Genomic DNA, 72089 nt, shown 5'->3' with positions numbered 1-72089 from the left:
ATAATTTTGCCCCTGTGCACATCATTAGTAGGGGCATGGAGGAGCCCAGCTATGAGGAAAGATTAGAGGAACTGACTCTCTTCCCTCTTGAGAAGAGGAGATTAAGCGGGATATGATCAACATGTACAAATACATAAGTGATCCATATAGTGACCTTGGTGTTGAGTTATTCACTTTAAGGTCATCACAGAGGACAAAGGGGAGAAAGGGAGTGTCACCGCTCCAGGAGGATCATCCGATCATAAGACTCTTCACCAGTTTAGGAAGCCACAGGTGCTGGCAATTCATATACCAATGAATAGGAAATTGTTCTGGACACCCGCACTCCGAAAAAATGCCTTTTATTAAAAAAAACACAAAATCCAAAAATACATGCCACAGCAGAACAGGAAAGCTGACGCGTATCACACTACAAACAGTGCTTAATCATAGCAGACAAGGGGGCACTCTTTACGTCTAGAGGAAAAAATATTTCATCTCCAAATATGGAAAGGATTCTTCACAGTAAGAACTGTGAAAATGTGGAATAGACTCCCTCCAGAGGTGGTTCTGGCAAGCTCAGTAGATTGCTTTAAAAATTCTTTCCTAAATATACATAATATCACTGGGTACTTATAGGTAAAGTTGATACAGGAAAAATCTAATTGGCTCTCAGGGAATCAGGAAGGAATTTTTTCCCCTGCTCTCTGGATCAACTGTGGGTGAAGGATTGAGTATATAGGATTGTATTATTATTATTTTTATTTTATTTTTCTTAGGTTGAAAAAAAACACAAGTCCATCCAGTTCAACCAAACTATGTAACTATATGTAACTATGTAACAGAGAGCGCATTAAAAATGTTTAGGCTTAAAAAAAAATTTTCCTTCACTGTCTGTGTATAATTGGGGGAATTTATCTTAACTTCCTGTCCCAGGAACACAACAGAAAATCTCCCAAAAATAAGGGACTTACTCTTTGAGACAGTTGTCCCTGAAATAGCTATACCCATTTGCAGATTTCCCCTCCTCACCTTTTGTCCTGAGGAGAACTCAACATTTTTAGATTTTACCTCACTTACTGTCTTGGTGAAAATAGAAGGGGGAAGATCCCCAAAGGGGTCTCACAGGGCCAATTGTGGGTGTGGCAAAATTGCATCATTAGTGGGAGGGGCTTATAAAATGAGCATGCTCATTTTGTCACGGTAAACATGGTACGGTTCTTGTAACCACAAAATAATTACTGTGCCACAAGTAAGAGTCTAACAGACTTGTACAGACCTCTGAAGGAGATACTCCCAAGGTGCCCGGGGCAGAGCTGTACTGGCAAGAACAAGGTTCCATGAACAGCAAGAACTTTTTTTTTAATATAATGGTGGCCAAAGGCCTCTCACCACTCTAATGGTTTCCAGATGTCCCCCTGATGGCAATCAATCTCACAAATTCTGCCACAACCCTTTCTGTTGTCTGATTTCAGTCTGCTGGCCTAGGGGAACAGTCATCAAGGTTGGCCACAGACCCCAGATTCCTCTCAGCTGGGGTTTCTGACCATCAGAGGAGTAGGATGTGGGAGTGAACTATAGAGCCCCTCCAATTGGTCTGCCTTTCCTCTTCTCCCCTGTATACAGCCTGCTCGTGGCTTGTCTTCATCTGTTCCTTGACTTCTCACAGTTTTTTTTTTCTACATGGATCTGGTTGCCATGGGTTGAGGGCAGGGTTTCAGTTTCTTGGCTGAATTTTTTTTTCCTATGGGTTCAATGGATGGGGCTTGCATGGCCACTGATGCAGCCAATCAAAGTCTTTCCTCTCCTCTCTCTCACACAATTTTGTACAGGAATGAAAAGTAACTTTGGCATGGTGGTGAAGGTGCTTGAGCTGTTCAGGCATCCATTTTATAGGGTCCGCCAGCGAGGATGACTGTGCTACAAACAGAAGCTCTGGGGAAAGGGGAGAGGGGCTTAATCACTTCCTCCCCAAACCCCGTGTACAACCCCGGGCCTTGGGGATGCAGAAAACAATAAAAACCTGACGGAGGGTCTAACCCTTCCCCCTCACTATCCAAAACTTAGATAAAAGGTTTTGCCCAGAGATACCCTTGAAGCTTTAATGTTTAGAGCTACCGTGCGATGTATTATATGTCACAATGCATAGGTTAGCACTCTCAGTGCAGTATTGAGAGCTTTGAATCTATGCAGCTTCTGTACAGCTTCTTGCAAAGATATCCAATTTTTATAAAACTCTGCCTTTTAGATTATAAAAACTTACAAGCAGGGTTCTTCCAACCCTCTTGGCTTGAAGTGTAACTGTACTGTTTACCTTTATTTTGTAAAGCAATGTACAAACTGTTGGTTCTATGCACATCCTGTTTTATAATGATCAACATTCAAAACTAAGCAATTCAAAACTAAGCTTCACCGGTAAGAGATGAGCTTGAATAATCAAGTTATTCTTTATTCTAAATAATTTTGTATCGTTGTTTAATCTTATTACATTTATCTGTTTTAATAAATTATTATTTAAATATTTTATAGCTTTCATGTGTTTATGTCATTAATGTATTGTTTTGCAAAATTGTCGAATCACATTTGAAGTTTTTAAAGCAGCATGCCAGGCAAGATCACAACATTGCAGAATAGACTGAAACAATCCAGTTATTACTTTTTATATCTTAATCCCTGTCTTTGTATGAAAAAGCTACATAAAGTCAGGAGCTCTAGGCGCTGCTCTGTTTTGGAACACAAGAGTGAAAATAGAATTACATTATTACAGTACACATACAACATATGAGCTAAAAAGGTAGATATACATTTCTAACAAGTATGTATTTTATATAGTTACATAGTTAGTCTGGTCGAAAAAAGACAATCCATCTAGTTAAATCAATGGAAGAAAAAAAAATACAATCCTATACTGTATATAGAATCCTTTATCCACAGTTGATTCAGAGGAAAGAGAAAAACTCCAAAAAAGCATGATCCAATTTGCTCTAGCAGGGGACAAAATCCTTCCTGATCCCTTGAGAGGCGATTGGATATTCCCTGGATCAACTTTACCTGTAAATATTAGTATCCATTTATATTATGTGTATCAAGGAAACAATTTAGGCCTTTCTTAAAACAATCTATGGAGCTGGCCAGAACCACCTCTTGAGGGAGTCTATTCCACATTTTCACAGCTCTTACTGTGAAGAAGCCTTTCCATATTTGGGGAAATCTGTTTTCCTGCAGACACAAACAGTGCCCCCTTGTCCTCTGTGATGTTTATAAAGTAAATAACTCAACACCAAGTTCACTATATGGACCACATGTTGATTATATCCCCCCTTAATCTCCTCTTCTCAAGAGAGAATAAATAATTTTCAGCTAATCGTAAATCTTAGCTGAGCTCCTCTATGCCTCTTATCAGTTTGGTTGCCCTTCTCTGCACTTACTCCAGTTCCCCGATATCCTTTTTGTGAACTGGTGCCCAAAACTGAACTGCATATTCCAGATGAGGTCTTACTAATGATTTGTACAGGGACATAATGACTCTCTCTCTCTCTCTCTCTCTCTGAAGTCTATACCGCTTTTAATACAAGAAATTATTTTGCTCGCTTTAGAAACTGCAGCTTGCCGTTGCATGTTATTATTAAGCTTATGATCTACAAGAACACCCAGATCCTTCTCCACCATTGACTCCCCCAGCTGTTCTCCTCCTGGTATGTAAAATGCATGCATGTTTCTAGCCCCCAAGTGCATTCCTTTACATTTATCAGCATTAAACCTCATTTGCCACATAGTTGCCTAATGAAACAGTGGATTGAGATCAGCTTGTGAGTTGGAGACATAATGTAAGAACGTTATTCCACTGCATAGCTTGGGTTTTATAGGTAACAGATAACAATAAAGGGTATGTGTAATTGCCTCAGGGCAGTGCTAATCAGATTGTTTATTATGTAATACTTATAAAATAAGCTAAGTTAAGAAAAGGTCATGATAACCAAATAGGAAACCAGAATTTTCCTAGTTCATAGGGCACAGAGTTCTTTCGTTCCTGCCCTCCATCTAGGAGCAGATAATTTGTATAAAAACCCTTCCCAGACTCCTGTACTTCCTCTTGGGTATTGGAGGTGCAGAAGAGCCTAGTGCACATCAAGCACTGTTTTTTTGGGATCCCTCGCAAAGTAAACCTAGGTACCAATAGATTGCCATCCTGTAGATAAGATGTGTTGAACTGCTATCTTGGGAAGGGGGGCATGTCTTTGTTTTTCATTTTTGTAAAGAAAAAGAAAAAAGTTGTAAGAATGCATGATCATTGCTGGATAGCGCATTATATACAGCTAAGCTTATTACCATGTAAATACAATTATGGTAAGCTTGCATGTAGTATAACTAATTTACATGCAAAAAACATAATGAATTATGATTGAATAAAGAAGTGATTAAATGTGTATTTTCAAGTTATGCTGAAGATAAAGCAGTTATTTGCTTTGCTCAAGGTAAAGCAAGAGGTTCAACTTAATCCTCTCATCCAGTAGTACACCTTTCCTTTAGTGCTCCTTAGTGCACTGTTCAGCTATCAGGCAGTGGTGAAGCTTTGCCCTATCAAAACAAAAGGGTGTAGGGTGTGTGTTCACCTTTTCATTTTTTTTATTTTTATGAAAAGGTGAACTAACCCTTTAATGTAGATTCTGTGAAGCTTCTAATTTTCGTACATCATTTCTAGTTTACTGATTTGATTTACTTTGTTTTTGAAAGTGGTATATGTTATGACATTCAAATGCAGAATGCATTTAAGACCTGTGTAGACAGGCTGTGTTTTGCCGATTTTGACTTGCATTTGACACACATCAAACACAGGTCATCAGATTCTGATTTACTTCAATGGAGTAGTGTTGATGACACTTCTGAAAATTGAGTTTTGCCTGGATGCAGCAAGTCCTTTTGAAAAGCAGCCTTATGTGACGTTTGCATTCACATTTATGGGTTTGACTTGTTCAGACAATGTTCAGCAACCAAACCCATTTACCCAAGCCCTAATTTATATTTGGAGAACAGAACAGGGGAAGCCTCAAACCTTGTGGACAAGAAATTACCTTCTCATAAACAGTTTTGCAGAAATTTATGAATACTTTCTTTAGTCTCCTTTGCTATTGACTTGATATCTAAAGTCATATTTGTAAATTTACTGGTCCATGACCACAGTGTTTGTGGCTGCCCCGTTCTGTTTTATAAGGATAAATAAATGTATTGTATATGTCATAATATTTACCCAAAACATTTCACCTTAATAATAAAATATCATGAAAAATTAAAATTGGCCATCTCCCCAAATTTGCTACCATGTTAGACCGAGGCCTTTTGAAGTTTTTGAATACATTTTGTCCTGATTATAATACCATGTCTTGGCATGATTACTACAAATGAATATTAGTGTCGTTTTTAATATCCTTGCTCTCGAAATATTTGGTATTCCAATTCTGGCAAAGAAAGCACATCAACACAAATTACCTGGATAAGGTCCAGTTTGTGAACTGATATCTTTAATTTAGTAAAGTATGTAGAGCCTAGTACAGGATACTTTTAGAGCACATTTTTTTCTTGTTTTGACAAAACAGAGCTAATTCCCGAGACTGGATTTATCATAATGCACGGCTTGGTCACCAAGGTAAACCTGGAAGCACTAAAGCCTAACTTTTATACATTTTACATTTAGTTTTTTAGGCATGGGGCTTTCTACAGTTCAAGAGTGCATGCTGCATTCTGCTATAACAAAATATCTATAGCCATTTATTAGTTTTGAATAGAGTAGGGAAGGGTCAAAACCCCTTTTGTTTATCCTGTCTATGTCCCATTAGTGAGATTTTTACCTTTATGTCTTGTCCCAGGGGTGTTTTCATAAGGCAGTGGGTCTGTGTGCAAGATCATAACTTGGTTCCCCTTCCTCAAAACTCTATGCTGTGGTACTTTATTTAAGGACATGTTCACAAAAGACATTTAGAAGTCTCCAGCATGTATGTAGCCAGAGCAGGTGACCCTGGCTGCAAACCATTTGTGTCCAGGCTCAGCCAGGGGCATTGATCATATGTAAACACTTGTGTGAGTGGCACTGGCAATTTATTTTCCTCCAATAAACACCTATGCCCCTCATGCATTTAGACCAAATACCATTTCTTGGTTTTAATAGGTTTGACCTTTTATTGTTTAGATTTATTTGTAGAGAATGGTGAGGAAAAGTCTAGCCAGCGCATCAACTAACAGTAGTCTCGATGCTAAGGTGTGTAGGTATACATACGCAATACATGTGTACAATACAGCATATTGTTGGCTGTGCACCTGCCCCCTTCCAGAGGGTGGGTATAGTTTCAGCATGTGTGTATCTCCTTTGAGCTGCAGCAACAAGTAACAGATGCAGCTGCAGCTCAAGAGATGGATAAAGAGGAGCATTTCTCAAATCAAATCCCCAGTGTGTGCAGTTAGTGAATATTGGCCTGTCTCCCCCTTCGGGCCCATGTGCACTGCACACATTGGAGACAAGCCAGTATCTTATCCTGTGATATGATTTTGTAGAGAGGAATTCTCTACAAAATAATAGAACATTTTCCTCATATGGTTGTCACCAGAACACATGTCCCCCATTGTAATATTTACCATCACTTTTTGCTTTGGTGACAGTTGTAAAATTTTGGATTTCCTATCACTTTCTGTCTTGGTGATAATGAACGTTAGCACAAACAGAAAGGTTTAATTGACCTAACAGGGAAACAGAAAACCTATTTTAATTTCTCTCTTCTTAGGGTTTTTAATTCTTACCTACTCTATGACTCCTGACACCTACTCTTACTGTCCTTTCTACATAACCGGCCTTTCCACCTAGTCTCGAATCACTGCTGGCTTTTAGGCATTGAACTGCTCGTAAATTGACCTGTTTTCACGACTTGATAACTGCCAATGGTAAAAAATCCTTTACAGATTTACAAACTTCTCACCAACTTCCCTTGTCTGAACTCTTTTTCTATTTGCCGGTTAAACATTATACTTCCTCTAAGCTGAAGTTATAGGGAGGCAGGTTATGCTTCGCCCCTTTTGAATCTAAGTGTTTAAAGGACCCGCACTTCCAGGGCCTAATTTCGGTCCTGTATACTAACTTTATATCTAAACTCCACTTCCTTACTTCAAAATAATACCCTTAGAATTGCATAAATGGATGGAACCAAACTTGGTACATCACCAAATTCAGCTCTAAACAGGCTGCAGCGCTCGAGACAAATTATAAAGTTCTCCTCCGCTGGCATATGGTACCTGTCAGAATAGCCTGAGCATACCCATCCAACCCTTCCTCTGTCTTTCGGGGCTGCCTGGACTTAGGCTCCTATTACCATATTTTGTGTTCATGCCCCATGGCTCATACATTCTGGACCCAAGTCTATGACATTTTGTATCGGCTTCTGCAAAAATCCATACCCAATTATAGTGTCCCTATTGGAAGATTTCCCCTCCATTACTTTTCTACTTGGGATTTTCTTTTACTTTGAATTTTAATGATAATGGTAAAGAGGACAAATACAGAGGCTGAATCTCCTTAATGGGGGGGGGAGGGGAGACCAGACAGCAACAAAAACCTGACAGGTGTTTTAATCCTTCTCCACTCTATCCAAAGCTAAAAAAAAAAAGTTTTGTCTTTGGTTATACTTTAAAGATTACTATTTCAAACACCTTGATGTATTGCAAAGAAAAAAAATTATATTTCACTTGTCCATAACTATGTCCATTTGTTTAGCGATCACCTGTTATGAGTCCAGTACTTGGCTGGACAAGCATGGTAAAAAAAGTTTTGAGGCACTGTGAGTGAGGATGCTTTTATTTTCCCACAGATATCTTCAATAATTACTACAACATTAAAACTATATCTCTGTGCAAAGTCTTTCAATATTGCTTTACTAGAAGTGCAAAGGAACACTTAATTCTTGCAATAAAATGTCTTTTTGCCCTTGGTAAAAGCTTTAGTTTCCATTTACTTATTGACCCAATCAACAGGTCATGACCTCTACCTGGGGAACTTGAGTTAGTGGGTGTTAGTTTCCGTCAAGAAGTTGATTGTCAAAGGCGGATGCTTTTTTATTACAAAAACTCTGTAGTGTGTAACAGGATGGATTACTTGTCTTTTAAGTATGTTTTAGTGGAAATGCTGTACGCTTTCCATTGAGGATTTATGTTGCTATTAAGTAGGGTTTTAAATTCATTTATACACATTGATATTTTTTCTAGGCAAAGGTCATATGAAGTACATCTTTTGTGATAAAATTTAAATTATTGGTTGATTGAAACATTGTTATCCTTGTAAATAATAATAGGACCACAGATACATATTTATTAGTTGACATTACATTTTTGGATCCTATAATTATTAAAGGAAAAGTATGGGAATCCTGTTTTTTTGCAGATACATACTTACTTAGGTGGATGCAGCATTGGTCCGATGCTGCATCTGCCCCCCCGGCGCCTTTTCACTGAGGACTGCCGAACACCGCCAATGGCTTGGTTCTCACTGCTCCCTGAGTGGAGAGCTGCTGACTGTCAATCAGCAGCTCTCCTACTCATCTCCTCCGCGCTCATTGAAGCGCTGAGCTGTGGAGAGGCCATCTCAGTGGCTCGCTGAGAGGCTGAGTCTGCTATCAGTCCAGGCACCTGGCGAGTCCAGACTCCCAGAGTCAGGATGAAGCGGTGCCTGGCCTGATCTTGGTGACGTCAGCAGAGAGCAGACTTCAGACCGCTCTCTGCTGAAAACAGGTCACAGGAGTACAAAACAAATTGCACTCCTGTGACTCACAGGAGAAGCCCAGCCGAATGAACTCAGCCTGGACTTCTCCTTTAATTTATAAATGAACTGCTATTGCTAATGGAAATCAGGAGTTGTTATTATTTTTATTGTTATTAATATTATTATCATTCAGTATTTATTTAGCAGCAACAGTTTGTTTAGTGTTTTACAAAGTAAAGGGAGACAGTATAGTTGTAAAACTATTCAAGACAAGAGGGTTAGGAGGACCCTATTCTTGATAGCTTAGATATAGTTTAGTCACCTGTTAATTTGATAATGCTATTGCAATCACTAAAACTCAATTAACTAGTTTAAGCCAGCCATAGATGGTCCCTGTTGAACAGGCCAAGATAAGATCCATCGATGGGCAGGCTGATTATACCCTAGTCAATCTATCCATCGACATGAGTACAAACAGCATGTCGGATTTCTAGCATGCCACTATTGCCAGCGGCTACAGCCGCTAGCAATAATCATTCTGTTCACCCGGCAGGGATGGCTCCCTGCGTCCACACCCGCTGGGAGAGCACAATAGCTCTGTGGGAAGGATTCCCCCAGCAACTCAGTCAAAGGATTTTCTTTTCAGCAACCTGTGGTTGAAGGAAAGAAAATTACATAATTTTTGGCTGTCTTAGGAGAACCCTACTCTTGATAGCTTAGATGCAGTTTAGTCATCTGTTACCTTGATAATGTTATTGAAATCACTGAAACTCTTGTAACTAGCTTAATGGAAGTGCTCTTACTACTGGAAAATGTGAGTAAAGAGTGAAAGGGCTATCAGAAGCAAAAGACCTAGAGCTCAAATGCAAAACAGGGTGGGAAGAGGGGATTGAAGTCTACAGTAGTCACCTTCATGCTGCCATTGCAATCATTTTAATCTACGAGGGGCGATCAAGTCAAACCGGGACTTTTAATTTTACAGGTATAAAAAGCAGGAAGTATGTAGAAAAGTAAATGCAGTTTCCACTCCTTGAAATTTGTTCTTTTATTATATTAACTCAAAAGTCCCGGGTTGAATTGAACGCCTCTTGTATGTAGATATAGTGAGTGCATAACGTTGCATAGAGGACAAACCTCAATGGAAAAAAGGCAGACAAATCAATCTAAATCATGGATGTTGCATTTATTTATGGGAGTATATGATCAATGAGTGTTGGAGCAATCCCCTTAATCCTGGCTATAGAGAAAAACATGTAAAAATACAATATCAAATTCAATGCCAGATCAGATTAGAATTTTTATCACTTTAAATGTGCTGGATATATATTTATATATAAATTCCAACATGCCACTATCAAAATAATTTATCTGCTTCATTGAGGTATACCATTCTTACCTGGATTTGAGTGTTTACTACATTTACTTTGGTTTCAGTTTCTTCTCACCAACATACCAGTTTAAAATACTCTATTATGTAAAGCGAGCCACTTACGTGATGTACATCTGGAAGTATATGTAGTGCTTACCCACCAAAGGAGCCATTGAATGTATTGAATCCCCAGTTCCTGTGCCCACGACTCTGAAAATAGCACCACACATTCTGAAACACCTGGCTAGGCAGGGAATATTTATTGCAGATATATATGCAGTACCACGGGAGAAAAAGAGATATGAAACAACAGAAATGATGATACGGAAAACAGTTAAACTATAGTAAGGAACTATTTGAAAATGAATAAACAGATATATGACTAAATATAGCAAGAAATATATAGCAAATACTGTAGGTGAACAGTAGAAAGTTATATAATCGTAAAAACGGGTGTAGAGAGCAATTTCTCCAATACTGGGGCAATCCTAACTAAGAAGAATTATGCAACACTAACAGTACAGTGGGCTGTAATATACTCTTTTCTGCTGGCCAGCTCATTGAGACCCAACAGTTATGTCGGAGCGCTCAAGATAATGTCCCTTTAAGCACTGATAACGACACTGACTCTGTCCCTTTAAGCATTGATAATGTCACTAGCTAGGTGATACTTGCAGGCAACACTGTCCTTCTTTGGTGTAAGTGTAATGTGTTTTTGGCCAGTGGCCTCTCACCAACTTCTTTTGTTAATAGATGGTCTCCCTCTGCATACTGGGTAAAACACAGCCAGTCTGTCTATGTAAAAGTCTCCTCTGCTGGTGTAGACACAGAGTCCTTTTCCTGCTAGAGTTGCAGACTGGGCTACATATAGTATAAAATCTGGTGCAGCTCTGCATAGAAACCAATCAGCTTTTCCTTTTTTTTTTGTCAAAACTTAATTGAACAAGCTGATGTTAGAAGTTGATTGACTACCATGCACAGCTGCACCAGATTTTGCACTCAGTTTTAGAAAATCAATCCCACTGAAAACTGAGCATGTGCACTACCTGCTAACACTGCTCTGCAAAATCCCCAACTGCCGTGGAAACATGGACCGGGGGGGGGGATAGAGAAGAACAGGATCAACCAGGATTTCTGGAGAATACAGAAAAAGAATCCCATAGTGACCGAGTGAGTATGAACAGCATGTAATACACCATTTACTGATAGTTCTTGACTCATTGGAGCCAGCACCTCTCAGCCCTTGAAAGAGTTTAGGATGCCAGGGGGCGTGGTGCACACTGCCTTGCAAACAGGCCCTTGGGTAGTAATAGGCTATAATCAAACATTTGCTGATATTTATAAAGTATTCAGGTAAAGTTATCACTATTATAACATAGATATAGAATCTTTACGTATATCACAATTTTCCATATGCATATGTGTAAGAAAGTTTTGAAAGATACATACTATCAGACAAAGATAGTGATGTGTTTTTGAGCCAGGTTTGGTATATGACAAATCAACTGGCTTATTAGCAGCATCTGAATAAATATTTGCATTTGTTTGCTAGAAGCACATTATGATCTCAGGTGGAACCTTTAAAAAGGACAGAGTGTCCTGTTTTGAAGTCAACTGGAAATACTTTTGGGTATTTTTAAGAGTGGGGAAGTATAAGTAGGCCAGGTGGTATAAAAGTCTAGGAGGATTAAAATAATCAGTCCTTTAGAAACAGAGGGCGTTGTAAAGAGGATCAGAGAGGAAAAAAAAGAGGAAAAGGGAGAGTAAGTGTTAGGAAGGGATGGAGGATGGTGATAAGGTGAGAGCGAAAGAGGGAAATGGGTCTGGGTTGGCTCCAATATGCTACATTTTTATGTAGATCATTAGCTTTCTACAACAGTGCTTGTAGAAGCACAATGAGGACACAGGTAAATAATTATTTTTAACATCACCAGTGAGATTTACCTTTACAACCTCTCCCAAAGACATCTCTGTCACTAAAACTGGCAGAGAGCTTCTAAATTCAATCTGTGAATTCTAAAAGCAAACACACATCTATTTTTATCTAAGGTTCTCTGCACATCTGCATACTAGTTGAGGTGCATGCATGTTGTGCATGCGTTAGCCGCATTTTACATTTGTTACCATTGAATTTTATGTAGTGCATGTTTTGCTTTAAAGAAACATAGTACACTGTAGAGAGCTTGAATATCCCAAGCGGTGACACAGACAGCAATAAAACCTGAGAGGGTTCTAACCCTTCTCTGCTTTATCCAAAACTAACAAAAATGTTGCTTTCCAATAATCTTCCATTTATCCACAAACATTGGCCTCTGCCACAAAGGCACACTAGCATGTGGTCACCCAAACCCCAAATTATTCTTAAATTCCCCTATATTTGTAAAATTGCACATTTACATGACAGCACAATTATGTTACAGTTTATGGCTTTATTTTTCTGTATAGCTATAGTTTTCTTCAATATTTTTCAACATTTTATTTGACGAACATGTCTTATTGATAAATTGGTTTTAGCGTTTACAACAGTCAATAAAAAGAAATGATAGATTTGTGATAGACATGTGATAAGTTAGCCATACATGGCTTGATTTTCTCTTGTTTAACCTGCAGGCTGAATGACAGAAAATCAGTCAATGGAGGAATAGAGGAATCTACTCTGCCGGCTATTACATTCAGCAGTCCTGGTGCCTGCAGCTCCCTCAATACAATGGTGCTGCTGAACAGTGATGAGCTCAGGGGTGTTTGAAATACCTTCATTGCCACTTTGACAACTTCCTGGTGGGATAGCTCAGGCAGGTTTGGGGTGTCAAAACCCACCTGAGTTCATCCCTACTGCTGAAACATGACTGCATCTGATAGGATGCAGTGATCGCTCGGGCAATCATTTTCCAACCAGGTCAGTCGATTTTATTAATTTACCTTTGTCAAGCCAGGTGGTGCTTTCAGGGTCACCCATGGTTTGAATTCTGGCTGACTCAGCAGAAATTTGAGCTGTCTATGATCAATAAGCATCAGTGGCGGCTGGTGAGTTTCTTTTTTTTGGGGGGCATACAACCACTCCCCCCTCGGGCAACTGGCAGCAGCACTACCCCCCCCCCTTCCTTTTGCTGACTGCCGGTCAGTCTGGCACTTACCCCATCAAGGGGCTCCGGTGTCCTCCCCTCTTTTATGCATAGAATGCATGAAGGTAAAAACATTCAGCCTTTAGAAACACTTTAAGCTGGCCAGACACTGTACAAAATTCAGATGGTTCCTGAATAACCCATCAAAATTCGCTGTGTGTGGGAGGTCCTATCAGCCATCTCCCACTGAACATGTGAATGAAAAATTGTTGGCCAGAAATTTGTTGGTCAACTGCTGTTTAGGTATTTTCACAACTGGTGGGCTGGCTGCCACAAAATACAATAGCCACAGCAGGAGATTCCTCCATCTGCACTGTGTGGCGAGGATGGAGGAACCTGTTAGATTTTTGTCATTCAGCCTAAAGGTTGAAGGGAAAAAATGTAAATTCATATTACCAGCTTTAATAATTTACTCTGGGTGGGTGGAAAATTATCAGCCGAACAGTCAATACCCCCAAACAGATGTAGTTACTGTTCAGCAGCACTATTATAATCAGGCAGCTCTGGGTGCCATAACTACTGAATACAATAGACATCTGGGATATTTCTCCACTGAAGAAGAGGAAAAATCTAGCTGTATATGGCTCACTCATTACTGTTGGTAAATCTTAAAGCAGAGTTCCTGCGAAAAGTGTAGCTGCTGACTTTTAATAAACACACACTCTCCTGTCTCTGTTTACAGCCGGGTGCGTACTGCACATACACAAGTCGTGCTGCGCCTTCTCAATGGCCGGTCAATCTTCTGGGACTTGTGTGACGTGTCCCAGAAGATTGCAGGGAGGAAGGGAGAGAGGAGAACTTCCGCTCTGGGACCTGTCAAAACTAGGTACCCACTCCCCCCCCCCCCCCCCCCCCACAAAAAAAATTACATGCCAAATGTGGCATGTCAGGGGGTTAAGATTCCTTAAAGTGGAAGTTCCACTTTTGGGTGGAATTCTGCTTTAAAGTGTTATGAAACCCACAACAGTAAAATCAGTCTATATATGCAGTAAAACATGCTTGTTATACTCACTGTTATACTCACTGAACTTAAGGGGTAATCCTCTGCATTGTAAAAAGGCTGTTTGATCATGTCTTCTCTGATACCCCTTCTTTCACTGTTCCGAAACCTTCTCCTGATAGACTAGAGCCTTGGGGCAAGCTGCACATGCTCAGTTTGGAGTGTATTGCTAGAGAGTTTTTTTTTCTTGGTACAGTACATGTGATCAGCACAGGGCAAATCAGCAGACAGAGGGTCAAGGGTCCTGCAGCCTCATTGGACAATCATGGGAGAATGGAAACTCCTCCTACAAGCTTTAACCAGGCACTGATAGAAGTCACAAGACTGCTATATACTGCTGATGAGAAAAGGTATTTAGTAGATTCTATTTACTAAAACTATTGTATTTCTATTTTCTCTGTACTATGGGAGACCAGATATAGTGAATGCAGGGTCCTGGGTTTAGTAACACTTTAAAGCGGAGTTCCAGGTGAAAATGTAACTCTTTTGAAAACGAAATCACACCCCAACCCCCTTGTTTTTGTATATATATATATATATATATATATATATATATATATACACTTCTTTTTTTCATACCTTTTTCTTCTATTTTCTTTGAACGTACGTCACTTCTGCTGGGTTTATTTGCCCTTCTCCTCCCCCCATTGCCTTCTGGGACCTGTGTGTGTCCCAGAAGGTGACGGGACCATTTAGAAAGTGCTGCATGACTCACGCATGCGCAGTAGGAAACAGGCTGTGAAGCTGTAAGGCTTTACTTCCTGTTCCTCTTAGTAAGGATGCTGGGGCCTGCACCCAAAGCTGATGGATGGGTCGGCTTTGGGTGCCAACATTGCAGGCTCCATGGACAGTTAAGTGACCTTATATTAAGTCAGCAGCTACATTATTTGTAGCTGCTGACTTTTATTTCGGCTTTAAGAGAGAAGTATGGCCAAACTCCCAGGGCCATACTTCTATTGAGGGTCACAGGATGGCATTTCTTTTGCTCTCCTATGCCCTAGAATCAGCTGATGTGATGAAGCTGCTCCAGGCTCTGGAAAGATCCCGACCACATTGTTGGGATCCACCTAGATGCCTGATTGATAGCTGGCTCCACCTCTAAGTGCACGGATGAGAACCGAAGCCAACGGTGGCCACCCCAGCCGGATGCTCTAGCGATCTCTGGAGGAGCAGAGCAGAGAGGTGGTTTGCATTCATTGCTCTCTGCTGCAAGCAGATGGAGAACTGAGCAGTCAGCGGCAGTGATGCAAGTAATGGAGTTAACGTAAACGGCGTTACTTAACGCCGTTACTTTAGAGGGTAACGAGTAATCTAACTGATTACTCTTCCCCTCATGGTAACGCCATTCCCATTACTTGGGCAGCGTTACCGCAATTACATCTACCGTCACAGGGGGGCGGGAAGATGCAATTGCTGTAACGCTGCAATTACATCTACCGCCACTAGGGGCGCAACGGATCGCCTTAGGAAAGGTCGTGGCTTCGGCCTAGCTCCGGAGCATCGAGCATCTTGGTGCACCTATCAGCCATTTACAATGTGATTGCTCCATCAAATGACGGAGCGATCACTTGTAAACAAACCGGCGTCATAATGACACCCGTTCCTCTCTTCCCTCTGTGTACAGATCTGTACAGTGGAGGGGAGAAATCGGATGACCTCCATATCCTGCCAATACTCTGCAATTCCCTGCCCATACCCTGCCCTTACCCTGCCCATACTCTGGAAATTATGTGCTGATCCGAAAAATGATCCAATCCATGACTCTGATCCAAGGAACGATCCGATCCGTGAGTTTGGGGGGGGGGGGGACAGATGTACAGAGGGGAAACAGATATATGTTTGTGGGGGGGATGACAGACCTGTAGTGGGGTACAGAGGGGAACAGATATATCTGTGGGGGGGACAGATGTGCAGGGGGGTACAGAGGTCAAACAGACGTGCAGGGGGGTACAGCGGGGAAACAGACGTGCAGGAAGGTACAGAGGGGAAACAGACGTGCAGGGGGGTACAGAGGGGAAATAGACGTGTCGGGGGAATGCGCCCCTTGCTTACATTAATACTAGACCTGCCCCTTAGAATATAAAAAAAAAAGTCAGTTACTTTGCTGAGTAACTAATTACTTTTCCAATGCAGTAACTGAGTTACTAACGCAATTACTTTTTGGGAGAAGTAATTTGTAACTTAAAGAGGAAGTAAACCCTGATAGGTTTACTTTCTCCACTATGTGTCACTTACCTGACACAGGAGCCAGCGAAGTCACCGCGGTCCCCTGTAGTTCCAAGCGTCCATCTTCTTGGTGGGTCTCCGTGGGTCTCGCTGCTCCGGCGCTGTGATTCGCCGGAGCAGCGACGTCACTCCCGCGCATGCGCATGGGAGCTGACACTCGCGGCATATCGCAGCGATCTGCGGCTTACCCAGTGCACCTGCGCGCCGCTGTCTACGGCGCATGCGCCCTAGACAGCAGTGGCTCTCTTCAGGTAAATATCTCCTAAACCGTATAGGTTTAGGAGATATTTCTTGGACCTAAAGGTAAGCCTTAATCTAGGCTTACCTGTAGGTCAAAGTGGTTTGTAAGGGTTTACAACTACTTTAAAGTAAGATGACCAACACTGGTCAGCGGTCATGTGATCACTCAGTTCTCAGTCTTACATTCAATGTGGGACAGCTGCAGCCTCCCAGTGATGCTGTAGCATGGAGGTGAGCTATTATTTTTTATTTATTTTTTGAAAAGTTCAAACTTCTTTAATGCAGGGTAGGTAAAAAAAAATCTCAGCAAATAATTATTGAAAAACTCTGTGCTAGGAATTAGGAGAACAACAGAAATACGTGTAGGGCTTGGGTAGGACTCGGGGCTGGGGTGAGGGCAGTAGGGGAGAATAATAATTACTTGAATTCTTTTAATGATATTATAAGAAACATTTGGTAATATAGAACGTTTCAGCGTACACGCGGCGTGCGCAAAAACACTTCTGGCTTGTGCTCTGCTCAGTGACCAGTAGAGGTCGCACTTGTGGCTTCTCGGAACGGAAAATTTCATCAATCAATGTGCTCAGCGGCCATGTGATTCCAGTCACATGATGTTTTCATGTAACGCAGTTTACCAAGCCATTAGCTACACCTCTTAAAAGCTGATTGGCTGGCACAGATTCCTGGCAAGATGAGTCTGGTTGGACGCCAGCGGCGTGTTTCGGTTGCTAGGGTGAGCTGCATACACGCTTCCTGTGCTGGAAACTCCACTGCGCTTGCGCGGTATTCAATCCGTGTGCTCACTGCTCTGAGTACTGCTGCAGAGAAGGCCGGGTATGTATTAAACTCTCCTGTGTTCGTGAGTTTATTTCTGGAAGACATAAAAATAGTTATCAACTACTTTTTAGGCTGTGGTATTAAATCTTAAAGTTGTTTATATGTGTTTATTTTAAAGTGTATGTAAACCTAAAACATAGCTCCCAACTGTGCCTGATTTAGAATGACTGTCTCTGATTTGGAGCAATGTCCCTCTGTCCCTTATTCCTTCTCATTTGTCCCTCATTTTGGTCTGATATATATATATAGTTGTATATAAAATGCACTTTTTATCCTTCAAAAAAAGCGTTTCCCAGTGCTAAACCTTTCATTACATTTCTAAATTGCTGCATTTGTAAATTTCAAAAGTCAATATAAAAGGAATAGTAGTGGTAAAAAAACACTTGTGGGTTTAACTAATCATTGTATATGTCTGCTTTTAAGGGGGAGTGGCAGGGGTGTGTCCCATGTCTACATACTTTTGATAATGGGTGTCCCTTGTTCCCAAAAAGTTGGGAGGTGTGCTAAAATGTGAATTTGTCGTAATGGGTCCCTTGTGATCCCCTGAATCTAATATGATCCCCTTTTTTATTATATTTTAATCATTTCTTCTCTTTGATTCATACAAATATGTATACAATCATCTTGTTACTAAAACCGGAGAGTGCAAAATCTGGTGCAGCAGTGTATGGTAGCCAATCAGCTTCTAACTACAGGTTGCTAAATTAAAGCGGTTGTAAACCGCTGTTTTTTTTTTTTTTTTTTTTTTTTTTTTTTTTTTTCTGAACCTGCAAAGTAAAGACATTATGTGAAACTTGCTTGAAAACAAAGCCCTTCAGCAAAGCAATGTAATCGCTGGAGGCAGCATCCAACTTCTTTTCTGGGTCTGCGGGCTCCAGCTGCGTGACTGCCGGAGCTGCGATGACATCACCCGCGCATGCATGGGGGAGCCGTCATTCACAGCACAGGTATCTGAAGGAACGGCACAGGTAACTGTTCCTTCAGCCCTGGTTCACATTGCAGCGACTTAGCATGCGATTTGACATGTCAAATTGCATGCCAAATCGACGGCTATTGGCACCGTCATAATCGGTGCGGCACCGCACTGATTCCCAAAAGTCATTTCTGTAGTAGTTTGAATAGACATCTGTGCAGTTCCTGTAGTAGTTTAAAAAGACATCTGTGCAGAAAACTGCACAGATGTCTCTGAAATCACCCCCTGAAGTCGGACTGACATGCGGGAATGAAATTGGGCAAATTCAGCTGAACTCGCACAATTTCATTCCCGCTGTCAATGTCAACTTAGGCTCAGAGCACATGCGCCGATGACGTTATTGGCTGCATGTAATGTAAATATCTCCTAAATGGTGCACGTTTAGGTGTTATTTACAGTACCTATAGTTAAGGTAAGCTAAATCATATTTGTACCTGTCGACACAAATTATGCCTTTGATTTAGGTTTCACTTTAAGCTTTCACAAAAAAAACCCGGAAGCCTATTGGTTTTTATGCAAAGCTCAGGCAGATTTCGCGCACTCCAGTTTTAGTAAATCAACCCCCTAAATGTGTTATTTACCCTCCTTTTGGTCTGTTTTTCATACCCCTGGAAGAATTAGGCCTCCTTTATACAGACGTTTACATGCAGCCAGCACGATTCTTGTGGCAGGAATGACTGGGACATTCAAAGAGCCATAACCGCTAAGCCTGTTTAAAATATATTTACAAACATATACACATTTCCTTGGGACTTTAAAGTGATATTAAAAAGTCTTGTTTTATTTTGGTTTAAAAATAACAAATATGTCATACTTAGCTGCTCCGTGCAGTGGTTTTGCACAGAGCCAAGTTTTTTCCCCTCCTGCCCCTACAACAAGCAGCTTGCTATGGGATCACCCGAGCTTAGCCGTTGCTCTGTGTGTCCATTCAGACACAGAGCTGTGGGTTGGCCTTGCCCCCTCTCTCTCTCCTCATTGGCTCACTGACTTTGACAGCAGCGGAAGCCAATGGTGCCCACTGCTGTGTCTCAGCCAATGAGGAGGGGGAGTCCCGGACAGCTGAGACTCTCATGCAACATCGCTGGATCGAGATGGGGCTCATGGACACTATAGTACCAAAAGTATTGGGACACCTGCCTTTACACGCATATGAATTTTAAAGAGGAGGGCCGTTTAAAAAAAAAAAAAAAGTCAGCAGCTGCAAACACTGCAGCTGCTGACTTAATAAACACACTTACCTGTCCAGGGCGCCCGCGATGTCGGCCGCCCGAGGCCGACCCGTCCCTCGGCTCTCGGGTCCCGGCGCCGCCATTCCCTCTAAGGGAAACAGGCAGTGGAGCCTTATGGCTTCACTGCCCGTTTCCTACTGCACATGCGCGAGTCCGCAGCTACTGCGCATGCGCGAGTCCCGCAGCACTTTCTGAATGGGACGCGCTGTGTTCTGGAACACACAGTTCCCAGAACACAGCGCGACCCATTACCCAGAAGACGCCGCGACGAAGAGAGAAGACAGAAGATCTCCGCGGAGGAGGAAGAGGAAGATTAGGATAAAGTGCCTAGCAACAGGCATTTCTGGTAAGTAAAAAAAAAATTTTTTTTTTTTTTTTTTTTTTTTTCATTTTTAACATTTTTTTTGTTTTCAGGGTGGCCCTCCACTTTAATGGCATACCAGTGTTAGTCCGTAGGGTTCAATACTGAGTTGCCCCACCCTTTGCAGCTATAACAGCTTCAACTCTTCTGAGAAGGCTGACCACAAGGTTTAGGAGTGTGTCTATGGGAATGTTTGACCATTCTTCTAGAAGAGCATTTGTGAGGTCAGGCACTGGTGTTGGATGAGAGGCCTGGCTTGCAGTTTCTGCTCTAATTCATCCCAAAGGTGTTCAATCAGGTTGAGGTCAGTACTCTGTGCAGGCCAGTCAAGTTCCTCCACCCCAAACTCACTCATCTATGTCATTATGGACCTTGCTTTGTGTATTGGTGCGCAGTCATGTTGGAACAGGAAGGGGCCATCCCCAAACTGTGCTCACAAAGTTGGGAGCATGAAATTGTGCAAAATGTCTTTGTATGCTGACGTCTTAAGAGTTCTCTTCACTGGAGCTAAGGGGCCAAGCCCAACCTCACACTATAATCCCTCCTCCACCAAATGATTTGGACCAGTTTACAAACCAGGTCCATAAAGACATGGATGAGCGAGTTTGGTGTGGAGGAACTAGACTGGACTGCACAGACTCCTGACCTCAACCTGATAGAACACCTTTGGGATGAATTAGTGTGGAGAGTGCGATCCAGGCCTCCCTGTCCACATCAGTGCCTGACTTCACAAATGCTCTTCTGGTAGAATGGTCAAACATTCCCATAGACACTCCTAAACCTTGTGGACAGCCTTCCCAGAAGAGTTGAAGCTGTTATAACTACAAAGGGTGGGCCAACTCAATCTTGAACCCTACAAACGAAGACTCAGATGCCATTAAACTTCATGTGCATGTAAAGGCAGGTGTTCCAATACTTTTGGTAATATAGAGTAAGTAATAGGGGGGGCTGGGGGGGCTGCTGCACAGAGAAGGTTTTTTTTTATCTTAATGCATAGAATGTATTAAGATAAAATAAACCTTCTGCCTTTTAGAACCACTACATATAGAAGCAGGGGCGGGCTGGGCCGGGGGGCAGGGTGGCAATTTCCCCCTAGGCTGCCCTAACAATATATGCATAATGGCCGGCAGGCCACTGCTCGCGATTTTATTTTTTATTTTTTTCGGGTCAGGGCAGGGGCTGCAAGCTAAGGCAGAGGGAGGGGCGCGGAAACTCAAGAGGCACTCACACTCACTTATGTAGTGGAGGCAGCTCTGTTCCTGCACCTCCCATCGGTCGCGCTCACACTAATCCACTGACTGGAGTGAGAGCCAACCTGACCTGTCAGTTCGTGTGGGGGATTCCCCCCCCCCTCCTCTCCTCCTCTCCTCCGAACACTGCAGCCTGTGTGAGCGTCCGCCCACTCTGTTCCCTCCCCTGCTTCCTCATTGGTAGAGGGAGGGAGCCCATCAGAGCCTCCAGCAGCTGCAAAGCATCGTGGGACATGTAGTCCCGGTGGCCTAATAGCAATTCCTGGACGCAAAAAATTCCCTAGCCTGACCACAGGAAGAGAACAAACGAGAGGCTGCGGGGGAGCAGACTGTCACACCATGAGGCTGATCCTGAGGACAGAGCAGAGATAATGTAAGTTTTTTGGTGAATGTGTTTTTTTTTTTTTTTTTCTTAAAAAGAAAAGTCTTACACTATGAAGATTTCTCGCTTCTTTCCCATTGTTTCAAGCTGGGAGCTGATATTAACCCCTTCATGCCTAAACCTTTTTTGACACTTGTTTACAAGTAACAAATCTTTTGTTAGAAAATTACTTAGAACCCCCAAGCATTATATATATATATATATATATATATAATTTTTTTTTTTTTTTAGCAGAGACCCTAGAGAATAAAATGGCAATTGTTGCAATATTTTATGTCACACTGTATTTATGTAGCTGTTTTTCAAATACAATTTTTTTTTTTTTGGAAGAAATACACTTTCATTAATTTACCACTTCAATACCGGGCATTTTCATCCCTTCCTGCCCAGGTCAGTTTTCATTGTGCAGTCATGCAACATTGTACCCAAATTATTTTTTTCCCACAAATAGAGCTTTCTTTTGGTGGTATTTGATCACCTCTGCGGTTTTTATTATTTGCACTTTAAACAAAAAAAGAGTGCCAACTTTAACCACTTCAGCACCGGACCATTTTACTGGCCAAAGACCAGACCACTTTTTGCGATTCGGCACTGCGTCGCTTTAACTGACAATTGCGTGTTCGTGCGACGTGGCTCCCAAACAAAATTGATGTCCTTTTTTTTTTTCCCTACAAATGGAGCTTTCTTTTGGTGGTATTTGATCACCCCTGCGGTTTTTATTTTTTGCGCTATAAACAAAAATAGAGCGACAATTTTGAAAAAAAAAGCATTATTTTTCTCAAGTCATCTTCCAGGACGGCACACCTGAGAGATGAGAGGCTCCTCCCTACAGGAAACACAATCAATCGACAGCTGTTTTAAGTCCCCACCCTTCCCCTTGATCCTCAGTTTTTGATTGTGTTTCTCCCTACACAGCGAAACTGTTTGTTTTTTTCCAAATGACCCGAAGCCTGGGGCTGGTGGTCTCCCCCTGGGAGCCGGACCACAAGCCTGGGAAGCCTCTGGGTCTGGTAGGATATTCTTGTCCTTCCTGGGGGGTTCCCCTATCTTTTCCTCAGGGCGGGCAGCAGAAATTGGAAGAGCCGCCCTGAGAGCTGAAGGACCCTGGGTACAGTGGTGTACCCAGAACTTCAGGGGCCATTATCCTGTCTCCCCCTCCTTACCTGTACAGGTGGCTGTTCAGACGGGGGTGCTGGCCATCGGTTCTTTCCAGGGGGATCTTGTCCCCGACTCCTGGGTCCCCGGTAGCTCGCGTGGGCTGCCGGAGAGGGAGCGTGGCAACAAGCACCCGCGTCATTTTCAAACTTCGGGAAAATGGCAGCGGCGTTCTTACCCAGGAGGGAAGGCTGAGAGTCAGTAGGAGCAGGCGCCCACATCCTCCTTTCTCTAGAGCGAGGAGGCACCAGTTTACTACGGTGGATGTCTGCCTTAACCACCTCAGATATGAAGATGGGAATGAGGAATGGAAGGCATTGCCCCCCCCCCCATGTATATAGACTGACTGACTGGTACAGTGCAGGACACAGCCTAACCTAGCACCTCCCTATGGGGACAGCAGTTGGGGGGGGGGGGAGCACGTTGGCGGCTATCCTCCTTGCGTGTGGACCATAAGGATGGAAAAGCAAGCCCGCTGGCTGTGGCAAAAAGAGGAAGACGACAACGGTGAGTACTTTACTTTCCTTTTGCCGTGGGAAATTATTTGCAAAATCCCCAATTCCAGCCAGAGGGTTTCTGGGCATTTGAGATCTCACCTGGGGTCTGGATTCAAATAGCCCTTAAGCTTCTGCTAAAAACACCAGCCGCAGCTCCCTCTTGCATCAGAGAAGCTGTATGGTGGACAGGTGGTGCAGAGGAACGAGTGTGCCTAAACCACCTCAGATGAGAAAGAGGTAGGTAGGCCATTGCTCCCCCTTCCCCGTGTATATACTGACTGGTGCAGTGCAGAACCTGGGGTCGGGATACAAATAGCGCAGACGCCACTGCTAAAACCACCAGCCACAGCTCCCTCTTACAGCAGAGACACTGTGGTTATCGCAGCAGTAGGTTGCCAGCCTCTCCCTACATGCCCAGTTGTGGTACATTTAGTAGGGATGAATATAGCGTACAGAGGGGACCTGGTAGATACAAAGTTACTTACAGGCCAGGTATACCACTGAACAGGTTATTAATTGGGCAGTGGTTGGTGGATTCAGAAGCTCCCCTGGTCAGCAGGTGCACTAGGTTACCGGCCCTATTAGCCCAGCTGCTAGGAATCTGAAGTTGCTTCACAATGTTTAAAAGCTGACCTAACATTCAAGGATGGGCAGAGACCAAGCTACTGTGTGGCACAGTAGGGGTTCCCTTGTCACAGATCCTCCTTTTGGGGGTTGCCTGCTATAGTTAACTTTCATAAGCTCCAACCTCCCACTCCACCTTTACACTGTGTTTATATTATAATGTAGGAGGTAAGAAGAAACTTTTTTTATTGGTTTGGGCTACAATCCACTCAGTGGCAGATCTAAAGGCGATTCACCATAGATCGCTCCCTACATCCTTTTAATTGAGGATTTTCTGTGCAAACCTATGCAAGAGCTACATAATTGATTGTTTGAAGCCTGCAAATAGCTATTTACCTCCCAGGCTAAACTGGTAACCACCTCTTCTAGAGAGGTCTTAAATTGGTCTCTAGGGCTGGGCTCATTGAGACTTTAGTTGCTAATCAGCACCACCTGGATTTGTGCTGGCTAGCGTTTGCTCAGTCTATGGAGGTAAGGTAGGACAACAACTACTACTAATAGTAGGGTGTCCAACCATTTTAGGATCTGTTCCTTCACTGGTGGTGAAGGTTTAGTATCTACAGCCCAGGCTATGCCTATGAAATAAATTGCCTGTTGGTTATTTCATAAAGGGATAGACCATGACTCCTCATTGGCTGCACACCAGTAGATCAGTAGTGAAAGTTTGTCCTTGCTGGGATGTTTTTGTGGCACAGCAGAAATACACATTGAGATTTGTGACATCTCTGCTTAATAAGGACTATATTGCTGTACATCAGAAATGCACTGCACTGAAGCTTGTTTTCTGTCCTTTATATACTAAAGGTACTGCTTTGTTTGGCTACAGATCAGAAAAATACAACAGTGAAGGTGGTCTGTACTTTCTGGTTTTGTGTTGCACAGCAGAAATGCACATCATTGAGTCTGGTGACATCTCTGCTCATAATGGTTATATTGCTGCACATCAGACATACACAAGATTGAGGTCTGTCTGTGGGGCTTTGTGTCCTGTTTTACTGCCTTGTTGGTTACTTATCAGAAAGGCAGCAGTGAAGTCTGATGGTCCTGATTTGCGTGGCGCTGTGCTGATTCAGACAGTGCTATTAACAGCAATGGCTGCCGAGTTTAAACATGCGATTTGACATGTTGAGTCGCATGACAAATCATTTCAATATGGATGTGCTATCTCTATTCATAGTGTTTTATTGTTGCACATCAGATTTATACAGCATTAAGGTCTGTGAGGTTTTTGTGTCCTGTATTATTGCCTTATCAGAAAGGCAGCAGTGAAAATTGATGGTTCGAATTTGTTGGGCTACATAGTAGAAATACAAATTGAACCCCTGCCAGGTGTAGTACATATACTGCCTTTGGTAATCCGTGTAGCACCAAAAAGTGGTGTTGTGCTGATTTTAGCCAATGCGATTTGACATGTTGAGTCGCAAGGCCAAATCGCTTCAATATGGATGTGCTATCTCTATTCAGAATTGTTATATTGTTGCACATCAGACATATACAAGATTGAAGGTTGTCTGTCCTTTTATGTCTTGCATATACTGCCTTATTGGCTGCATATCAGAAAGGACACAGCAGTGAAGGTTGCTTGTCTTTTTCTGATTTTGTTTTTGCTGCTCAGCTGAGAGACACATTGAGGATGGTGGCCTCTCTGCTCAGTATTGGTATATTACTACACATCAGACATACACAAAGATTGAATGTTTGTGTCCTGTATGTCCTATATTTACTGCCTTATTGTTTGTATATCAGGCTAAGCAGTGTTTCTCATGGATCTACCTTTCTGCATCTTGGGGATACACAGCAGGGGTTTGTTGGCTGCAATCCTCCAGGGAGTCACAGCATTGGGGACCCCTTACTTGTTCGACCTGAAAATTGCTATTTGTTTTTTTCCCTGCGACCTGTGTAATCTTGAGGTCTGTGGATCCAGGATTAAGGGACTGCTGGTGTCGCACAGACACAAATGGTACCCATTGGAAGCCATAGTATATGACTTCTCATGCGTCTTGCAGTCCCAAGTCGCAGGTTGGGTCGCACAGGTGTGGGAACCCTAAACTTATCTGTCCCTTCTGATTGAGGTTTTGCTACACAGCAGGAATACTCATCATGACGTTATTGTTTTATTTTGCAGCAGACCAGAAAGATTGCAGCTGTAAAGGCTGTCTGTCTTTTTCCTCAGTGTCTGCTTTTATGTTGTTGCACAGCAGAAATACTCAAGATTGAAGCTTGTTGGTGCTTTCTGTTTCAGAAAAACACAATGCTGCAGGTTGCTTGTGTCCTTTCTCAGTGTTGGTTCTATCTGAACTACACTACAGAAGTGCATGACAGAAAGGATTGTCTTGTGTTCCATATTTTTCCCTGTGGCATAGCAAAAATGCACAACACGGGAGTTTGTGTTCATATTAATCTTATAACTGTGGTGGTTTGTCAGAAATACACAACATAGAAGTTTGGGTCTTTCTGTCTTTATAGCCTTGTTTTGCTGTACATAGGTAAAGCACAACAGTAAAGGGGGTTCCTGTCCTTTCCGTATTTATATATCAGTTATGACCTAGCTAGCTGCACTAAAGAAATACGCAGCATTTAGGGTTTGCTTGAGTCTTAATGTTTTTACATCTTGGCAGCACATCAGAAAACCAGACTATGAGGACTGTTTGTCTACATTGAGGTTCAGATTTGGGTCTCTTCCCATATTTGATATATTGGTTTAGCTAGTCACACTCAGGCACACAACATTGTTGTCTATGCTTGTGTCCTTTCTGTCTAAATCTATTGTGCCGTGCCCACAATCTATGATCATTTTATTTGTGATATTAATAATACATGTATCACCTTTTTGTATTTCAGCCTTCTTTTCCATGGAGGGGCCAGGAGTTCGGGCTGCAGCTGCCACATGTCAGAAAACCTTGACCACTTGCATTCAGGGATGCCAGAACCATTTCCTAGGGTTGAAGCCCTGTAGGGTTATGGGACACTGGAGGAAGGGGATAATGAATCGCCCTGTTTAGTAAGAACTTGGAGAGTTCTGTTCAGAGGAGTATTAGGGCCCAAGGATGAAGTATAAAGATGTATACCCGATCGAATAGGTTTCGGCTCGGTGCATGGCCTTCATTTTGCCCTTTTAGCAAAACTAGACATAGCAATATGGGTAGTCTACTCCTGCTAGGGACTTTAATCTCCTGAAGAAGGCTCTCAGGCGTAAGTAAGGACATAGATTGGGGCGTGCCTTAAACCCAGGGTTCAAGCTTCTGTTAATCTATTTCCCTTAAGTAGGCTTCCCTTTAGTCTTTTGCTGACATAAAGATAAAAAGGAAGCAGTTTTATTTCCCTCAACAGGATAGTGTTAAGACAGGCCCTCTTATTGATTAATGTAGTGTCCTTGTCTTACACAGGTCTCTTATTTATCTTTTTAGTGGTTCTAAGTAGCACCTACAGGCATAATAGGCCATGGTTGTTAGATGTGTGAGATAGGCAACATTGCTAACCTACAAGTTTAACATGTTTTCTGATTCCATTTTTAAGAGCCCATTTCACCTAGATACTGCATCTGAAGCGGAAAAGGCAGGAACATCTGTGGAGCAGACCTGCAGATCAGCCGCATGATCCAGCTAAGATGCCTTCATCAAGCATATGAGCGTATGGAATGGAGGTAAAGCTCACTGCAGAGCCAAGGTTCGCCAAGAGGGTTTTGCAGTGGCCCCACCCTAAGGTAGGCCTGAGGTACTTGTTTATCCTCTCAGGTGTGCCGTCCTGGAAGATGACTTGAGAAAAGTACCAGTTACTTACCGGTAACTGTCTTTCTGGGAAATCTTCCAGGACGGCAGGCCTACTTCCCGCCCGTTGGAGGAGGGAAAATTCTAGAACACTAGAAGGTGAGTACCTATGAGGAATGATTTCCCTTGTGAACCTGGTTCAGGAGTTACTTCTCTACAAACTGAGGATCAAGGGGAAGGGTGGGGACTTAAAACAGCTGTCGATTGATTGTGTTTCCTGTAGGGAGGAGCCTCTCATCTCTCAGGTGTGCCGTCCTGGAAGATTTCCCAGAAAGACAGTTACCGGTAAGTAACTGGTACTTTTTACTTTTTGTTATACTAAATATCCCCCAAAAATTATATAAAAAAAACATTTTTTTCCCTCAGTTTAGGCCAATACATATTCTTCTACATATTTTTGGTAAAAAAAAAAAAATCGCAATAAGCGATTGATTGGTTTGCGCAAAAGTTATAGCGTTTACAAAATAGGGGATAGTTTTATGGCATTTTTAGTAATAATTTTTTTTTTACTAGTAATGGCGGCGATCAGTGATTTTTTTTTTATTGTGACTGCGACATTACGGCGGACACATCGGACATTTTTGACACATTTTTGGGACCATTGTCATTTATACAGCAATCACTGCTATACAAATGCAGTGATTCCTGTGTAAATGACACTGGCAGTGAAGGGGTTAACCAGGGGGTGGCAGTGTAGGGGTTAAGTGTTCCTAGGGGTGTGTTACTAACTGTGGGGGGGGGCTGGGCTTTCATTTAGTGAACACTGATCTCTGCTCCAATCACATGGAGCAGAGATCAGCATCATTTGTTGCTAGGCAGAACGGGGAGATGCTGTTTACAACGGCATCTCTCCGTTCAGCCGCCCCGTGAGACGATCGCGGGTATGCCCGCGGCAATCGAGTCCACGGGACCCGCGACCGGACTCACAGGGGTCCCGACCAGATTGGACGTACCTGTACGCCAATATGCCTGCCTGTGCCATTGTGCCGACGTACATCGGCGTGCGCTGGTCGGGAACTGGTTAAAAAAAAACACAATATTGTTTACTTTTTGCTATAATATGCCAACTTAAGCCTTAACAGTTTAGGCTGATGTGTAATTTTCTACATATTTTTGGTAAAAAAAATTGCGATAAGCAGTAATAAGTTATAGCGTCTACAAAATAGGTTATTGATTTATGGAATTATTATTATTTTTTTCTTTTTACTAGTAATGCTGCAATTTTTATTGTGACTGTGACATTGCGGTGGACAGATCGGACACTTTTGACACTATTTTGGGACCAGTGACTTTTATACAGCGATCAGTGCTATAAAAATGCACTGATTACTGTATAAATATCACTGGCAGGGAAGGGGTTAACACTAGGGGGCAATCAAGGGGTTAAATGTGTTACCTAGGGAGTGATTCTAACTGTGGGGGAGATGGGACTGACTAGGGAGGAGACCAATCCTATATACTAGGAACATACGATCTGTCTCCTCTCCCCTGACAGGATGTGGATCTGTGTATTTACACACACAGATCCACATTCCTGCTCTGTCATGAGCGATTGCGGGTGCCTGGCAGACATCACAGCAACCGGGTACGTGCATCGGCTCCTCAGTGACGTGTACCTCAGTGTACCGCCAGGAAGCCAAGGATGTCCTATGATAAAGAGCACACTGGTGACATCTATCATAGAACCTGGTCCAGGAGGCACGACTTCGTATGACAGAAGCTGCACTGGGTAAGCGGGAGATCTCCGCTCTGTGTTATCCAGCAGCTTTTCTCTCTCTAATCCCCATGCAATGAACAGACTGCATCGATGGGCTATGGTGAGGCTGCATCGATGGGCTATGGTGAGGCTGCATCGATGGGCTATGGTGAGGCTGCATCGATGGGCTATGGTGAGGCTGCATCGATGGGCTATGGTGAGGCTGCATCGATGGGCATTGGTGAGGCTGCATTGATGGGCATTGGTGAGGCTGCATTGATGGGCATTGGTGAGGCTGCATTGATGGGCACTGTTGATGGTGAGCCGATTCGTGGATTAATGGGCCACTTGACTAGACTTGCCCCCCAGGCCTAAGGCTGCCAGCCCTCCCCTGTATAGAAGTCCTACACCCAAGTAGTAAAAATTGTACACTAACTTTATTCATGACATTATGTAAAATACACTTAAAAATTCCAATTTAGGCTGGCATTATACAGATGTACAATACAGCCTGTCTAAACTAATGACAGTGACTGCCACTGTTCACAAGCAGCCACACACAAAGCGGATAGCTGCGGTTATGGTTGGATGTCCAAACCTCGAAGCAGTCAGCTGGGTTAAAGGTTTGTACATAAATGAAAAGCTGACCATTGTAAGCACCCCGGTCAGTGTTTGTCCTTTTTCACGCAGATGTACTACGCTCTAAACTGCGAGGGCTGTGTTTACTTCCATGGATATGCAAAGGTGTGTGCTACCCCATGCAGGCAGTCCCATTCATTTCAATCTGGATGCAGCAGCTGTGGCCAATATGACTTCCCTGTGGTTGTGAGTACGTGTCTCTGAATGCACGCTGTCTGCATTTGGGGCTGTGCACCCACATGGATGTCAAATTGGGAGCAGTGGCTTTGTCCATGCAGCTGCTGCATCCTGATTGACATGAATGGTACTGACTGCATGGGGATGCACAGAACACCTCTGGCAGGGAAACAGTCCTTCAATGGGCCTTCCCTGTAGTACACCTAGGTGAAACATGACCTCAAATGGTTGAGCCCTCTATTGGCTCATTTACATGTGCGTCAATACCTTGTGTTTTAACCCTTTCCTAAAAAGTGCCCGCAGGTGGCCAAGTCCGTATGCTGTACGGACGTCATACCTCCATCCAGGGCCGTCTTTAATATTGATTGGACGCTGGGCAAAACTTTTCTGCCCCCCCCCCCCCAATGCAGTTTTTCTCTCCACCTGCTCTGAGACATACAATAAATAGCAGCTAGACACAAATCCAGTTTACTGAATCAGATCAGGCAGCTATTGCGATTGGTTGCCAAAGGTTACAGTGTATCATTACCGCTCACTGACTGGTAGCTAGAGGTTACACCACACATTACGGCTCACTGATTAGTTACTAGAGATTACAGCACATGGTTTCTGCTTGTTGATTGGTTGCTAGAGATTACTGTGTATATGACCTCAGGGAGGCATGATATACATATCAATGCCGCCAGTCACTGCTATTTACATATGAATGCGGCTGCTATTTACATATGAATGCAGATAATTTACATGTAAACACAGGGTCATCTGTACACAACAATAGGGTAGAGCTGGAAAGCATTAGTAACAGCACTTCACACTGAGATATTGGGACACAGCACAGGATTAAACCTCAAGGCACGAGGGAATTTAAACCAGGATAGTTGGCAAGAATGAGGCAGCTGCCTTGGGCCCCACAACAATGACAGGGCCCAGGGCAGCTGCCCCTTTTGCCCTGCCTTAAAAACGGCCCTGCCTCCACCTCCTATAGGCTTATGGTCACTTTAATGACCATAAGTTTATATCAGAATTGTTAAGCAGACCCTGCTGAACTATTCTAGAACTCTGATCAGTGGATTAAAACCTGCTGATCAGAGTTATTAACCCCTAATGTGACCGTCCCCTGCCTCTCTACCTCCCGCAGCTAAATTTCAGTTATAACTACACCCCCCACTCTCCTCTCTCATCCCCTTAACTCCCCTTCTTCTCCCCCAGCACTAATTATCCCTGCTCCCTGCAGCCACAATCATTAGCCGGAATCCCCCCTCTGCTATTCCCGCTGGCTTCAGGTGCTGCATAGGGCTTGGGGGGGGGGGGGGGGGCATCTCTTCTTCCCTCCCTCTGCCTGCAGCTTCTCCCTGCACAGATCTCCGTGATCTGTCAGCTTGGAGAGCACGGAGGAAGGGTGGGGGAGCGGTGCAGGTGGGGGTGAAGTCGTGGCTTGGTATACATGTGTATACCAAACCACTGCCCCGTCCCCCCATACAATGGATATAGGCAGCGATCGCTGCTATATCCACCTACAGCTGATCATTGTAACCGTGAGTCTTACAATGTATCAGATTGTTATTTCATGAATGAATGGAATCTATATTATCTATATTACCGCTGCTCCCCATTGAAATAAATGGGGCAGTGTGGCTATGCCACTGGCAAAACGCTGCTATTGCGGGCAGTTTTAACCCTTTCTCGGGAGGGAGTTAAAAGCGCCCTGCTAGCGGCCAAAATGCGCTGCAAATCTGACAGTAAAACGCAGCTAAAAATAGCGGCGTTTTACCGCCGGCGCTATGGGCGGCTCGGTGTGAAAGGGATTTAAGTGCCCAGTAAGCAAGTGGCTAATTTCCAGCTTGCTAAAAACTATATCTTTCAACTTGGATGAGGAAAATGAAAAATGCAGTCATGCAGTGCCATTTTCATACTGTGCTTCACCTAATAACTGTATATACGTAGAGCCTGATCTGAATGCAATTTATCTGCAATTGTCTATTAACAATTTATTTTTCAGTTTTGGCACCCGTGGTTGAGTATTACTCAGCAACTGCTGAATAAGCATTCTTCTTGCCAATTTTTCATAAATGCCACTTACGGGGCTGTGCTAAATTGCATCAGATGTGCAGCAATCTGCATTATTGCTGTGTATGCTAGTGATAATGGACTAAGCGTTTTGAATTTGTTTTCTACAAATTACTATTTCACCCCCTATCCATTGCTAAATTACAGGACAGCTATCTCAACTAATTAGTGAAAAGTCAGCTAGGCATTGCTCTCTTCTGATAGCTAGTATGTTCTTTATGGTTTAAAAAAGTAACCTGCAAATACGAGAAGTTGTAAATTTCTCCAGCAGTGGGTGCAGAGGGGATTGCTGCCAAATTCAAATCTGGATTGTAAATCTAAAATTTTACAGCAATTAATAGCACATCATTTTATAAATATTAATGATGTTTCCATCTTCATACAGCATATCAGAAGACAGTTCAGAGATTGCAGCAGTGATATCATATTTTAAATAAACTAAAGAATGGTAAATTCAAATATACAATTATTTTTTTCAAATGAGGACTTCTATAGAGATTTGTAAATGTGGGGCGTATTTAACATAGGGGGGGTTATTCGTTCCCTTTAGAATACAGATCTATAAAAAAAAAAAAAAAAAATAAAAAAAAACTGTTTAAAGAGTCGGTTTACCCTCTGTAACCTGGGGGACAATTGGCATGTACAAAAGCTTCTTGGGATAAGCAGGCTTTCAGGCACAGATGCCAGAACAAGTGAAGTAGTGAGAAACAGTGAAGTGTTTAACCACTTGAGATCCGCGCTATAGCCAAATGACGGCTACAGCGCGGATCTCCTTTGCCGGGACTACGTCTATTGACGTTGTCCCGTGCACGAGTGGCCTGCGCGCCCCCTGAGGGGCGCGCGCGGCGCGCTCTGTGATCGGCGAGTCCATGAGACTCGCCTGATCACCGATCCGTGCAAGGGGTCGATCCCGACCCCTTATCACGTGATCAGCTGTCAGCCAATGACAGCTGATCATGTGATATAACGGAGCCGGTAATCGGCTATTATTCTTTTTTTTTTTTTAAAAAGCCGATCACCGGCGGCCGTGATCGGGACATCAGTCCCAATCACGGCCAGCCCTGCCAGTGCCCACCTGCCCCCTGCCAGTGCCCACCTGCCGCCTGCAGTGCCAAATGTTTAAAAAGTAAGTGCCCCCGTCAGTGCCACCCAGCAGTGCCCATAGTGCCACCCAGCAGTGCCACCCAGCAGTGCCCACAATCTGCCTCAAAGGTGCTGCACCCCAGTGCCACTTATCCGTGCCCATCAGTGTCATCTATCAGTGCCCAGCAGTGCCGCCCATCAGTGCCCAGCAGTGCCACCTATCAGTGCCCATCAGTCCCATCTATCAGTGGTACCTATCAGTGCCCATCTTTGCCGCCTTATCTGTGCCTATTAGTGCCGCCTTAACTATGCCCATCAGTGCCCACCAGTGCAGCCCATCAGTGCCCACCAGTGCAGCCCATCAGTGCCGCCTAATCAGTGCACTTCAATGAAGGAGAAAAATGACCCGTTTGCAAAAAATTTTAATTTTTTTTTTGTTTGTTTAGCAAAAAATAAAACTCCGAGCTGTAACTAAATACCACCAAAAGAAAGCTCTATTTGTGGGAAAAAAATTATAAAAATTTAATTTGGGTACAGTGTTGTATGCCCGCGCAATTGTCATTCAAAGTGCATCAGCGCTGAAAGCTGAAAATTGGTCTGGGACTGAGGGGGTTTTAAGTGCCCAGTAAGCAAGTGGTTAATAATGGTGATATTTACAAGTCCATAGTGGTGCTGTACAGTGTTCAAAATAAAACAAAAAGAAACAAAATCCTAGCCGTGTGTCGGCTCTAAGGCCCCTTTCACACTGAGGCCTTTTTCAGGCGCTACAGCGCTAAAAATAGCGCCCGCAAAAGCGGCTCCTTTCACTCCAGTGTGAAAGCTGGAGGTACGCTAATCAGTGGGGCAGCATGGCTATACCGCCGGCAAGGCACCGCTGCAGCGGCGCTTTGCGGGCAGTTTTAACCCTTTTTCAGCCGCTAGAAGGGGTTAAAACCACCCCGCTAGCAGCCGAATAACGCCACTAAAACAGTAAAGCAGCGCTAAATATAGTGCTGCTTTACCGCCGACGCCACCACCGCCCGAGTGTGAAAGGGGCCTAACTATACACTATGCAGGCCCTATCTACCAGGCTGAGCAAGCCTACCGCTTGTCAGTTTCCACATAAACTGCTTCACAGCTTTTTACCAACCTTTGTGCTCTCATAGACCAGCATTGTCTGTGTTTCCCAGGCAGAGAGCAAAGGCTGTCTACTCAGGTGAGCTTAAATTAGCCTGGGTAAAAGGACCAAGACCTGAACTGGACCATGGATCAGAGATCCCTGAATGTATGAGAGGAGCCTGGGAGACGTATAAACCCCGAACAGGACTTTTCCTGGCTCTCTCTGGGACGCTCTGCTACATATCCTCCCCCCTTGTTTCAACCCCAGGGTTGGAACACCTGTGGCCCAACAGGAGTGAACACGGGACAGGACATCTACATTCCTCATCTCAACACCTGGCCTGTGTTTTACAGAGAAGTAATCCTGTGGAGCCAAAAAACACCGGTTCACCTGTCTATTAGTCTCCTTCTTTTGGGCCATCCATTTCAGGGGAGCATGGTCAGATATTAACTCAAACTGGCCCCCTAACAAATAGTACCTGAGCGCGTCCACGGCCCACTTTATGGCTAAACATTCCTTTTCAATGACTGCATACTTTTTCTCATGGTCATTGAGCTGTCTGCTTAGGTACACCACAGGGAGTTCTTCCCCATTGTGTACCTGCGATAGTACTGACCCGATACAAACATCAGATGCATCTGTCTGAACCGAAAAATCTTTGGAGAAATCGGGGGAGTACAGTACTGGCTGTGCACGAAGAGCCTTCTTCAGACTTGGAAAGATTCCTCTGCTACTAAGGACCATTTCACCGTTACAGTCTTTCCCTTTCATAAGGTCTGTCAGTGGGGCAGCTATAGTTGCAAAATTTGGGATAAATCTTCTATAATACCCTGCAATGCCAAGAAAGGCCCTGACCTGCTTCTTGTTTGCAGGACGTGGCCACTCCTGGATGGCTTCTATTTTACACACTTGAGGTTTTATGACAGCACGGCCAATAGTGTAGCCCAAATACTTGGCTTCCTCTAGACCAGGGGTCTCAAACTGGCGGCCCTCCAGCAGTTGCAGAACTACAAGTCCCATGACGCATTGTGAGGCTCACAGTTACAAGCATGACTCCCACAGGCAGAGGCATGATGGGACTTGTAGTTACGCTGGAGGGACCCCTGCTCTAGACCAATGGCACATTTTTTGGATTTGCTGTAAAACCTTCTTTGAAGAGGGAATTCAGGACAGCCTGGACATGGGGCAAGTAAGACTCCCAGTCAGTGCTATGTACCACTATGTCCTCTAGATAGGCTGCTGAATATCGTCTGTGGGGTCTTAGGGTCCTGTCCATGGCCCTCTGAAATGTCGCGGGGACATTTTGCAACCCAAAAGGCATTTTTTATATTGAAAGGAACCCTCTGCGGTCACAAATGCAGTCTTTAGTGCTACCAGTCAGGGGTATTTGCCAGTAACCTTTTGTCAAGTCCAAAGTAGTCAGATAGTGAGCCTTGCCATGTCGGTCTATACGTTTGTCTACTCTGGGCATTGGGTATGTGTCAAACTTTGTCACTGCATTAAAGAGGAAGTAAACCCTTCCAAACAACTTGGACCTATAGGTAAGCCTAGATTAAGGCTTACCTGTAGGTCCAAGCAATATCTCCTAAACCTATATGGTTTAGGAGATATTTGCCCGAAAATGGGCACTGCTGTCTACGGCGCATGCGCCGTAGACAGCGGCGCGCAGGCGCACTAAATGCGGCAAATCCAAGAATGGATTTGCCAAATTTGTCGACTCCCGTGCGCATGCGCGGGAGTGACGTCATCGCGGCTTCGCCGTATGACAGCGGCGGAGCTGCGAGGCGCGACTCCCGTGCGCATGCGCGGGAGTGACGTCATCGCGGTTGCGCCGCTGTGATTCGTCGGAGCTGCGAGACGCCACAAGCAACATGGATGCGGCGGACTACAGGGGACAGCGGCGACTTCGCTGGCTCCTGTGTCAGGTAAGTGACACATAATGAGCTACTATGCGATGCATAGTAGTCCATTATGCTTTACCTTTGCAGGGGAAAAAAGAGGAAGTAAACCCATCAGGGTTTACTTCCTCTTTAAGCTTCCTGAAGTCCTTACAGAACCTCCAAGTGCCATCTGGTTTTGGGACTAACATGATGGGGTTAGACAAGTCACTATTGGATTCCTCAATGACATCTAGCTCCAACATTCTTTTAACTTCATCGCTTATGTCCTTTCTCCACGCTTCAGGAATTTGGTACGGTTTGAGCTTGACACGGACCCCAGGTTCAGTAACAATATCAAGCTGAACTGCTGAAGTCGTGGCAGGTAACGCTGAAAATTTCTCTCTATTCCTTATCAGGAACTCTCTAGGTTCCTGTTTTTGGGAATATGACAGGGTGTCTGGAATTGTGACCTCAGGGATCATAGGGGACTTAGTACCCTTAGGCGTTACCGGGAGGGACCTCGCAGTTACGTCAGTCTACCCTTCCAGGGCTTTAACAGGTTTATGTGGTAAATCTGTTCGGGCTTCCTTTTTCCTGGTTCGTACACCTTGTAATTGACCTCCCCAACTCTTCTTACTTCAAAGGGACCCTGCCACTTAGCCAGGAGCTTACTCTCAACAGTGCCAAATAACACCAGGACCCTGTCACCAGGTGACAAAACACAGAGTTGGGCCCCCCTGTTGCATATCCTCTGTTGGGCTGCTTGGGACTGCAGTAAGTGTTCTTTTACCATCGGCATAATTGCTGCAATCCTGTCCTGCATTTGAGCGATATGCTCAATGATGCTTTTATGGGGTGTCTGCTCCCCCTCCCAAGTTTCTTTGGCTATGTCTAAGAGTCCCCGAGGGTGTCTCCCATAAAGCAACTCAAATGGAGAGTACCCCGTAGAGGACTGGGGAACCTCCCTGATGGCAAACATCAAGTATGGTATCAGGAAGTCCCAGTTTTTACCATCCTTGTCAACAACCTTTTTTAACATGCTCTTTAATGTCTTACTGAAGCGTTCCACCAAGCCATCTATTTGAGGATGGTACACTGATGTTCGCAACAGCGTCACCTTAAATAACTTGCACAGCTCCCTAGTTATTCTTGACATAAATGGGGTGCCCTGGTCTGTAAGGACTTCTTTAGGGATGCCAACATGACTGAACACCATAAACAGCTCTTTGGCAATGTTTTTAGCAGACGCGGTGCGTAAGGGAACTGCCTTGGGGTAACGTGTAGCATAATCCATGATTTAGGGCCGAAACAACTAATCGACAACTAATCGATTATGAAATTAATTGATTACTATTTTCATAATCGATTAATCGGCCACTAACATAATGGGGTTAAAAAAAAAATAGCCCTTTATAGTACATAAAGAGCAAATCGCTACTGTAAATATTAATTTCACTGTCCCATAGTAAAAAATTAACCCCTTACAGTAGCGATTATTTTCTCTTTTTGTACTAATTTTATTTATTTTAACCCCATTATGTTACTAAACATCTCGGGCCTGGGTCACACCTCTGTGTTTTTTGGTGCTTTTTGCAGAAACATACTACAGTTAATTTACATGGTTTCCTATGGGACACGTTCACGTCCATGATTTTTTCAGCTGCTGCGTATTTGGAAAAGGCAAGGACTTTTTTTTAACGCAAAACGGTCCTATTTGGTTTCTTTGCTTCAATATACTTCAATGGAGAAGCTGCAGAAAAGCATGTAATAATGCGTTTTTGTGGCAATTTGTGTTTTTTAATCTGCCCAACAACAAATTGGCCAAAAAAATTTTTTTAAAATGCAAATCGCAGAAAAATCCTTTTTTCTTTTCTTTTTTTTTTAAGGTTATTAACCGATTAATCGAAACAATAATCGGCCAACTAATCGATTATGAAAATAATCGTTAGTTGCAGCCCTACCATGATTACAAGGATATGCTGATGACCCCGGGCAGACTTGGGAAGTGGACCCACAAGGTCCATGGCAATCCTCTCAAAGAGCACTTCAATAATTGGCAAGGGCACTAAAGGACTTCGGAAGTGGGGTAGTGGGGCTGACATCTGACACACAGGACAGGATTGACAATAATTCTCAATATCTTTCTGGATTCCGGGCCAGTAAAACCTGCACAACACCCTTTTTAGTCGTTTTTCTCAACCCATAAATGGCCTCCTAGCAAGTGCCCATGGGCAAGTTCCAACACCAACTATCTGTATGGCTTAGGGACCACCATCTGTTCAACCACTTCACCATTCTTTTTACATGCATGATACAGTAAATCCTCACTGCTGCTGAAATAAGGAAAACAGGGCCTGTCCCCTGATTCAACAGGTACATCGTTAATCACTTTTACATTTTCCCAGGGCCTGGTAAGGGTAGGGTCTTTTAACTGCTCAATACCAAAATTTTCCTTGTGCATATTAAGGTCAGAAAACTCCAACATAGGCTCAGATTCAGCAGACTGCTGTCCAGCTCTACTGGTTGTGGGGACTTCCTCAGGCTCCTCCAGCTCTCCTGCCATAACTGAGAAAACCCGAGGAGCCCTGAGAGGAGTCCCCTGAACCCACATGGTCAGTAGTGGCCAGGAGTTCTGGCTCTGCGACTGAGTCAGCTACTGCGACCGGGTTGGGACGATCCCACGGTTCCCAAAACTTTGGGAAGTCCCTACCAATGATGGCCTCGTGCACCAAGTGGGGCACAAGTCCGACTGGATGGGTCACTGTACCTAAAGCCAGTTTTAAACTGAACAGTGGCTATGAGATACTCCCGGGTATCCCCATGTACACAGATCACAGCAACTTTTTTAGCATAAAAATTCAGTTTCAACCATCTCAGCTGTAACTAAAGTCACTAGACTTCCAGAGTCCAGCAAGGCTTATTATTAACAGTCATTTGGCACATGTATTTTCCCATATTTGGCACTGCAGCGCATGAAACAGCCGCTAACATAGACTGCCTTCTAATAGATAGATCACAATGCATTGGTTCATCTGTCAATGGACCCTTTGCTACAACATGTTCTTGGCAACAAAAACACCCAACATTTTCCCAGTTTGGTTTGCTGACAAGCAGTGGCTTCCCTTGTTTGGGACGCCAAACTTCAGTCCTGGCACCAAAAATTCTTCCCCCTATTTCCTTGCCATGCTTAGCACCCACTTCCCCTGGAACAGTCTTACTGGTTGCCTGGGGAGACCATGGCTTTGGGTGGAAAGTCCGTGCGGCTGTAGGGGTGGTGACCAGGCTCTCTGCAGCAAAGTACCTTTCAACGAGTTCCACCAGGTTGTCTGCCGATTTGGGGTCTCCTTGACTCACCCACTTCTGCAGGGGAATTTGGCAGTGACCTCAGGAACCGGTCCATGACCACACGCTCCACTATTTGTGGCCCAGACAAGGACTCCGGCTGTAGCCATTTCCTCACCAGGTGAATTAGGTTGAGCATCTGCGATCTTGGGGGGCCTCTCGTCTTGGAAGAACCAGCTGTGGACTCGCTGTACTTGAACTGCCAAGGTGACACCAAGTCGCTCCAGAAATTCCCGATTGACCTTTTCATAGTCTCCCGCTTCTGCTGACTCCAAATCATAGTAGGCCTTCTATGATTTTCCAGAGAGCAAGGGGGCGACCAGTCCTGCCCATGGGATTTTAGGCCAACCTTCCCTCTCAGCAGTCCGTTCAAACGTTAGCAGAAGGGCCTCTGGATCATCATCTGCAGTCATCTTAGAAAGAAAGTGATCCACATGGATGGCTGAGGGCTTGTTTCCAACATCATCAACTTTAGTAGGTGACCACTGTGCTAGCATCTCCACAACCTCAGTCAAGGTTTTCCTATCCTCTTTTGCATCAGTGGCTAGCTGTTCCAACAGCCTCTGCGATTGCTCCTGTACCACACCAATCTGTTGGCACAGCGCCTTGGTTTGCTCCTGTGCGATAGCGTTGGCTTGCTGTTTTGCAGTGTTTGCTTGCTGCTGTGCAGCGTTGGATAACACCAATTGTTTTTGGATTTCCTTCATGTTTAGTCACTCTAGGTACTGGCCTTTTAAAGCAGAAGTCCGCGTTTTTTTTTTTTTTTTTTTTTTTTTTTTTTTTTTTAAAGCCAGCAGCTACAAATACTGCAGCTGCTGACTTTTAAAATAATGACACTTACCCGCCCAGCGCGCCCGCGATGTCGGCACCCGAAGCCGATCTCTCGATCGTCTCTCGGGTGCTGCCGCCGCCATCTTGGGTATGGGAGTCAGGAAGTGGAGCCTTGCGGCTTCATTTCCCGGTTCCCTACTGCGCATGCGCGAGTCGCTCTGCGCAATAAGGATGGTCCCCGCTGTCTCTGGGATCCGTGTGTTTCCCAGCAGGCAGCGGGGGACCTTCGGAAAGGGGTGTAGATTCCGCGGAAAGGGGCGTAGCTTCTGCAGAATCTACGCCGGAAGTGGGTGCAGATACCTGTACTGTACAGGTATCTGCACACCCTCCACCCTGAAAGGTGCCAATTGTGGCGCCGGAGGGGGGGAGGGTTCCAATGAGCGGAAGCTCAATTTAAGGGTGGACCTCTGCTTTAAGTGGTAATTTACTACAGCTGCCCGCATTCTCCACCATATGTAACCTGGGGGACAATTATCAGATACAAAATTTTCCTGGGATAAGCAGGCTTTCAGGCACAGATACCAGAACAAGTAAAGTAGTGAGAAAGCGTAAAGTGTTTAACCCTTTCCTGCCGAGCGTACGCAGATATGCGTACTCGGCTTCCGGGGGGTATACCGGGATGATGCCCGCACCTGCAGGCATCATCCCGGTACCGTTTTTTGCAGCAGGCGATTGGCTATCCAGGCATAACAACCGATGCGGCTAAAAGCCGCTCGGCTGTTATGCCGAAGGAGCGGCAGGGGACGTCCCCCCCCTCCCGCCGCCTCTCGCCGCTGTTACCGGTGCTCCCGCTCGATCGGGAGCACCGATTAGTGATCCGACGCCTCCGGCTGCTGGGGAGGAACTGGAACGAAGACGTAATCGGCTTCGTTCCAGTCTCCTCATCGTAAACACGGAAGCGACGTCATGACGTCACTTCCCGTTTACTCGGCTGCCAATGGCGCCGGTTTAAAAAAAATATCCGGTATTCAGAATCGCTGTTTTCGGCGATCTGAATACATTGAAGTGTAAAGGAGGGGTGGGGGGTCTTTTAGACCCCCGATCCCTCCATAAAGAGGACCTGTCACCACCTATTACTGTCACAAGGGATGTTTACATTCCTTGTGACAGCAATAAAAGTGATCAATTTTTTTATTTTTTTTTTAAACAATTTAGTCATTTAAAAAAAAAAAAAAAAAAATAAAACATTTTTTTTTAAAGCGCCCGCTGTCCCCGCGAGCTCGCGAAGCAAAGAAAACGCATACGGAAATCGCGCCCGCGTATGTAAACGGTGTTCAAATCACACATGTGAGGTATCGCCGCGATCGTCAGAGCGAGAGCAATAATTCTAGCACTAGACCTCCTCTGTAACGCTAACCTGGTAACCGTAAAAAAAATTTTAAGCGTCGCCTATTGAGATTTTTAGGTACCGTACTTTGTCGTCAATCTACAAGTGCGCGCAATTATAAAGTGTGACATGTTTGGTATCTATTTATTCGGCGTAACATTATCTTTCACATTACACAAAAAAATTGGGCTAATTTTACTGTTTTGTTTTTTTTTTATTCATGAAAGTGTCCCTTTTCCCAAAAAGTTGCGTTTAAAACACCACTGCGCAAATACCGTGTGACATAAAATATTGCAACAATCGCCGTTTTATTCTCTAGAGTCTCTGCTAAAAAAAAAAATATATATATATATATATATAATGTTTGGGGGTTCCAAGTAATTTTCTAGCAAAAAATATGTATTTTAACTTGTAAACACCAAATTCCAAAAATAGGCTTAGTCATGAAAGGGTTAATGGTGATATTTACAAGTCCATAGAGGTGTGCTGTACAGTGTTCAAAATAAAACAAACAGAAACAAAATAGCCAAACAAAAACCTAGCCGTGTCTCCGCTCTAACTATATACATTGCAGGCCCTAACTACCAGGCTGAGCAAGCCTACTGCTTGTCAGTTTCCACATAAACTGCTTCACAGCTTTTTACCAACCTTTGTGCTCTCACAGACCAGCATTGTCTGTGTTTCCCAGGCAGAGAGCAAAGGCTGTCTGCTCAGGTGGGCTTAAATTAGGAAGAGGACCAAGCCTGAACTGGACCATGGATCAGAGATCCCTGAACGTATATGAGAGGAGCCTGGGCGATGTATAAACCCCCAACAGGACTTTTCCTGGCTCTCTCTGGGACACTCTGCTACACCTCATATGGGACTCCAAAGGTCCTGGGACACAGTGGGCAGACATAGAATGGGGAATGTGCCAGCACTGCTGTGTGACAACTTTTAAAGTAGATTCAGAGGAAAAAAATAAATAAGCTAATTCATGTACAGTTAGTAACATTATTTGTATCTGTTTTATGGGGCAAAAAAACATTTCAACGACACTTTAAGTATAAAAAGGGGGGAAAACTCAATAAGCAAAGATTACCTTCGGTGAAAATTATATTTTACAATGTTTAGGAAGTCTCTCCACTACATGTGTGATCTCTTTGGATAAGATGAAACCTATGCATCTATTTATATTTTCTCATACCTCTCACCCAGGATTCACAATTTTTTTTTTTTCTAAATTAATACAATTTTAAATCTTGAATACACATTGTGTGAATTTTGTATGGAAACATTTATATATAAGCCAGCCATAGATGATTTGAATCTCCCTGCTTAACCTGGCTGAGATTCGATCCATCTATGGGCAGGCTGATTGTACTAAAGTCGATCCATCTATAGCATGTCAGATTTCTAGAATGTGATTATTGCCAGTGGCTGTAGCCACTAACAATATTCATTGTGTCCTTCTGGCAGCGATGGCTCCCCGCACCCCTCCAGCGGCAGAACACATTAGCTCCGTGAGAGGATTCCCCCATCAATACAGACTCTGTTGATGGGGGAACCAAGCTTAAAGGGGTTGTCGAGGTTCGTTTCCCCTTTTATTTTTTTTTATAACAAACATGTTATACTTAACACCTGTGCAAGGATTTTGCACAGAGTGGCCCTGATCCTCCTCTTCTGGGGTCCCCCAGCGGCGCTCCTGGTTCTTCCTTGCATCGAAGAGCCAGGAGTGCCGCTGGGTGACCCCAGAGGAGGAGGAGCAGGGCCACTCTCCAAGGGGGCACCCATGAGAGCGTGCTCCTGAGTCTTGCTCCTGAGTCTTGCTGCTGCATCCATTGACACAGTCAGTAGGACTCAGCCACTCCCCTCGGCTCCTGTGCCACTGGATTTGATTGACAACAGAGGAAGCCAATTGCTGCTATCAATTTATCCAATGAGGACCCAAGACAGCAGCTGGAGCTGCTGGGCTCATTCTCGTCGCTGGAAAGATCGAGTTCAGGTAAGTAAAAGGGGGGCTCTGGGGGGCTGTTGCACTACAGAAGGTTTTTTACCTTAATTCAAAGAATGCATTAAGGTGAAAAACATTGAGAGTTTACAACTCCTTTAACCCATGGTTGCAGGAAAGAATATCATATCAATCTATGGCCTGTCTAAGAGTAAGGTAAGTTGATTGGACTTTCTGACAATATTGCTTTTATCTGTTGCCTGCAGATAGCCCCTTAAAGAGGAAGTAAACCCCGCCAAAAAAATTCTAATTTTCAAATGTTTGGATATTTATTAACATCAGCAATCATAATATCTATAAATAATCCAAAAACGAGCGTTATAAATACCTTTTTTAGAAGTTTTTTATTACACTATCTTCCGGGTATCGCCCGCGCCATTGTTAGTGCTGATTTTAGAAGCTTTTGCCGACGTCATTTCCGCCCTTAGTTGGTGTCCCTCACGAAACCTCGCACATGCGCCATAGCGTCATAACCAAGCCTCGATCTCGATTGCCGTTACTACGGCAACAGCATTTCATCACATGAAATGCCGATCAAGGCAGAAAATTTGGTTTTCTATTTTCTCTGCTCTGATTCACTCCCCTGCGTGACGTCTTGTTCAGTCACAAGGGGGAGTATCAGAAAGAGCAGAATATCTACATCGCGAGACTTCTCCTCTGTGCCAGTCAGAGGAGAATCTCACTTACATTACAATGCAGGCAAGCCGAAAAAACACACGCGGCAAAGGATACATGCCACATTTGAAAGTCCATACTGCGCAATCGCGCATGACGTCATGGACCATAAAAAGGCGATTTTTATCAAAACTAAACAAGTAAGTGCACTTTCTTAGGCAGCGATCAGCTGCCTGTGTTAAGTAGTATCTGACAAGCTAAACATGTATCTGAGGGTTTACTTCCTCTTTAACCACTTGCCTATTGGGTACTTTTACCCCCTTTTTGTCCAGGCTAATTTTCAGCTTTCAGCGATGTCGTACTTTGCGTGGTCAATTGAATTCACAAACAAAATTTGTATCTATTTTTTTTTTTTTTCCACACAAAAATAGAGCTTTCTTTTGATGGTATTTAATCACTGATGAGGCTGCACTTATAGGCAGCACAGACAGGTGGCACCCATGGGTACTGATAGATGGCACTGATTGGCAGCACTGGTGGGTGCAGTTGGGACTACACTGATAATCAGGACACTGATTATCATTGTATATGTCCCTTTTAGAGAAGCCAGCTCTGTTCTCCACTCCTCATGCTGACAGGAGTGCCAATAACCAGCTATTGTTGGACACAGCTGATCACATGGTAAAGAGCTGCTGATTGACTCTTTACCTCAATTTGTGATCACAGAGCACACCGCCCGCGCCCAGCAGCACTGCGATGTGCAGCGGACATGATCACTGGATCATAGGACGTTCCAGAACTAGCCAGCTGCGCTGTAGCCGTCTTTTAGGTATAGCGCAGTTGGCAAGTGGTTAAAGCTGGCCATAGATGGTTCAAATCTCAGCCAGTTCAGCAAGTACCGCAGAGATTTGATCCATCTATTGGCAGGCCGATTATACCCAAGTTGATCGATTTGATCAACTTGGGTACAGCCAGCCTGTTGGATTTTTAATGCGCTTATTGCCAGCGGCTATAGCCACTAGTAGTAATCACAAAAAATGGGAGGGTAAATATCTGCGTCTTATGGAGCGAATACTGAACAGGCCTCCCCGGTCACCGCCATGTTACAATACTGGGCCGGCTGTCTCCCGCGAGTGCAGGGTGATCCTCCCGCTGAGCCTGTCGCTCAGCCACAGACAGAAGACAGAACAGCCGGAGCCGGTTGAATAGACAGCCGTGACGGCCACCCGGGCTGTTCTGTCTTTTATCTGAGTGACAGCCGGATGTGATTATGTCCTCACCAGGGAATGCCAGTCTGTGCGAGGTGGATGACTGTAACAAAGTCCCACCTCCTAGATAGATGGAACACTGATTCAATGATACATCAAATCAGTGTGACATGTATCATGGGTGCCAGGATATTCAAATCCATGACGTGACAGAGCTCTGTGTGGTAAGGTTGCATTTCATTGGCACAGGTCAGGCTACAATTCATTGGCACAGGTCGGGCTGCATTTCATGGGCACTGGTAAATAATTTAGTACACCATTTGGTTCAGAATATTTTTTATTTTTTTTCTTGTTTTCTTCCTCTAAAACCTAGATGCGTCTTATGGTCAGGTGCGTCTTATAAAGCGAAAAATACGCTAATCTATGGCGTAAAACGCCCCAGTGTGAAAGGGGTCTAAGGGTTATGGCCCGTACACACGATCTGAAAATTGGATGAAAAACACCGCTTTCAAATAGATCATACTATAATCTGATCAATAGTACAGAGCTTTTGAGAGCCGATCACGACAGTTCATCCGATATTATCAGATTGGAGAAGCACAAAAAATATTCTCGTACGATGCCAGTTTGTACGATTTTAGTTTAATCAGCACAGTTGACATTTGAAAATACAATACAAATACACTACAACACATTACATCACTTCAGATTTTTTTTTTTATATTCTGTCGTACAAGAATTTTTGTAACTTTTAGGAAACTCTTCATTTTCTATATACAACTAGCATGCAAAGAAAAATGGACGATCAGTTTTTTTTTTTTTGTGTACAGGGTTTTAAAGTGGTTGTAAAGCCACTATGTTATGTTCATACCATATACTCTGTTAGATAACAAAATGTGCCCCAGTGTATATGCTTTATAAAAAAAAAAAATGGAGATTTCTACCTTATTTCAGAGCTTCTCTCCTCTCACGGGCTGACAACTACAGCGGGAGGGGCCGAGAACTCCCGCTGACGTCAGACAAGAGGAGGAGGGAGGCGAGCAGTCATGTGAGTGCTGGGAGGTGCTCTGAAATAGTGTAGAAATTGGCATATTTTTCTCGAATCGCCTTTCAGGACAACCCCGGAGAGAGTGTAGTTCCACCTTCTTCTCAGGAAACATATGCCCACTTTAAAAACTCCCTCTCTTCCACCATGGATTCAGTTATTGTGTTTCCTCCATGGTGGAAGCATGTGCCTGGAACCAGGGAAGCTACACTCTCTCCGGGGGAGAGCAGGCTTACCGGTGGCGTTGTTTCTTTTTGTGGCCTCCCAGCAGCTCCTCCAGGGGTGAGGGTGTCCTGGTGCTCCCGGTCCTGCCATCTCAGGGGAGCGAGGACCCTCAGAGGGCCGGCGTCGTGAGCCTGGAGGCCGCTGGTTAGCACAGGGAGGGCTCTGTTGCTGGAGGGGGTCGCTACAGGTCAGCGGCATATCCCCGTTCTCGGATCCAGGTCCCGGCGAGAGCGTAGTTTCTGGCGATTAAGGGCGTTCTGAGGGGGCAGGGCGCTGTGGTTCCAAGCGCCTAGAACGCAGGGACTAGGGGGCAGGTCAGGTGACTGGTGGTTCTGCTTCCGGCCAGCGGTGATGACGCGGCGGCTGGGAAATTCAAAAAGAATAGCGGAAATCTGAACAAACTGAGCTGTCCTACTCGGTGGAATGGACAAGGGCAAGACATGGCGGATGCAGGCACCCCCAGCACTGATCCAGGTAGGTGAGGTGCAGTGGCGCTTTCTTGCTACCCTAATGGGCTTTTCTTTGGGTTTTTGTATGTTCCTCCCTATTGGGGGGCCTGTCGCTGCAGGGTCAGAGGTGACGTCTCTCAGACCCTGCAGCATGGTTCAGGGGTCTTGGTGGTGGCCTGTTGGTGGTGGGTCTCTGCACTGGCTTGGTGGTGATTTGTTTAGTTAATCACTTAGTGAGTTAAACTGTATGTCATTTCAGGAAAAATCACTAGGAAAGTCTAAACCAAGCCAGAGGAAATGCCCTTCTTGCAAGAACCCCCTTAGAGACTCATGGCAGAAGGTGATGTGCAGAGTTTGTATCAAGGAGTTGGTGGAGGAGGAAACGTCCCAACAGTATAAGGAATTATTTTCCTCGGTCAAAGAGCTGACAAACAGACTGATTTCGGTCTAGTCCATCCTGATACAAAACCCATCCGGGCAGGCTGAGCCTCAGAACCTACCGCCTAGTTCCAAGGCATCTTCTTCTAGACCAGTAGAGACCAAGGACTCTGGCGATGAAGGGGGAAGTACTCTTGTCTCCCTCAGGGACTCTGAAGAAGATAGCAGGGCCTCTTGGTACAAGCTGTCACTAGAGGAGGTAGATGACATTTTAAGGGCAATCTACACGACTCTGGAAATTCAGGAGGAAAAAGTACAGCTGTCGGTCCACAACAAGATGTACCAGGGGATGGACGAAACAAGATGTAGAGTTTTTTCAGTCCACGGGGTCCTCTCGGATTCAGTTAAAAAAGAATGGAAGGACCCAGAAAGAGCCCCTTTTTTCTCCAAATCCCTCAGGAGGAGGTTTCCCTTTGAGGACAAGGACTCTGAGGTATGGAACAAGAGGCCTCGAGTTGATGCAGCCTTTTCGCAGGTCTCTAGACGAACGGACTTGGCTTTCGAGGATATGGGAATCTTAAAAGATCCGATGGACAAAAAAGCTGACTGGCCTGGGATGCAGCGTCAGTTTGTCTGAAACTGGCCATGGCCACTACAGTGGTGGCCAGGAACCTGGAATGCTGGGTGGAGAAATTAAAAAGTCATTTAGAAGCGGGTACGTCTCACAAAGATCTCTTGGAATCTTTCCCTCTAATCTTGAATTCAGTCAAGTATATGGTGGACGCATCAGCAGAGTCTGTTAAGCTAGCTGCCAGGTCTTCGGCTCTAGTAAATTCAGCCAGGAGGGCAATCTGGCTGAAAACATGGTCGGGGGACACAGCCTCTATGGTCAAGCTTTGTAGCTTGTCCTTTTCAGGAGATCTTCTCTTTGGACCCGACCTAGAGTCAGTTCTTGACAGGACAGCTGACAAGAAAAAGGCCTTTCCGGCTAAGAAAAAGCAAACCATAAAGAAAAATTTTTGTGCTCTTCAACAGTCCCATAAGAGACCAGGACCGGAAGAGCCAGTGGGGCTCCCAGAGGGGTAGAGGTAGGGGCGGAGTTCTCTTTAGATCTCCCCCAGATCAGGCCTCTAAAAGTAAGTGACAATCTCTCGTGGGGGGGGGGGGGGGGGCTGTCAGCTTTTCACGAACAGTGGGACTCAGTATCTCCAAGTCTGTTACGTGAAAAGCGTTATCGCTCAAGGGTATAGGCTGGAGTTCTCAGAACCACCCCCGAGCAGGTTCTATGTAACGGCCCTACCAAGGGACCAGGAGAAGGCCTCTGCAATGATGTTCCTATTGCAGGAACTGATACAGCAAGAGGTCTTGATCCAAGTTCCAGAAAGTCAGCAAGGCAGGGGTTTCTACTCCCATATTTTTCTGGTGAGGAAACCTTCAGGGAAGTACCGTTTGATCTTGAACCTAAAAGTTCTGAACAGGTCAATACGGTACAAACATTTCAGGATGGATACAATTTTTTCCATCACCGTTATTGACCCCGGATTGTTTCATGGCATCCCTGGATTTAAGGGATGCCTATCTCCATGTACCCATTCATTAGGCGTCCCAGCAGTTTTTGTGCCTGCCAGTGGATCTAGGTAGGTCGGTATGGCACCTCCAATTCAGGGCTCTGCCATTCAGACTCTCGTCCTCCCCCAGAGTCTTTACAAAGATTATGGCGGAGGCTTTGGAGCCCCTGAATCTAAAGGGGATTTCAGTCATCCCTTATTTGGACGACCTTTTATTTTTTGCGGACTCCAGGGAGCAGGTCTTAGTGAATCTTCAGGCGTCCCAGTTTCACCTCAAAAGTGTGGGGTGGCTTCTGAACCTGGAGAAGTAAAATCTGGTTCCCTCACAGGAGATGAGGTTTTGGGTTATTCCATCGACTCTGTTCTCCAGAAAGTGTTCTTGCCGCTAGAAAAGCAGGAAAAGATACAGTTAGCAGTAAAGCAAGTACAGAGCAACCAGTGTCGGTCAGGTCAGCCATGGCAGTTCTGGGCCTGCTTATGGCAGCAATCCCGGCCATTCAGTGGGCCAGGTTACATTCCAGACCCCTTCAGAGGAACATTTTGTTCAACTGGTCCCATCAAGATCCCCTAGAGAAACAGATAAGGATCTCTACAAAGACAAAAAGGGCTCTCTGGTGGTGGAGAGGCCAGCAAACCTGTCAAAGGGTCTGTTGTGGGGTTTTCCCATGGACAAGCGTCTGATGACAGATGCAAGCGCCTGGGGCTGGGGGGCTCACCTGGAAGGTCAAATGTCTCAGGGGGTCTGGTCCAAGGGGGAAGCTCAAGGACCTTCCAACTGGAGAGAGCTGAAGGCGATCTTTCTGGGTTTGATTGGCCTTTCAGCAGGTATTGAGGGGTCATCACGTTCAGGTGTTGTCAGACAACACAACCGCGGTAACCTATATAATGAAGCAGGGGGGAACCAGGAACAGAGGTCTGATGGAGTTGACCAATCTCTTGTTGGCCTGGACAGAGCAGAATACGGCTTCACTGTCGGCAGTGCATCTGAAAGGTTCTCAGAACTTATTGGCAGATCTCCTAAGCTGGCGGAAGTTGATAGAAGCGGAGTGGAGTCTGAATCAGGAGGTTTTCCTGATGATTTCCGAGGCTTGGGGGTTTACCCAAATAGACCTTTTTGCCGGTCAGTAAAATTCAAATGTAAGCCAATTCTTTTCTCTTCACCGAGGGGACGAATTGGTAGGGCTTGATGCATTCGCCCACCCTTTGCACTACCAGCTGTGCTACGCTTTTTCCCCTTCTCTCTGATTCCACTGGTTCTGAGAAAATTCAGAGAGGAAAAGACGGATCTAATTCTAGTCACTCCATTTTGGCCAAAAAGACCTTGGTTCGCGGTGCTTCGGAATCTAGCCACGAAACCCCCATGGAAGCTACCGGTCAGAAAAGACTTGTTATCTCAAGGGGCAGTAAACCATCCAGAGGTGGAGTTTCTGTAGCTAACCGCCTGGTTTCTGAGGAGGACCTATTGAAAGCAAAGGGACTCTCGGACAAGGTAAAAACCCTGCTATCCAGCAGGAAAGCAATCACACAGGAGATTAAGAAATTTAACTCCTGGTGTGTGTCCAGAGACCTCAAAGTCAAGAGCACGGTGTCCATTCTGGAGTTTCTTCATGAAGGAATGGAGAAGGGTCTAGCAGCCAGTACCCTGAAGACTCGTGTGGCGACCTTATCAGTTTTCTTTGAAAAGACGTTGTCGAAAGAAACTTTAATTTCTAGATTTTTTAGGGCTCTCGCTCGAAGTAGACCAGTAGCCCTTAGAGACTTTCGAAGTTGGGATTTGTCTACTGTTTTGCAGGGTCTCTTGGGAGCTCAGTTTGAACCCTTACGAGAAGCTTCGTTACAGAAGGGGGTTCTTAAAACGATTTTTCTAGTAGCCATCCCCTCGGCTAGGAGGATCAGCGAGCTGCAAGCCTTGGCGGTTACGGAACCTTTCTTAAAGGTATTTGCGGACAGAGTGGTTCTTCAGACAGACCCAGCATTTCTACCTAAAGTATCCTCAGCCTTTCATAGGACTCAGGAAATAGTGTTGCCTACCTTTTCTGCAACCCCAGCTAATGCAGGGGAAGAGGCTTTCCACACATTAGACGTGAGATTTTGCAATTTCTAAAGATGACCAAGGAGTTTAGAAGATCAAACACCCTGTTCGTGGTCTTTTCGGGACCACGCAAGGGAGAGAAAGCTTCAAAAAGTATGCTGGGCTGCCACTTGGTCCAGTTATTCGACGTTTCTTCGTCCCTACCGACTAGATCTACTGTCTGCGGCAGATCAGGCCTTAGGCAGGAAGGTACTGCAGGCAGTAGTCCCACCCTAGGGTAAGTTTCTCGGTTATCCTCTCTGGGGTTGTACTGAAAGGCGATTCGAGAAAGACTTAGTTAGACTTACCGGTGATGGTATTTCTAAGAGCCTTTCAGGACAACCGTTACTTCCCTCCCTAGGTTAATCTTAGTACTAATATTAAGTTTCTATCATGGTTGTGTGGTTTTCTGTGCTTTTGTTTTACAGTGTCGGAAGGTCACAATAACTGAATCCATGGTGGAAGAGGGGGAGTTTTTAAAGTGGGCATGTGTTTTTCCTGAGAAGGTGGAGCTACACTCTCTCCGGGGTTGTCCTGAAAGGCTCTTAGAAATACCGTCACCGGTAAGTCTAACTAAGTCTTTTATAAAGCATATTAAGTGGGGCACATGGTATCGAACAAAGGGTATGGTATGAACATACCATAGCTAAAATAAATAGTTAAAGGGGTTGTAAACCCTTGTGGTTTTTTTTCACCTTGATGCATCCTATGCATTAAGGTGAAAAAACACCTGGCAGTCACCGGCCTCTCAGCCGCCCTGTTTTACTTGCCTAAGATCTGGAATTTCACTTGGCGGAGCCACGCTCTTCCTTTGCCCGGGGTTCTTGCCTCTTGATTGGATAGATTGATAGCAGAGCAGCCATTGGCTCTCGCTGCTGTCAATGAAATCTAATGATGCAGGTGCCGGGGGCTGGGCCCAGTCCGGCATTCGTGTCTATGGACGCAAAAGCTGGACTCGGGAGCATGCCCGCAAGGTAACCCCCCTGGGAGAGCGCTTCTCCTAGGGGGTTATCTGATAAGAGGAGCCGCGAGAGACACCAATGGACCCTCGAGGCCGCTCTGTGCAAAACAAACTGCACAGTGGAGGTAAATATAACATAACCTGTTTTGTAAAGGTTTGCGTTTGTTTATTTAAAAATAAAAAAATCACTTTAATTCTGCGCTGTGGTAAAAAAAAAGGTATGACTGCTGCCTACTCCCAAAGACTCCACTAGGTGGAGTTAATAAAAATGTGTATAGGAAAGGGAGGGGGGCTGTAAATAGGTGCTGCCAAACTATGGTAAGTGATTGTGTTACCAAAATGGTGTTGTGTCTTTAAGTAACAGACAAACAGTGTTACATGCTCAGTATAAATGATCCTCAATATATACTCCTAAAATAAATACACCAATAACATGTAACCTTATTTAAAAAAGTGCTAGTGCTACCCTGCAGGGTACATCTTTCCAGGGAGTGTGGAACCAAGATGGGAGCGTGTGTGGAATTTACTCAACTAGCACTTTGGAAGTTACTATACAAAGAAACAACAGTGAACTGTGACGATATAGATATATATGGAGAGAGATGGATAGATACAGAGTTCACTCTGGTCTGCAGGGACTGAAATATTGTTATGGACACTTTTTCCACTAGCACTTTTTTTTAAATAAGGTTACATGTTGTTGGTGTATTTATTTTAGGAGTATACAGTATCTCACAAAAGTGAGTACACCCCTCATATTTTATTTGTTCATGTGACAACAAGAAATTACACTTTGCTACAATGTAAGTTATTGAGTGTACTGCTTGTGTAACAGTGTAAATTTGCTGCCCCCTCACTCAACACACAGCCATTCGTGTCTAAACTGCTGGCAACAAAAGTGAGTAAGCCCCTAAGTGAAAATTGGGCCCAATAAGCTATTTTCCCTCCCCGGTGTCGTGACTCGTTAGTGTTACATGTTATCAGGTGTGAATGGGGAGCAGGTGTGATTAAATTTGGTGTTATCACTCTCACTCGCTCATTCTGGTCACTGGAAGTTCAACATGGCAAAGAAATCCGGATCTGAAAAATAGAATTGTTGCTCTACATCAACATGGCCTGGGCTATAAGAACATTGCCAATACCCTGAAACAGCTGCCGCACAGTGGCCAAGACCATACAATGGTTTAAGAGGACAGGTTTCACTCAGAACAGGCCTCGCCATGGTCGACCAAAAGTTGAGTGCATGTACTTAGCGTCATAGCCAGAGGTTGTCTTTGGGAAAGAGAGATAGGAGTGCTGCCAGCATTGCTGCAGAGGTTGGTGGTGGAGGAGGGCAAGGTCTCTAACACCCACCAGCTCCGTGATGTTGTCATGGAGGAGTGGAAGAGGACTCCAGTGGCAAATTGTGAAGCTGTGGTGAACTCCATGCCCAAGAGGGTTAAGGCAATGCTGAAAGATAATGGTGGCTACACAAAATATTGACACATTGGGCCCAATTTGGACATTTTCACTTAGGGGTGTACTCATTTTTGTTGCCAGTGGTTTAGACATTAATGGCTGTGTGTTATTTTGAGGAGACAGCAAATTTACACTGTTATACAAGCTGTAAACTCACGACTTTACATTGTAGCAAAGTGTAATTTCTTCAGTGTTGCCACACGAAAAGATATATTAACATTTTTACAAAAATTTGAGGGGTGAGATACTGTATGTGGAGGATCATTTATATTGAGCTTGTATATGATTTAACATATTTATGTTTGTTACTTAAAGACACCATTTTGGTAACACAATCGCTTACCATGGTTTGGCAACGCCGATTTGCCCCCCCCCCCCCCCCCCGACCCACACATTTACTTTAAGGTAAAAATGATTACGCTTTCCGACAATATTGTTTTCACTTGTCTGGAGATATTTCCAGTTTAGGTTTCTGATCAATATCTGATCCAGTCAGACTGGAAAAGAGTGGTCTGTGATAAAAAGTAATATATGCTATTTACCTTTTGTGGAGATGTGTGAAAAGTCACACCCCTACAAAGAAGCAAAGAGATTAATGGGGGAAAAAAATGTGTTTGCTTGTTTTAAAAATCTAGAATGCAAAAGGCATATTTAGGGAAAAATGATTAATTTACATTAACAGTTTGGTTTTGATCCTCAGGCTCATGGAAGACCAGAAGAAACACTGGGTTGAAGAGTTGTTTGCACCACGTTTCACTGCACAAGATTTGTTCTATGAGACTTTTGAACCAGATCTTCTGCTGTCAGAAAAGTTGGCCAAGGAAAGAGCCAAGACAGTAAAAGGGATCTACCAGGCTGCACTTGGTGAACTTCAAGAAGATGAAAAACAGAAACGAAAAGATAAATTATCTAAACTGATCATTCGAGATTACGAGTCTTCTGCCCAGAAAACACCTGCAACAGCCCAAAATACCACCTGTACATCCTGTCAAAAATTAAACGGCAGTTCTGCTACCACTGTAGGTGATGCCAATAACGGATGTATCTGGAGTGAACATGAAATAAACCTTTTAAGAAATGAAATGAGTAAAAATCAAAGCGAGGGAACTCGGCTAAAGCTTCAGCTTGAAGCTTGCAAGCTTGAGCTGTCTGAACTAAATGCCAAACAAAAGAAGACAGAACAGGAGTTAGAGGCTGCCAGAGCTGAGCTGGCTGCATCAAAACGGTACACTGAATGTAAAAGGGTTTTTCTAAAGCAGATGCAGAAAGATGGCGTGAAAAAAGATGCAGAAATTCAGTTTTTGAAAAAAGATTTGCAAGATAGAGCTGGATTGCTACAGAACCTTACAAGTAGTTTACATAAAGCCAGAAAGGAGATGCAGGATCTGCAGCTGCAAAATAATGACGTGGAGTATGAATTAAAGACTTTAAGACAGCAGCAAGGACTGCAAAATATATTTGCTATGGAGAACATGAAACTGCAGTTTAGTAGGAAAGTAAATAATTTACGCCAGGAAATAGAATCTGTTAAAGCAGAAAGAGAAAAACAAAGGCTTCACTTTGCTATAGATGGTTTGCCTTAAAGTGAACCCTTCTGTAAATTCCATACTCAATCCCCAGCCTGTACTAGGCCCTTTCTGGCACCTATACTTGCCTTTACCACTATATTCCCATTGCCACCCCCTTCTTATACTTGACTAGTATTGTCAACAGTTGCATACAAAAGCTTAGTTTACACTTGGCTGAGGGGCTGTAAAAACATGCAGTCAAGTAACGTTTTTACATCCCCCAACTACACCCCTAAGCTGCACAGGTAACCAAAGGTAGACACATGCAGCAGCAAAAATGATCCATGCTGTCACATTCCAACACGGCCCTTTCCAGTGATTGGGGCTGCATAAAAACTGCATGCAGTGCAAGCGCTTGCGGCACAGTGGTGCATGCTTGTAGGGTTAAAACGGGCAGTGACAAGGCGATGTAAAGCATCATCATCACCTGTCAAATGGCCTCTGAAAAGGGATCCATGTCCATCAATGCAAGTGTAAACAAGCACGCAAAGGCATGCCCATTTCCCCTCCTGTGACTATGCTGGGGTCTGGTGATTGGTTACTCAGAGTCGTCCTACATCGTGGGAAGGTGGATGACATTTCATACGGTTCTTTCCACTTGGTACCATGACTTCTACAGAGTGCCAATAAAGATAAATAATAAGTACAAAGTGAAAAGAATATATATATATTTTTTTTTTTTTCCACTGTGTCCATAAGTTTACTATGAACATTATGTAGCAATGAGTGCTGAAGTTCCACTTTAGCATATAACATGTACCTCCTGCAGTCTTTATTTTATACAATGTTTTGGATAGTTTATCAGGATATTTGGATATTTTTACTCCTTTGTTTAACCACTTCAGCCCTGGACCATTTTGCTGGTCAAAGACCAGACCACTTTTTGCGATTCGGCACTGCGTCGCTTTAACTGACAATTGCGCAGTCATGCGACGTGGCTCTCAAACAAAATTGACGTCTTTTTTTTTTTTTTTTTTTTTTTCCACAAATAGAGCTTTCTTTTGGTGGTATTTGATCACCCCTGCGTTTTTTATTTTTTGCGCTATAAACAAAAATAAAGCGACAATTTTGAAAAAAAACACATTATTTTTTACTTTTGTTATAATAACTATCCCCCAAAAATATATTAAAAAAAACAAAATTTTTTTCGCTCAGTTTAGGCCGATACATATTCTTCTACATATTTTTGGTAAAAGAAATCGCAATAAGCGATTATTGATTTGTTTGTGCAAAAGTTATAGCGTTTACAAAATAGGGGGTAGTTTTATGGCATTTTTATTAATATTATTATTTTTTTACTAGTAATGGCGGCGATCAGCGATTTTTTTTTATTTTATTTTTTTATTGTGATTGCGACATTATGGCAGACACATCGGACATTTTTGACGCATTTTTGGGACCATTGTCATTTATACAGCAATCGCTGCTATATAAATGCAGTGAATCCTGTGTAAATGACATTGGCAGTGAAGGGGTTAACCAGTGGGTGGCAGTGTAGGGGTTAAGTGTTCCTAGGGGTGTGTTACTAACTGTTGGGGGCTGGGCTTTAATTTAGTGAACACTGATCACTGCTCCAATCACATGGAGCAGAGATCAGCGTCACTAGTTGCTAGGCAGAATGGGGAGATGCTGTTTACAACGGCATTTCCTCGTTCAGCCGCCCCGTGAGACGATCAGGGGTATGCCCGCGGCGATCGAGTCCGCGGGACCCATGACCGGACTCACGGGGGTCCCGACCAGCACGCGAGAGTGCCGTGGACGGCACGTGAGCGATGGCAGGGCGGCAAATTTAAAGGGACGTACAGGTATGCCCATTTGCCTGCCCGTGCCATTCTGCCGATGTACATCAGGGTGCGCTGGTCGGGAACCAGTTAAAGCTGAACTCCAGGCAAACAACTAAATATACGGATGAAATGCAAACAAGTGAGCTGTCTTTTTGCAAAAGTAGTTTTATTTCTGTCCATCCAGCTCTGAGATTCACATAGTCATGTCAGACGGCACACAAGCTGGATGACGTCACTTTCTTTATTACAGTTATAGACTGTGTAATGAATACATTGGTGTCCTCGCCACAACCCCCTTGCCTGTTGTTTGGACATTGAAAGAGTAGCAACAAACTGAGATCATCTCTCAGCTCTTTTCTCCTATCGGTATATTCGCTGTCAGTATAGTCTCATGTAAAATACCCAATTGGCTCCCATTCGTGAACTCAAAATGTGTTTTAGCTGTTTTATAGGTTACATCTAGAAATGGCTAATTGTTCCTAAGCAGTTATCTGAAACATCTACCCCTTTTCTTGAATTACACCTGAAAATCGCATTGCATTGTGCTTACATCCTACTGTTTTGTGGTTTTATGATAGCTGTAGTGAGGGAAAAAAATATCTGGTCCCCTGCTGATTTTGTAAGTTTGCCCAATGACAAACGATCAGTCTATAATTTTAATGGTAAGTTTATTTTAACAGTGAGAGACAAAATAACAAAAAGATCCAGAAAAGTGGGCAAACGTACGAAATCAGCAGGGGATCAAATACTTTTTTTCCCTCACTGTAGATTGTGCTGGTCTCATGAGATCTGGTGATGTCCACAGCTTCCAGAGTCCTATTTACCACTTAAGATTATACACATATACTGTATGCCGCATAACCACTTATATACCACCCACCGCATATATACTGCGGCAGGGTGGCTCTATTGCATGAAAAATACCTGTACGTTGAGATTTAAAGTGATAATGTCCAACGAATGTATTGCTATTAATCAGCTTTGTAAACTACCTCAGAATTTTATGTGTTTGAATTAATTTGTTTTTGTTAATAAATACTTACTTAATTTTAAGAATACTCTGAGTCTATGCTTAAGCACCGTGAAAATCCCAATTTGCCTTTGTACCTTCAAAATATACCTGTATGTTGTTTCATGCAATAGATACTAGGGTTGCACCGATACCAATACTAGTGTTGGTATCAGTGCCGATACCGAGCATTTGCATGAGTACCTGTACTTGTGCAAATGCTCCAGTGCTTGAGTACTTGGGCAGCCTCAGGGATGATCGGTGCAGTGGTGGGGGCAGTTATAAGCACCGATCTCCCTGCATAGCTTTTCTGACAGCCTATTCTCCTCCTCTCACTACCACAGCTTTAGGGGAGATCTGTGCTTGTAACTGCCCCATCACCACACCAGTCACCCCCGAGTGCTTCTCTGGGTGCCCCTCTGAGTTTTTTCCTGTGGGTCCCGATCCATATTGTCCTCTGGGTCCCCCTCTGTGTCCTCATCTGGGTTCCCCTGCGTCCTCCCCGGCTTTCCATGTCCTGCTTTGTGTCCTGCTTCGTGTTGTCCTCTGGGTCCCCCTCTGTGTCATCCCCTGCATAGAAAAAAAAATAAATGAAATAAATTGTAATTAAATATTCCAAAGTCAAATTGTGTAAAATAAAATAAATAAATAAACACTGCTACTCCTCTCTTCAAAACACCCCCCCCCCCCAAAATGAATTGTAAAAATGAAATAAAAGAACTACTGACACATGTGCCACTGTCACATTACATTTAAAAAAAATTATAGATAATTGGTATCAGCGAGTACTTGAAAAAAGTATCGGTACTTAGTCTTAAAGTGGTATCGGTGCATCCTAATAGATACTATAGGCATGTGTGCCTGCTGCACGGAGGGGGAGCCAATGCGCGGTAGACCTGATGTCTGCAGGCCACCCGCAAACACTTCACAGAGAGGCAGAACGGGGATCTGCCTATGTAAACAAGGCAGATCCCCATTCTGACAGGGGAGAACATGGAGATCTTCTGTTCCTAGTAATCGGGGGCAGCGATTTCTATGTTCCCCCTGTCGGTACTTCCCCCACACAGTAAGAAAGCACAAACAGGGAACACAGTTAATCCTTTAATTGCTCCTGATGTTAACCCCTTCCCTGCCAGTGTCATTTATACAATGATCCGTGCATTTTATTAGCACTGTTCACTGTATTGGTCCCCAAAAAGTGTCACTTGGGGTCAGATTTGTCCTCTGCAATGTTGCAGTCCTGCTAAAAATGCGACATCACCAGTAAAAATGCTCGCCGACATTACCAGTAAAAACAATTAAAAAAAGTCTATAAATCTATCACATAGTTTGAAGACGCTATAACATTTGCGCAAACCAATCAATATATGCTTATTGGGATTTTTTTTGTACCAAAAATATGTAGAAGAATACATATTGGCCTAAACTAATGAAGACTTTTTATTTTTTGGATATGTGTTCTAGCAGAAAGTAAAAACATCAATTTTATTTGGGTACAGCATCGCACGCCCACACAATTTTCAGTTAAAATTACGCAGTGCGGGATCGCAAAAAATGGTCTGGTTATTAAGGGGGTAAATCCTTCCAGGGCTGAAGTGGTTAAGGACTGAAGTAGTTTTTGTATTTCAGCCATGTGCCTATATTTACGGTACCAAAACAATGTTAGATTTTTGTTGAGCGGGGGAATGCAAACCAGACTTGGGGGGGGGGGGGGGGGTGGGGGGGGAATTGTCTTCCATTTTTTTTTCTATATATTTGTATGGCAAACAAGCAAAAAGTAAGTTGTTTTTTTTTTTAGTTTCTTTTAATTGACAAGATATAGCTTTAAAACAAATGTTTTTCTTACTAGTAAAATGTAGTCTATGCCATATTTATAATTATACAAAAGTTATGTTTCTTGTACAAAGCATTGTAGAATTATTTACAGGTGAAATAAAGGTATTTTGTATAACTTTATTAATGGAAAAATTAGGAAAGCTGCGCCAGTAGTCCTATTCAATAATAGGAAACAAAGTGAAATATCAACCAAAGTGTTAATAGCACCCACAGATGATGAATAAGTGTTGCTCAAAAAAATAACATTAACAATACACTAATAAAACCACCAACAGAATGTGAAAATAGCAAATAACAGCTTGCAGAAAGCTGAAACTAAAAAATAAAAAAATAATAATAAAGTCCAATAAAGTCCAATATGTCCGTGCTTATCGAGTCACCACGGTGAATCCAAACAGAACTGCAGATCAGTGCCCGTCACCAGATTTATGATGCGCTTACCAGATATAGATGAATTAATAGCCTTATTGGTATTTGACCGGAACGGATTGTAAGCTAATAATGAAGGCTCCGTATCATACTTCTCGCATCATGATTTAACTAACACAGGTATATGGCAGCATCACAGCACTAAAAAGAGCTTCAAACATCAGCAATCGAGTGTATCTCCAACGTCTCGTGTGCTGACCGGATGTCTACACCGATTGGCTGGAACAGTTAGAAGGGGGAGGCAGTGCAGTGGAAAGGTCACGGGTGTAGACATCCGGTCAGCACACGAGACGTTGGAGATACACTCGATTGCTGATGTTTGAAGCTCTTTTTAGTGCTGTGATGCTGCCATATACCTGTGTTAGTGAAATCATGATGCGAGAAGTATGATACGGAGCCTTCATTATTAAGCTTACAATCCGTTCCGGTCAAATACCAATAAGGCTATTAATTCATCTATATCTGGTAAGCGCATCATAAATCTGGTGACGGGCACTGATCTGCAGTTCTGTTTGGATTCACCGTGGTGACTCGATAAGCACGGACATATTGGACTTTATTATTATTATTTTTTTGTTTTTTAGTTTCAGCTTTCTGCAAGCTGTTATTTGCTATTTTCATATTCTGTTGGTGGTTTTATTAGTGTATTGTTAATGTTATTTTTTTTGAGCAACACTTATTCATCATCTGTGGGTGCTATTAACACTTTGGTTGATATTTCACTTTGTTTCCTATTGAATAGGACTACTGGCGCAGCTTTCCTAATCTTTCCATATCTATTTCAGTGTGTGTATCCCACTTAACGCTGCAGCCTCTTTTTATTTCATTCTATTATTATCTTTTTTAATAACCTTAATTTTAACCTTAGTTGAGATGCAGTGTAGAGGTGGATCATTTGGATAAAAAAATTCCTCGATGCTATTGAGGTCTTGTATGCCTCTCAACGGTTGGGGCAGAGTTTGGAGAAACCGTTGGAGTTGAAGATATCTCCATTTGTCAAGGAATGCGATAGGTTTAGAGCCCAGGATTTCAGGTAATGGCTTGAGGGTTTAAGCACGGAGGATATGGTGCAGTAAGAGGGGGCCATCCGGAGACCAGGTCTTAAAGTCCGGGTCTAGTAGTCCAGGTAGGAAGTACTCGTGATTAAGGAGCGGCAGCAGAGGGGAGTCATAGGACCAGGAAAACCTCCTATGTAGGGCATCCCATATATCCAAGGTTGAGATGGTGAGTGAGGAGATTAATTTAGTGAGATGTCTATGGGAACGGGGCAACCAGGGAGTGACCGTAAGGTCAGCAGAACATGGGGAGCGTTCTAGGTGTACCCACAATTTGGAGTGAGCAGCGTACTTCCATTCAGCTATTCTAGATAACGTTACAGCATAGTAATACGTCTTAAAGTTCAGGAAGGCCAGTCCCCCAGAGTCCTTGGAGCGGAACAATATGTCTCTAGTTACTCTGGGGTGGCTGGTCCTCCAAATGAAGTGGGAGATCATGGTTTGTAGTGTGGTGAAGAACCCTATGGGAACACCCAAAGGCCACATTTGGTACAAAAATAGCACTCGAGGTAAAATGTTTATTTTAATAATGTTCACCCTACCCAACCAGGAATGCGACAGGTTGTTCCATTTTCTTAAATCTTCTCTGATACTGTTTAACAAGGGGATGTAGTTATATTTGAAGAGGGAGTGAATGTTAGGTGTGAGGTATATACACAGGTATTTCATACAGTGTTGAACCCATCTAAAGGAGAAGAGGGGTCTTAGTAGCTTCTCCTCCTGCTTAGGAAGGTTGATATTCAAGATTTCCGACTTGGAGAGGTTAATTTTGAAGTTGGACAGTGATAAGTAGAGAAAGCAGACATCAAGTTAGGGAGTGAGATGCGTGGTTGTTGGATAAAGAAAAGGATATCATCTCGTATGCTGCATACTTGTGTGTCTTGTTACCTACTTGGATGCTGTGTATGTTAGTGTTCTGTCTAATGGAGGCCAGGAAAGGAGAGTGCCATTTATACGGAGTTGTGCCGTAAGATTGGTGGTAGAGGGAGGAGATGCGACAAAACATTTGAGGGCCTAGGCCAAAATGCCATGAGGTCAGTTTGAGAAAGTCCCAATCAACCCTATCAAATGCTTTTTCAGCATCAGTAGATATAAGTAGGGTGGATTGGGCGCGTCTCAGTATGTACTGGATTAGGGATATTGCTCGAAGCGAGTTCTCTTTGGCCTCTCTAGAAGGTATGAAACCTGTCTGGTCGGATGAGACCCATGTAGGTATCAGGGGGAGAAAGCGATTAGCCATAACTTTGGAGTACAATTTGATATCCACATTTAACAGTGAAATTGGTCTGTAGCTGCTACAGTGGGTGGGATCTTTCCCCATCTTAGGGATGACTGTGATGTTGTCAGAAACCATGAATCAGACTGAGACAGAAGTACAATTAAAATCACACTTGTTTAGTAATAAAAATAAAAAGGTAAATAGAAAAAGCGTAGTCAAGCGCAGCCAGAGTCCCAGTAACCAGATCGGGTAGTCAGCCAGTCCAAAGTTCAATAACCAGATCGGGTAATCAGCCAGGCCTGAAGTCAGGGATCCAAGTAGAGCAACTGCAAGCAGGATAAGGAGCCAGGAGGGATGTCAGCAAGCCAGTCTTGAAACAAACCGCAGGAGATGGTTCCTTGTGATGTGACCAACGCGAAGGCAGAGGTGAAGTGAGCTGGAAGGCTTTAAGGTCAGACGAGCATCATCGGGAACCGCTGGTAACTGTGGAGAGAGAAGAGAGCTGGCAATTAGCGACAGCTGAGCGGCCAGCCCAGAGAAGGAAGGGCTAAGCCAGCCCTGACAGATGTGGGCTGTGAGTGATTCCAGGCAAAGTCCCAAGGTATGAGATATTGAGTTAGCATACGCTGTGAGGCGCGGGAGTAGAATGTCACTAAACGTTTTATAATAAAGAATGGTATATCTGTCTGGACCAGGGGCCTTCCCCCGAAGGGGAGGCCTTTAGAGCCGTTTCAAATTCCTCAACTGAGAATTCTGATTCTAAATCCCTAAGGGCGGATTCCGGTAATTTGGGCAGGTTCGCTTCTTTCAAGAAAGCTCGCATGCGGACGCGTCTCTCCTTGGGGGTCAGAGCAGGCGCATCACTTGGCACCTTATAAAAGTCTGCATAGTACTCCCTGAAGGCTTTGGCTATGTGTGGAGTCGCGTGTACGAGATCGCCGTTGGGGAGTTTTATTTTGGGGATAGAAGATTTAGATTGTTTTGCTTTAAGAGATCTCGCCAGTTGTCTACTAGGTTTATTCCCCCACTCATATAATGTTTGTGAGAAGCGTTGGAATTTTCGTTTAGTGTCAAGGTCGAGTAGGTTTTTTTAGTTCTTCACGTTTCAATGTCAAGGCCTTAAGGTGAGTTGTGCGTAAAGAAAGCTTATGCTGTTTGTCGAGGTCTGCTAGACCAAGTACCACCTGTTTGATTCTCTGACCATGCTCCCTTTTTTTTTTTTTTTTCGATCCCAATGCAATAAGTCGCCCTCTCATGGTGGCCTTCTGGGCTTCCCATATGATAGAGGAGGAGGTCCCGATAGGCGTGTTATCTTTTAAAATACTGTATTAGGTGAGATGACAGCGCGGAGACCTCCGTTGGGTTAGAAAGAAGGGAATCATTAAGTTGCCAGCTATTTGTGCGGTGAGCCAAAGTAGGCATGGTCATGAGCATCGACACAGATGCGTGATCAGAGATGGTGGCAGTACATATGTGAGCAGATTGCAGGAGTGGGAGATGGTAGTGGTCTAAAAAGATGTTGTCCATTTGGGAGTAGGATTGATGTGTACTAGAAAAGTGTGAGAAATCTTTTTCTTTAGGGTGTAGCATGCGCTATACATCTAGCAGTTGGAGGTCCAATAGTTTCTTTTTAACTAGAGACAAACGTTTAAATTAAATGTTAGAGTGGCCCTGAGAGGTGTCTAGGATGGGGTCAAGAGACATCTTTTCTGTCCCCAGCCAGGATGGTTATCCCCCAGGCAAATTGAGACAATTTGGTGAGGGTCTGGGTGAAGAATGCAGATTGGTTGTGGTTTGGGCAGTAAATATTTGCTAAAGTGCATTGGGTGTTGCCAAGAAAGAAAAAAAAAGCAACCATGATCATCCGCTTGCATTTCTGTAAGGCGAAAAGGTATATTGCCGTTGATATCCCATGGCCACCCCTTTAGCTTTATTAGTGTCCGATAAGCTATAATACCTCTGGGGAAATTGGGGCGAGGCCAGTCTGACCGGTGTTGTGTGGGTTAAGTGCGTTTCTTGACGAAAGGCAATGAAGCAAGCTAGCTTCCGCAGTTCGCGGGTTACCTGGTGCCGTTTAGCTGCAACATTCAAACCCCTTACATTATAGGAAACAATTTTAAGTGTGGCCATCAAGTCAACTGGAAGAGACCCTTTAGCTCATATATCCACACGTGCCAACTATAAGAGAGGGGGTAGGGGGGTTGAAGGAAAGCAATAGATCAGAAAAGATTAGGCAAGGAGAACAAACTTATGTGGAGAACATAATCGTTCAGGAAAATGGTCATGGGAAGTTGTAGTATGTCACGCAGAATACTGTGGGGAGAGAGAAAGGGGGGGGCAGGCCAGATCTCGGGGGGGGGGGGGGGGGGAGAGACCAATTAACGCTACTCGGGGGCCACCCGCTTTCACCAGCCCCAAGAGGAGGGGGGATAGAGGGTGTACCGGGGAAGAGGTACATGGGAGCATAATGCTCCGCCAGCATTCAGCTCAAAATGAAAAGATATAGAAAGGAGTCAGCTCCGCTAGTAATAAAAGGAGCATTGAAGTAGCAAAGCCATGTAAACGATTCTCAAGAAAAAAATAAAAATCAACAGAAAAACATGTAAACATAACAACAATTAGCAGGCATACTCAGCTAGTCTGAGAGGAGTTCAGAGGAAGGGGATGTCCAAAATGTCTTCGGAAGCCTTGTGACTAGTCAGTCTCAACAAAGATTGGTATGGACCCCTTAGGGGGTTGGTCATCCCTTAAATCACCTTGGTATCTCGGTTGCCTGCAGTCAAGAACAAAAGAATCAAAAGAGAATAGGATACGGGCAACTTGGGTTGCCGCTTAACCAGGTTGTGCTGAGCCAGGGTTTGAAGTGCGCCTTTTTTTCTGTGGGGTTTTTTGCCATTGTGAATCTGGGAGGGGAGAAAACTGAGGGGCAGAGTCCTGCCAGCCTGGAAGCTCCACTGGTGGCAGGTTGAGGTCATTCAGGAACTGAGCGAGCTCTTCAGGGAACCGGAGGGTGTGGGAGCAACCATTTTTAGTGGCTATCAAACATGCAGGAAAGCCCCATCTGTAGGAAATCCCATCTGAGCGTATGCGCTCCAAAAGTGGTTTGAGGACTCTGGGGCGGTCCAAAGTTTCCCTGGCCAAAAAGGGAAGATGCTGATAACTGCTCCATCAAAGTTGATGGTGGGAGTGTTCCGCATTTTGGCCATAATGGCGCTCTTGTCTGTGAAGTAGTGTAATCGGCATATAACGTCTCTGGGTTGGTCAGAGTTAAGATTACGGGGGCGGAGGGCTCGTGGACTCGGTCAAATCACAGCGGATCAGTAACAGGTTTACCCAGTATTGTGTTGAAAATTCTGCGGATTGACGGATCGAGGTCGCTGTCTCCCGTTGCCTCTGGTAACCCCCTTATGCGTAAATTGTTTCTGCGGTTTCTGTTCTCAAGGTCCTCGAGTCTCTTGTAGTTCTCTTATGGCCGTAGCATGAGAGTCTTGTCTGTGTTCTGTGTCTTCCACCCTATCCAGAATGTGGGCCATATCTGCTCTCACCCCCATGATCTCCTTTTTTATGGATTTTTCTAGGCCATGGAACATCCCTGCTAGTTCTTTTTTTAAGCCCGCTGACCAGTGATGACATGTGGGTACCTGTAGGGGACCCGGGGTCATCAATGAGGTCCGAGCAGCCGGATGATGCGGGAGAGCTCTCCTTGATGGAGGGAGCAAGTGAGGAGGGGGATGCGTTCCACCGTGTGGCCCTGGACTGACCACTACGTGCTGTGGGATCAGCTCTGTCGGCAGTATGAAGCGCTGTATGGAGCCGGAGGCAGATGAGTTAGCACCAGACCTTCCTGAGCCCTTGTTAGATGAGGAGTGTGATTTAGGCGTCTTCGCTGGCATAGTTGGAGCTGCGGGGCTGAATGCTGGTCGGAGTTCCCCTTAATTACATCCTTTTAGTGCCATGTGTGGTATATCAACACACAGTATATCAAAGGAGTGCAAATAAACTCTGCTGCAGGGAGTAGGGCGTATAATTAATTAATCTTGTATGGGGCGGTCCTCTCCCACAGGGGGTAAGTGAAAATAGTTGAGTTTTGTGTTGGGACGAGGAGGAGAGGGGGAACAGCGCTCCATGGGGGGCACACTGGGCAGATGGCACTGGGCAGATGCAAGGAATAGCTGGAGGAGCAAGATGGCCACCGGGCTGCTGGAGGAGCAAGATTGCCGCCCGGCTCCACAGGTAGGATGGACTTTCCTAGTGGCTGATCACCGCCAAGTTCGAAGCCTGCCAGGCCCTTGTGTGACCCCCCCCCTCCGCGGGTTCACCAGCAGGCAAATCGTCAGAAAGTCTTGGGGAAGGTCCACTTTGGCCCCCGTGTGGAGTGCTCTGGAGGGATCCTCTCGGCCGAGATGTAGAAGGCCTGTCCGCCGCGTTCAATAGCATCCCCAGGGCGATCTGCCTGTCAAAGGATGGTGGCAGCCCGTGCAGGATCTCCGGGTTCCCTATGCTGATGCTCAGAGCGGCTGACCCAGGCTCGAGAAGGAGAGGGATGAGGCGATATGGGCGCACAGCCTCGTAGGCCGCAAGATGGTGCCGGGTAAGCAGCAGAGCAGGCTCGTGATAGCCTCTGTACCTCTCCCTTCGTGAGGCAAACACCGCCGGACCAGCAGCGAAGACCGTCCCACGGTCCCAGGGGGATCCAGGGAGCTCTCCGTCCGTGGATTGCTATGGATCCAAATAGAGCTTTATTTTAGTGGTATTTATTCACTGCTGGGCTTTTTATTTTATTTTTCCCCAAAAAAACGAAAAATGACCCGACTATTAAGAAAAAAAAAAAAAACTATAGTTTGTTTATAAAATTTTGCAAACAGGTAATTTTTCTCCTTCATTGATGTGTACTGATAGGTGGCACTGAAGGGTATTGATAGGTGGCACTGAAGGGCACTAATAGGTGACGCTGATGGGCAGCACTGATGATGAATGGCGTTGTAAAGGCAGAAGGTTTTTTATCTTAATGCATTAAGATAAAAACATTTTGTTTGTGGCAGCCCCCTAATTGCTTACCTGAGCCCCTTCTCTCTGCAGCGATTTCCAGGATCCCCTCAGTCATCCAGGACACCCCTCCTGATTGGCTGAGACAGACCAGCGATGCCATTGACTCCTGTGGCTGTCAGTCATTCAGCCAATCAGGGGAGAGAGGGGGCATGGCTCCATGTCTGAATGGATACATGGATGCCAATTAATTGTTAGCGGTACCCTAAAAGCAGATCGCAATGTAGTGTGTAGTACCATGCAGTTTGGTGCGGTGTATTTCTAAAAGTACAGCCGTGTGTATGAACCAGATCTCAATCTTCTCCTCTCAAGCAGGCACACAATGGTAAGCACCAGCTCTATCTCTTTGCTCCTGCTGTGTCACATTCAAGAAATTTCCCTTTACCATCTGTCCAGGATAGTGTAGAAGAATGTAGACTGGGCTATGCCTGGTGCTCATCGATGCCAATTATTTTCCAAATTACGGTTGTGGTGCTTTAGATACAAATTAGGAATGCAGTAAATTAGCTACACTAATATTATAAAAAATATTGGGACATCTGCCTTTACATGCACATGAACTTTTGACCCACCCCTCTCTCTTCTGATTGGCTAACTGACTTTAACAGCAGCGGGAGCCAATGGCACCGCTGCTGTGTCTCAGCCAAGAAGGAGGGAGAGGTCCTGGATGGCCATGGCACTAGTGGATATTGCTGGATGGAGATGGAGCTCAAGTAAGTGTTAGCCCCTGTACACACGGTCGGAGATTCTGCCAACCAAATCCATCGGATTTTGTCCGTCGGATTTAGTCCGACGGATTGTGTCCGAAACTGTTGCATACACACGGTCGGACTAAGGCCGCGTACACACGAGAGGATTGTCCATCCAACTTAGTCCGCACGTTTCAGCGGACAATCCACTCGTGTGTGGGCTTCAGCGGACTTTTTCAGCGGACAGTCTGGCGGACTAAGTCTTTCGGAATTTCCGTAGTTTTGTCCGTCCAAACTTGGTTTCAGCGGACAGTCCGCTCGTGTGTAGGCAAGTTGGACGGACTAAGTATGGCGCATGCTCAGAAAGGATTTACACGCCGAAGGTTGCATTGCAGTGTATTGGACGTCGTATTTCTAGTCCCGTCGTACGTGCTGTACACGTCATCGCGCAAGCTTTCAGCGGACTGTCTGTTCATCGTGTGTGGTCAAGTCCGTTCATTCAAAAGTTGGACGGACTGTCTGTCGGATTGTCTGACGAACTTAGTTGGGCAGACAATCCGCCCGTGTGTACGCGGCCTAAGTTGTCAAAGTCCGATCTTTCAGAACGTGATGACGTAATTTCGTTACGATGGGACCTAATTCAGGCTTGTAGCCAATAGCTTTGATGTAGGAATTTGATCTGAGCATGCGTGGCACTTGGTCCGATCAAAATTCGCTACACATGATCGGAGTATGTCCGATCAAACCAGTTGGTCGGGAAATATTTCCAACATGTTGGAAAATTGGGTCCGACGGAGATTCGGACAGAATCAGTCCGATGCATACCACACACAGTCAGATTATCTGATGTCACGGTCCGATAAGACGCATTCCGACGGATTCTCCGACCGTGTGTACAAGGCTTTAGGGAGGCTGAGGGGGGCTGCTGCACACTGAAGGTTTTTTATCCTAATGCATAGAATGCATTAAGGTAAAAAAAAACCTTTTGCCTTGTCTGGCCATGGGCTGGGAAGGCAGAGAGTCCACGGTGTCTGTACCCCCTGAGAGTGGACGTCCTGAGGCTGCCGGTGTCAAAAGGCACATGATCACAGCACTAAAAACTTTTTCTGCACTGCTCCGCTATGGGCTAGGCCTTCTGGCTAAGGCCAGGAGATTTTTTGTTGCCAGGCCACTGCACATTGCAAGGTAACTATTTTATTTATTTATTTTTCTTTGCATTTGTCATCTTTTAATTTTGTGTGTGTTTTTTCTTCACTGGATGGAGGCGTGGGTCATTGGGCTTGCCCTGAAATCTAGGGGGAGGATTCTAGGATCTAGGGGGAAGTCTAGAGGATTTGACCATCAGGTTCCTTTCTCCCCTGAACCAGACCTTTTGGCTAGGCGGACTAAGTTCATAATCTTGTCCCTGTCAGGAGCCTTGCACCCCGATGGTTCAAGGAAAGGTCCTACACTTTCGAAGGGTAGACAAAAGCACACCCTTAGGCCGCGTACACACGGGCGGATTGTCTGCCCAACTAAGTTCGTCAGACAATCCGACAGACAGTCCGTTCAACATTTGAATGAACGGACTTGACCACACACGATGAACAGACAGTCCGCTGAAAGCTTGCGCGATGACGTGTACAGCACGTACGACGGGACTAGAAATACGACGTCCAATACACTGCAATGCAACCTTCGGCGTGTAAATCCTTTCTGAGCATGCGCCATACTTAGTCCGTCCAACTTGCCTACACACGAGCGGACTGTCTGCTGAAACCAAGTTTGGACGGACAAAATTACGGAAATTCCGAAAGACTTAGTCCGCCAGACTGTCCGCTGAAAAAGTCAGCTGAAGCCCACACACGAGCGGATTGTCCGCTGAAACACGTTTCAGCGGACTAAGTTGGGCAGACAGTCCACCCGTGTGTATGCGGCCTTAAGTGCACTTAATTTGTCTGTTTCCATGCACGTTTTATGTAGACCTAACAGTTTTTCATTTTTAGCACCACCTTGGATAAAAAAAAAAAAAAAAAAAAATCTGACGTCTTATAACTATGTATGTTTTATGTTGTGCTCTACACAGTGTCAATGATCTTTGATTGTCCTGTCGCCTACCAAAAATAAAAAGAATTATAGAATGAGGAAAAAAAAGGTTTGATTTTATATATAAGGCCAACACTGTAATATGAGTTTGCAAAATTATTGACACTGATCAGCACCAGGTGTGGTATAGTCTACATTTTCTTAATAGTACTGAGAGGTGTACTAGCTGATATTAGTGACCTAAGCCCTGATTCACACTGAGCTGCGGGAATGATTTCAACGCAATTTCACTCCCGCATGTCAGTCCCGATTTCGGCGGTGATTTCATAGACATCTGTGCGGGTTTTTGCACAGATGCCAATGGAAATCGCACCCCGAAATCTCAAAAAGTAGTACAAAAACTCCTTTTTGAAATCGGTGAGGCACCACAAATGCAGTGTTGCACCAATTAGGACGGTGCAATTGCACACCGATTTGACATGTCAAATCGCATGTCAAAACGCACAAATGTGAACCAGAGCTAAAGCCTGGTACACACTAATAGTTTTTTTCCATTCAACCCAGCAGGGCTGAACAAAAAAAAAACCTGACAGCTCAGGAGGAGTCACTGTACTAACTACCTGATGTTAGTACAGCAATCTCCCCTGCTGTTCTATTGTGTTCTGACAGGGGGACACCCCTCCACCCCCATTGGCTGAGAGTGCTGATCGTGAACCAAACGGCCAACCTTTTTCGGGCATACCCCTTTGACCCCCAGTACAAACTGGCCCTGACTCCAGTACACATTGGCTGAATTTTGTCCGGTTTCTATTAAACCAGCTGATGCCGTCTGACATTCGGCCTGAGTATACTAGGCTTAAAGTGGACCTTCAGTAAGGCTGCTTTCACACTGGGGCGGTATTCAGGCGTTACAGCGCTATAAATAGCGCCTGTGTAACGCCTGAAAAAAACCGGCCCCTTTAACTCCAGTGTGAAAGCCGGAGGGCTTTCACACTGGAGCGATGCGCTGGCAGGACGGTGAAAAAAGTCCTGCTAGCCGCATCTTTGCAGCGGTGAAGGAGCGGTGTATTCACCGCTCCTATACCGCTGCTACCCATTGAAATCAATGGGACACCGCGGCAATACCGCCGGCAAAGCGCCGCTGCAGCGGCGCTTTGCGGGCGGGTTTAACCCCTTTTCGGCCGCTAGCGGGGGTTAAAACCACCCCGCTAGCGCCCGCACACCGCCGCTAAAACGACGGTAAAGCGCCGCTAAAAATAGCGGCGCTTTACCGCCGACGCTGCTCTCGCCCCAGTGTGAAAGCAGCCTCATAGATTTATTTATTTTTTCAACTTTCCACCTAATCAATTTTCTGTCCTTTTTAACTTCGGATAGTAAAACATTTTTACATTTTCTGCCAGTAAATACCTTATACAGTGTACTTCCTGTTTCTTGTCTGGTAATAAGCCTAGGCTTATGCTATTATGCACACCTCTCTCTATCACTCTCCTGAGAGTTTGCCAGCAAGGGAGGGGGGATGAGAACTGTGCAGGCAAGAAGAAGCGTGCGTGCGTGCGTGCGTGCGTAAAAAAA

General features: G+C 44.4%; 1 protein-coding gene across 2 annotated transcripts; it reads left to right on the top strand.

The window, feature by feature from the left end:
- The first annotated feature begins 17359 nt into the window (after positions 1 to 17359).
- CCDC160 (coiled-coil domain containing 160) lies at positions 17360 to 58267 on the top strand. Of its 2 annotated transcripts, XM_077492997.1 has the most exons (3): positions 17398 to 17507; positions 51867 to 52001; positions 54558 to 58267. In XM_077492997.1, the coding sequence occupies exon 3, from the start codon at positions 54562 to 54564 to the stop codon at positions 55438 to 55440; it is 879 nt and encodes a 292-aa protein (XP_077349123.1). In that variant the 5' UTR covers positions 17398 to 17507; positions 51867 to 52001; positions 54558 to 54561; the 3' UTR covers positions 55441 to 58267. The 2 variants fall into 2 exon arrangements, with proteins under 2 accessions (XP_077349048.1, XP_077349123.1); XM_077492922.1 differs by lacking the exon at positions 51867 to 52001 and having other exon boundaries at positions 17360 to 17507.
- The last annotated feature ends 13822 nt before the right edge of the window (positions 58268 to 72089 follow it).

The sequence above is a fragment of the Lithobates pipiens genome, unplaced genomic scaffold, assembly GCF_037356315.1.
Source record: "Lithobates pipiens isolate NorthernLeopardFrog02 unplaced genomic scaffold, aLitPip1_a1.2 Scaffold_1, whole genome shotgun sequence".
NCBI classification, from domain to species: domain Eukaryota; kingdom Metazoa; phylum Chordata; class Amphibia; order Anura; family Ranidae; genus Lithobates; species Lithobates pipiens.
This window is presented reverse-complemented; position numbering and strand designations above follow the sequence as displayed.

What these genes read in the sequence shown, in the direction of transcription:
- CCDC160 (XM_077492922.1), top strand. Translation starts at nt 17,365, where the DNA reads ATGAGTCTGGTTGGACGCCAGCGGCGTGTTTCGGTTGCTAGGGTGAGC. An exon ending in ACTGCTGCAGAGAAGGCCGG is followed by an intron (nt 17,508 to 54,557) that starts GTATGTATTAAA and finishes TTTGATCCTCAG; the next exon opens with GCTCATGGAAGACCAGAAGA.